Here is a 72,089-nt window from a genome sequence, read left to right on the forward strand (position 1 = left end):
AGAGAAATAATTGAGAGGAAGTAAGCTAAGTACGGAGTTAACAAGAGTAATCCTCTCCCCAAAGGACAAGTACTTCCTTCGCCACAAAGCTAAACTTCTCTTGAAGTTATTGATTACCAGCTCCCATGTGCTAGCAAGTCTAGGATTTGCGCCTAGTGCGATGTCAAGCTAAGAAACATTTTCAGAGTTTAAAGTTTTTAAGAGTTTATGTTATTATTTTCTTTGATTTTTTTTCTTCTTTTCACTATCAATTACAAATTGACTAAAGCTATAACTCTTTTATATTTTTTTCAATATAGATGTAAAAAACATTTTTCAAATATTTCAATTACATGATAAAGGTAATAGGATTATAGTTACTTGTAGTTAAGGGCTAATTAATTATAAGAAGATTTTTTTTAAAATTTTGATTAATTAAATATAATAAAACCTTTATTTCTTAATTGCAAACTTTCTTTGGACACTAAATTAATAATAAAGTCTAAACTACAATAATTTAAACAAAGACTCAGTTAGTCGAGCACTTAGGTGGTTGTCAATTCGGTTCCCAGGGAGTTCACTTTTTCATTGGTCACTTATAAATTGGTTAATTCTATTAATTGAAAAAAAATTCAAAAGGGAAACCAATTAAGTTACTCAAATTAATCGACCTCATTAATTGAATTAACCAAACCAATTTAATGGAAACTTGCCCTCTCTCTCTATCTCTCTTTATATATATACTCATTAATTGAATTAACCAAACTGATTTAATGGAAACTTGCCCTCTCTCTCTTTCTCTTTATATATATATATATATATATATGTATATATATATGTATATATATATATGTATATAGAATCCTAAAATATCATAAAAATATATTATCCAAATAGTTTGACTAAGATACAACTTTTTTATATGTAAAATTTATATTATTTACACACTATCATCATTTGTGTCTCTTCTTTTGAAATTTCAAACTACTATAATACAACTCTACTCAAAAATAAAAGCATAGGACTTGAAAATTAAAAGCATAATACTTGAAATTAAAAACATAACACTTGAAAATTAAAAGCATAACTCTTGAATGTTAAGAGAAATAACACTTGAAAATTAAAAGCATAATGAATGTGAACAACAATAACACTTGAAAATTAAAAGCATAACACTTCAAAATTAAAAGGCCTAAAGTTAAACTTATTAATTGAAGCAGATGGAGACACAGTGCTAAGATCAACTAAGTACAGGATCTTTTCTTGGAATTTTTGTTGACTGCATTGCTGTCCGGAATGTTCTCTTTCTTGGTTCCCTTTAAGTCTTCTCGTGCTTCAACTGGAGTTTTCATCTTTTCAGCAAGAATCAAATATTCCACCTCATTAGTAAAAGAGTCGGGAGGTGATACAAGGAACACCAGTGCTATTTCCTCTTCCTTCATATTGACAACCAATTCCTTCAATGTATTATTAAGATAATTATACAAATAATTTAGTTAGAGTTATTAGATAATACTATTGCCTAGTTAGATTAGGTAATTAGTTAAGAGTACTTAGACTATGAAAAAGATTAAGATTAGATTTTCTTTTTTTTTTTTTTTTGCTCAGCATTAGAATTAGACTTATATATATATATATATATATATATATATATATATATATATATATATATATATATATATATATATATATATATATATATATATATATATATATATATATACTTTATCCAGCCAGGTAAGATTTGTTAATACATAATTTACAGTTTTATATTATATAAGAATTTCTCTTCTTTTAAATAGTATTAGAGCTTTGTGTTTAATAAGATGGTGGCACTGGCAAAAATGGTGGCTGAGAACAATCATCAGCCATTTGATGAAGACGATATCGCGTTATTGAAAACCTATGGTTTAGGTCCATATTCTAATAGCATCAAGAAAGTGGAAAAAGAAATTGTTTCATCGTTTGCTAATGTTGGTATTTGGACTCTTGAACTAAAACGTTAATAAGCAATTAATTTTATTATTTTAGTTTTTGGATTAAATAATAAAAGGTTATTTATGAATAGTGCTTATTCATAAAACATCATGATTGAAGAGTTAGGAAAAAGTTACCTTATTACATAGAACTTTTGAGCAGTTAGAGATTATGAAAGGAAACTACTATTTAAGAGTTATATTATGAAAGGAAACAAGTCTTTTATTGAAAGACGAATACGTTGGCTTATTATATAAATAGCGTTCTTACACTGCCATTTTCACTATTTTGATAAGTGTGTTAAGGATTTTATTGTATTCTAGAGGTTGAGAAAATAACTTAAGGAAAGTGTTAATTCACACCCTCAAAGTCGTACTTTTCTTTCTTCTCAAAATTTCTCCTTATTCTCAAATTTTGTAACAATCTTAAGGTATTCTCTGTAAAAAATTTTTGCAATTATTTCATAATGGAGACTGGGTTAGATTCAAGTGCGAAGGTTCACTTCCAAAATTAAGCAGTGAACAAACTTGATCAGTTCAATGGAACGAATTTCACTAGATAGAGGGACAAGATGGTATTCCTATTAACCACATTGAAAATTTATTATGTTTTTTGAAACGGACCAACCATCAAATCCAAAAGAGATCATGCCAATAGAAGCAACATCTTTTGAAAACATCATTGCTATAACAACTGCTGCCATAACCACTACTGACGTTAACATGGAGAAACGAAAACATGACGAGTTTATATGTTGTGGATACGTTCTCAATTCTCTCATTGATCGATTGTATGATCTCTGCAGACATAAGACTTCAACAAAGAAAATGTGGACTGCACATGAGGAAACGTACAAAAAGGTACAGATAAATTTCTTGTATTGAGATACTTCGAGTTTACCGTGACAGATACCAAACTTATTATGGTTCAAGTACATGAGTTATGAATTATAGCCTTTAAATTAAACAAATTGTAAATCAAAATTCCTGACTCACTTCAAGTAAAAGCATTTTTGTCCAAGCTTCCACCTTCTTTGAATGGATATAGGAAGAAAATTTTGCATTCTCTTGAAACTTTTACTATTGAAGAGTTTCAAACTTGTTTGCATGTTGAGGTAGAAAATCGTGTTAGAGATGCACTCATTCTTGGGTCAAATGTAAACCTCGTCAATGAAAAAAAAAAGGGTTCTAGAAAATTAAAAAGAAATAGAGTTCAAAAAATTGACTTTAAGAAATATAAGAGTGATAAAATATTTTATCATTGTAGAAAGAACGGACTTTTATCAAGGAGTGCAAGTTTAGAAATTTTGAAAATCTTGAAAACAAGATTGCTGCTTCTGGTTTTGGAAACAAAGTAAACCTCATTGAACATGATGTTAAAGAGCTTGTTGCAATGGTGATTGAAATGCATATTAGAATGGTTATCGAAGTAAACATAGCTACTGTAACGAAACATTCAGAACGGTGGTTAGATTTTGATGCTACTATTCATGTTTGTAATGACAAAATGCAGTTCAAGAGTTATGAAGAACTCAAGAGACCAGAAGAAATTCTAATGGGGAACCATAATCCTGCTAAAGTGCTTGGCAAAGGAATGGTCAAGTTAAAATTTATGTCAAGGTAGAAATTAACTTTACTTTAACGTATTCCATGTTCCTGAAATGAGAAAAAATCTTGTGTTTGCACATTTCTTATGTAAGAATGGTTTTAAGATTGTACTAGAATTTGATAAGGTTGTAGTATCAAAAAATATTGTATTTGTTGGAAAAGGATATTCTTGTGACCGAATAGTCAAACTCAATATCAATGAAATGAATAATTCTTTGTCGTATACTGTTGAGCTTTATTCTGATTTATGGCATGCTGGATTAGGTAATTTAAATTTTCAATCTTTAAAATTTTTGTCAAGACATGGTTATATTTCATGTCAAAAAGTTAGTTTTGAAAATTGTGAAATTTGTGTTAAGGCAAAAATGACTAAGAAACCTTTTCTAAAAGTTGAAAGAAAATCAAAATTATGAAAACTTATAAATTTTGATCTTTGTAAACTAAATGGTTTACTGACAAAGGGAGGGAAAAGGTATTTTATAATGTTCATTAATGATTATTCTTGCTTCACTCATGTTTATTTAATGAAAACAAAAGATGAAGCATTTGTCAAATTCAAGGAATTTAAAAATATTGTAGAATATTAAAAAAAAAAGAAAATTAAAATTTTTCAAAGTGATAGAGGAAAAGAATATTTTCTAGACTCGTTTTCTCTATTTTGTAAAGAGAATGAAATAATTTATCAAAAAACAGCTCTTTATGCACCCCCAACATAATGGATTAGCCGAAAGAAAAAACAGAACGCTAGTAGATATAGTAAATAATACATTTTTAAATGTAAAGACCCTTTTAATCTTTGGGGAAAAGCACTTTTGACAGGATGTCATATGAGCAATAGAATTCCTTAAAAGAAATTACTTATGACACTATATGAATTATGAAATAATGGCAAAAAACCAAAATTTGAATTATTTTAAAGTGTGGGGGTGTCTAGTTTATCATAAAATCACATATTCTAATGAGACAAAATTAGGACCTAAAGGCATCAAAAGTATTTTTTGTGGTTATGCACAAAATTCAAAAGTGTATAGATTACTTAATCTAAATTTTAATGTTATAGTTGAATCTGTACATGTTGATTTCTTTGAAAACAAATTTGTTTACAATTTTGCTAATTTGGAAAAAGAAAAGCAAGTTGAAATGGCTCCAATAGTTGGTGAAAAAGAAAAGAAATTAATGAATCTGTTGAGCCAAAAAGGAGTTAAAGATTAAGAAAAGAGAAACATTTATATTCTAATTATATTTCTCTAGATTCAATTGTTTTTCTAATTGAAGGAGATAGAACCAAAATACTAAATAAAACATCAATTCTACTAAGTGTAGATGAAGACCCCAAAACTTTCAGTGAAGCAATGTCTTCAAGATATGCGGCTTCTTCAAAAGAAGTTGCAAATGATGAAATGGACTCAATAGTGTCTAATAATACATGGGTTTTAGTTGATTTACCTTTAGATTCTGAATCAATTGGATGTAAATGAGTGTTTAGAAGGAAATATAGTACCGATGGTTTCATACAAACCTTTAAATTAATAGTAGTTTCTAAAGGTTTCAAACAAACAAAAGTCATAGACTATTTTGATACATATGCTCTAATAGCTAAAATGACATCCATTAGAACACTTATAGCACTAGCTTCGATCTATAAGTTGCATATAAATCAAATGGATATTAAAACGACTTTTTTAAATAGTGATTTAAAGGAAGAAGTATATATGGAACAACCAGAAGGTTTTATACTTCCTAGAAATGAGAGAAAAGTTTGTAAATTGGTTAAATCACTGTATGGGCAAAAGCAAGGTCCTAATCAATGGCAAGAGAAATTTGACTCATCCATATTTCTTTATGGTTTTAAACATAATGGGGTTGACAAGTGCGTTTACTCAAAATTTACCAAAAATTATGAAGTAATAATATATGTCTTTATGTTGATGATATGCTAATATTTAGCAATAACATGATCAGCATAAATGAAACAAAGAAATATTTAACCTTTGCATTTAAAATGAAAGATTTGAATGAGGTTGATACTATTTTGGGTATTAATATTAAGAAACATAATAGTGGTTATGTTTTTAATCAAAGTCACTATATTGATAAATTGATCAATAAATTTAAACATCTCAACATAAAAGAATTTAGTACTCCATATGACTCAAGTATAAAAATCATGAGAATGGTGACCAAGTAATTACACAACTTGAATAAGCTAGGGCTATTGGAAGCATTATGTACGCTATGCATTATGTCACGGTCCACACCAACCCTTGTGACATATCGTTCGCTTTGGCCTGCTGGCCTCACGATTTTGTCCCACAAAAGGCACCTCACAGGTTAAAGGTGGTGTGAATCCTTATATTCCTAATATCACTCTAGTACATAGCCAATGTGGGATTCATGACTCCCTTCTTTAGGACCTTGACATCTACCTTACTCCCCGCTTGGAGTTTCTCTACGATGTGGGACTTTGTGGCTTACTCGTTAAGAGCATTATCTCGACGATGTGGGATTCATGTTTACACGAGGAGCATGACATCCTCCCCCACTTCAACAAGGGTCCATTATCCTTAGTGGCACATTGCTAGTACTCAGAGTCTGCTCTAATACCAATTGTCATGATCCACACCAACCTTGTGAGGTATTGTCCCCTTTAGCCCACTGGTCTCATGGTTTTGTCCCATAAAAGGTGCCTCACAGGTTAAAGGTAGTGTGAACCCTTATATTCTCAGTATCACTCTAGTACATAGTCAATGTGAGATTCATGGCTCCCATGACATCCACCCTTACTCTCCTTTGAGAACTTTTCTTTGATGTGGGACTTTGTGGCTCACTCATTGAGAGTATTATCTCGATGATGTGGGATTCACGTCTACAAAAGGACCATGACACATTAAACTAGGCCAAATATTGCATTTGCAGTCGACAAATTATCAAGATATGCAAGTAGGCCTCATAAAATTCATTAGAAAGCCATTAGGAGAGTTCTTCGATATATTTAAAGAGCTAAAAATTTTGGCTTACATTATTCAAACTATCCAAGGGTATTAATAGGATATTTTGATGCAAGTTGGATTACTAGTGTAAATGATAATAAGTCCATTTCAAGTTGGATTTTTACAATAGGAGGTGGTGCCATTAGTTGGACATCTAAGAAACAAACTTGCATCTCACATTCAATAATGGAGTTTGAGTTTATAGCTTTAGCTATAGCAGGAAAGGAATCGAAATGGTTAAGAAATTTGTTATTAGATATAGAGTTGTGGCCATAATCGATGCTAGCTATTTCCTTATATTATGATAGCACTGCTACAATGTCTAAAGCATATAGTGATGTCTATAATAGAAAATCTAGACATATTAGTTTAAGACATGATTATATTATAGAATTAATTTCTAGTGGGGTAATTATCATAACATATGTTAAATCTGCAAGTAATTTGGCAAATCTTCTAACAAAAGGTTTACTAAGGGATTTGGTAAGTATTACTACAAAAGGAATAGGTTTAAGATCCTTATTAGACACCAATAGTGGGAACCCAACTTTTAACTAGTAACCTCTAATTACAAAGTTCAATGGGTAAAAACAAGTTATTGTTATGTGTTTGTGATGCACTATTAGAATCCATTCCTTAAAATCTTGTTTGAAAATAGTGCAATCCATTGCATATAAAGGTTGAGCTTATACTCTTAATGGAGTTTGAATATTGTATTATGGGAAGAAAAATGTCTAGAGTAATAGGGATATTAATGAAAACTCCACCTAAATAAACATAAGGAGTGATGCCGCTTCAATAAGAAGAATTTGGAGATTCTCTTGTAAATGTTTATTATGAACAAGATAAGCACATGACTATTATGGTGCTAAAAGTGAATGACCACTTACAAAAATATAAATGAATATTATGAGTGATGTATCTTTAATTTTAACACTAAGAGTCGAGATTCAATCTTTGGGCACCATTTACTTCGTTAGGGTTTTGAGATGCATTCACTAATTGATGGTTTAAAGTGAGAGATATCTTCTTGTATGCATAAAATTTATTTGCGTGAAAGGTAGAAACATATATATATATATATATATATATATATATATATTATAAGAAAAGCCAACATTTCAAACTAGCAGGGAATTATTAGATAGTTTTCTAATGTTGTTATTTGGACTCTTGAATTAAAACGTTAATAAGCAATTAATTTTATTATTTTAATTTTTGGATTAAATAATAAAAGGTTATTTGTGAATAGTGCTTATTGATGAAAAGTCATGATTGAAGAGTTAGGAAAATGGTATCTTATTACATATAACTTTTGAGTAGTTAGATTATGAAAGGAAATTACTGTTTGAAGAGTTATATTATGAAAGAAAACTAGTCTTTTCATTGAAAGATATATACGTTGGCTTATTATATAAACAATGTTCTTACACTACCATTTTCACTATTCTAATAACTGTGTTAAGAATTTTATTGTATCCTGGAAATTGAGAAAATACTTTAAAGAAAGTGTTACTTCACGCCCTTAAAGTCAGACTTTTCTTTCTTCTCAAAATTTCTTCTTCTTCTCAAATTTTCTGACAGAAATCAAAGAGATGGCCAAAAAGGTGAATGACCTTTGTGGTATCAAAGAATCAGACACTGGGCTAGCTGCACCAAGTCAATGGGATCTTGTATCAGTTAAGCAAATGATGCAGAAGAAGCAACCTCTCCAAATTGCAAGATGCACAAAAATAATCAATCCCAACACAAAGGATGCTAAATATGTTATTAACGTAAAGCAAATTGTTAAGTTTGTTGTGGGGCTAGGTGACAAAGTTTCCCCCACTGACATAGAGGAAGGCATGTGTGACCATGATGACTGTGGAGGAGAAGCCTGATGTCATGTCACCTATAATGATGATGGTGGATGCAAGGATCAGATTGAAAAGATACGAGAAGTTGTTGAGCTGCGCATGCTACATCCTGAGAAATTTGTTAAGCTTGGGATTGATCTGCCTAAAGGTGTTCTCTGTTATGGTCCTTCTGGAATTAGTAAGACCCTTCTTGCGAGGGCTGTGGCAAATAGAATAGATGATTGCTTCATCCGTGTTATTGGAAGTGAGCTTGTTTAGAAGCATGTTGGTGAGGGGATAGGTTGGTGCAAGAAGTTTTCCAGATGGCACGTTCCAAAAAAGCATGCATCGTGTTCTTTGATGAAGTTGATGCTGTTGGGGTGCACGTTTTGATGATGGTGTTGGTGGAGATAATGACGTGTAGAGAACAATGTTTGAGATTGTCAATCAGCTTGACGGGTTTGATGCCCGTGGAAACATCAAAGTTCTGATGGCAACTAACAGGCCCGACACCTTGGATCCTGCAAATTTCTGAACAAATATTTCATCCAGTTCTATGATTAGAACTAAGAAGAGCACATATGGGGTTGCACACTTACATTATTTTAAAGGTATTCAATTGTTCAATTTGAAAATGACAAAATAGAAATGAGAAGAGCACACATGGGGTTGCACAGTTGCATTATCTTAAAGGTATTCAATTGTAGAATTCGAAAATGACGAATTACAACTGAGAAGAGCACACATGGGGTTGCACACTTGCATCATCTTAAAGATATTCAATTGTCCATTTCGAAAATGATGAACTAGAACTGAGAAGAGCACACATGGGGTTGCACACTTGCATCATCTTAAAGGTATTCAATTGACTAATTCAAAAGTAATGAATTAGAATTGAGAAGAGCACACGTGGGGTTGCACACTTGCATTATCTTAAAATATTCCGTAAATCTGGCTTTAAAATAATCACCCTATACAATAGTTGTCCAATTCGGAAATGACATAAGAATTTTGGTAAGAGACTTGAAAATTAAAATTATCACACTATATAATATTTGTCAAATTCAAAAATTAAAAGCATAACACTTGAAAATTAAAAACATAACACTTCAAAATTGAAAGCATAACAATTGAAATTAAAAGGCCTCAGGTTAAACTTATGAATTGAGACAGCCAGAGACACGGGGCTTTCAGATCAACTAGGTACCGGAGTCTTGATCCCTAGGATCGTTTCTTGGAATTTTCGCTGACTGTATTGCTGTCCGGTATATTCTCTTTCTTGGTTCCTTTCAACTCTTCTCGTGCTTCAACTAGAGTTTTCATCTTTTCAGCACGAATCAGATATTCCACCTCATTAATAAAAGAGTCGGGAAGTGATGCAAGGAACACCAGTGCTATTTCTTCTTCATTTGTATTCGCACCCAACTTCTTCAATTTTTTTATTATTAAGATAATTATACTAATAATTTAGTTAGAGTTATTATACAGTAATATTATGTAGTTAGACTAAAATTATTTAGTTGAATAAGAATAGGATTAACCTTTTATATATATACACAATAAGGTAGACAATTAAGATATATCAATACATAATTAACTTGTAGTTTCATCAGAGTTTTGTGTTTGATAAGATGGTGGCTGATTAAGATAGATATACACACTAAGGTAGACAATTAAAATATATCAATACATAATTAACTACACAGAGGATGCTAAATAGGTTATTAACGTAAAACCAATTGCTAAGTTTGTTATGGGGCTGGGGGACAAAGTTTCCCCACTGACATAGAAGAAGGCATGCGTTTTTGGTTGGATCGCAATAAAAATCAGATACAGATTCCCTTACCTCCAAAAATTGATCCAAGTGTGACCATGATATCTGTGGAGAAGAAGCCTGATGTCATCTATAATGATGTTAGTGGATGCAAGTAGCAGACTGAAAAGATGCGAGAAGTTGTTGAGCTGCCCATGTTATATCCTGAGAAATTTGTTAAAGTTGGGATTGATCCGCCTAAAGGTGTTCTCTTTTGTGGTCCTCCTGGAACTGATAAGACCCTTCTTGCAAGGGCTGTGGCAAATAGAACAGATGCTTGCTTCATCCGTGTTATTGGAAGTGAGCTTGTTCAAAAATATGTTGGTGAGGGAGCTAGGACGGTGCGAGAAGTTTTCCAGATGGCAGTGTACACACAAATTTCTCGTCGAAATTTCTTGACTTGAAAATTATGAGACAAATACAAAAATTTGATGAAGTAAGTGATGATCTCTGAAAATTTCTCTGATTAATTTCTTCAATTTATCTTCAAGAGTCGCAAACTTGGACTTAGTCTTGATCACGAACGTACTTGATCTTCGCGTCAAGGGTCTTCACGACTTAGTCTTGATCACGAACACTTGATCTTCGCTTCAAGGGTCTTCACGACTTAATATTGATCACGAACACTTGATCTTCGCTTCAAGGGTCTTCACGACTTAATGTTGATCACGAACACAATATCTTGATCACGAACTTCGCTTGATATCTTGATCACGAACTTCGTTGCCGCTTGATCTTCACTTCAAAAATCTTCTATTCTTCTAGATCTCTGAAATGCTCTCAATCTTCAAATGCTCCCAATCTTTGAATGCCTCTGAATCTTCGAATGCTTCTCAATCAATCCAAATGGCTTGGGGGAGCCCCCTATTTATAATGTTTGGTGGGAGACTTTGATGAGAATGTAATGTCTTTGAATTATCTCAAAATTATTTTAATTTATTTAGAGATAAATTATAATGACTCATTAAAAGTCTTTTGATTGGCCGGACCTTGAGTCCTTGAATTTTGATTGGCCAAAGTTAGATATTATCTCTAAATTATCTCAATTTATTTAGAGATAAATTAAATAATCCAATTTGACTTTTATCTCTAAATTAATATAATTATTAGAGATAAATTAAATGACCAATAATTAAATTTTGATTGGTCAAAAATATGAATATTATCTCTAAATTATCTTGATTTATTTAGAGATAAATTGGATGACCAATAACTAATTTTTGATTGGTCAAAAATATAAATATTATCTGTAAATTAAATTGATTTATTTAGAGATAAATTGAATGACCAATAACTAATTTTTGATTGGTCCAATCTAAATATTATCTCAAGGGATAAATATATACCAATAGGAGATTTGGTTCAACTATATGTCTTTAAAATAATCCAATCAATAAATTAATTATTTTATAATTAATTACATGGTTATGACATCATTAAATCCACATGGCGGCACGTAATTGGCTGATAATTTTTTTCTCCTTCTACAAATGCCCCCTCAAGACTTGTTCACACATGATTTTGAATGTGACAAGTGGACAAGTCTTGAAATTTTAAAATTTTTAGGATTTCTTAAAATCCTAATGTGTCTTGGTATACTTGCAATCCAAATTAAATTTGAATTATGCTGACTCATTAGTAAGAGAATCATAATCTTGGAAGATGTATATTGCAATAAAACTATTTGAAGAAGTATATTGCAATAAGACTATAATTTTGAAAGAGGTATATTGTAATAAAACTATTTAAAGAAGTATATTGCAATTAGGATTACATTCCTTAATCAACAAGGACTTTGTCTTCTTACTCTAGAAAAAGGGAATTCCCTTGTTAATTTTCTGCACATCAAAATATTGGAATCCACAATATTTTGGTTGCGATTGCTTCAGTTCGTGCTCCAATTCATGGTTGAAGACCGGCAGATTTGAGATTTCCCCAACGTTAAGCAAAAGCCGCCTAGTTCTTGTTGGTAAAAATATCTTTACTTTCTCAATTCTTATTTTGTTTACATGGTAAACCGATGCAAAATTTCCTTGCCACGTTTCAAGCTATGCAAATATTATTTTGCCACACTTTTGATCCATGCAAATTGCCAAGCAATTGCAAATTATTATGCTAAAAAAAACCATTGCCAAGCCACGTTTCAATTGTCATGCAAGATACTTGAATTGAAGTGGGAGAAATTGGCAACAATTTAAAGTAGTGCTCTTTACAATAGCACGCAACTTATTATCCTTGGAGGGTGCTCTTTACAATAGCACTTGTTGATCCTTGGGGGGTGCTCTTTAAAATAGCACACAATTTATTATCCTTGGAGGGTACTCTTTATCATAGCACTTGTTGATCCTTGGACGGTGCTCTTTATACTAGCACACAATTTATTATCCTCGGAGGGTGCTCTTTATAATAGCACTTGTTGATCCTTGGGAGGTGCTCTTTATACTAGCACACAATTTATCATGGCATACTTCAAGGACTTCAAAAATCAACTTGTCATTCTTTCGAACAAGGATGAAGATATGAAGAAGGGGTTGTTTCTTCCCATGGCGAGACCTATAGTTGGTCGTTTTTTAGCATCTCAACCACTTAATGCTCCTACAACTTTAGAGGAATGGACTTCTAAGCCAATCAAGATCTCACAATCTTCTTCAACAGCTCGATGTCTCCGATCTTATCTTCATGACAAAACTTTCAGTCAAGAGGAATTTATCACATTGGCAAGCCGTATAATTTCTGGTGAGGCTTATTAGGGTCGTTCTTTCATGATCAATGGAGAATTTAAGTATATTCCCAAATATTGGGAGTGGACTGAAGATGTGTTATTTTGATATGAGAAGCTTTTACGTGACATGAAGATGGCAGATGCTATTTTCGCATCTTTTGATCGTATCAAAGATGTCATTCGAGCATTTTGTGAGAGTTGGTGTCCAACCACGAACACCCTTCATATCGCCTTTGGGGAGGCTTCCTTATCATTATGGGACTTGCACAAATTGGGTGGTCTTCCTATTCATGGTTGGTTTTATGATGAAGTCATTCCTTCCACTAAAGAATTGATTGGCATTGGTGCTAATGGGAAAAGATTTCTTCCGAAAAGTTGTGAATACTTATTTGCTGCCTTTCATTATTTACACAAAAGAAGCGATGGTCAAGGCAAAGTCTCTATTGACAATTGGATCAACTTTTGGTTTTAAGGTAAATTACACTATCAAAAACCTCTAGCTCGTAAAGCTAAGAAGTCAACTCTCCCTAAAGCCACGCACAACCCTACTGGAGTTATCAAAAAACATGAAGCTTGGGCCTCGACTGGAGCTAAGGCATGCAGCGCACTTGGTGTTAAAGAAAATCATGAGGCTGATACGTATTTGGCTGCTTTCTTTTCTTGTTGGCTATGTGTATTTGTTTTCCCCAATGTAGAATCTATCATTTGACCTGAGACATTTAAGATTGCTAGCCTTATAGCTACCGGTTCTAAAGGCGTTAATCTTGCCATTCCAGTGCTTGTCCAAATCTATCGAGGGCTTGATCAGATTGCCCTTTCTACTCAAGCTAGTTCTTCGGATGCATGTTTTCCTATCCATTATGTTTATGGGTGGTTGGGTCATTATTTTGAAACTCATTTTTCGACTCCACAAGTAGTAGTTGGACCCATGATGGTGAAATTCTCTGGAGAAGGTGGGGCTAAATATTTTAGTGAACAAGAAGCTCGTAACTTGATTCATACAAAATTAGTATGGGATGCAAATTTATATTCTAAAAATTGAGGTGAGGTTATCCTTGACACTAGACCACTAGATCCTTCGCGACATGATTATTTAGTAAGTGTTCGTTCGAGCTACTTGCCTGTTCGATGCCATAACACTATTATTATAGAGCCATATAGTCCTCATCGATTTGGAAAACAATTTGGCTTTTGTCAAGATATTCCTGGAAATCTTAAGACTGATATTCGCTCTGGCTCAGTGGATGACTTATTGAAATTTTGGCAAACTTGCACACTTTCTAATACTCAGTCTAGATTAATTTCTCCAGCTCGTCCCTTGGATATTAATGATCATGTCACCACGAGTTATATGGAATGGTGGTCCCAAGTTCATAATCCCTTCCTTGAACATAATGTTGAAGCTTTGATCTCTAGTACCCATCAAACTCCATCCAAACGCTCAAGACTACAAAAGGAAAAGCTTTCCAAAATAGAACAAGGCGAGAATCAAATGCTTGTTACAACCAATTTCTCTAGTAAAGACGAACACCATGAACCTTCAAAAGCACAAAGCCTTCAATTGCTTCCACTTACAAATGCTGAACAAGGAATTCTTGAGAAAATTTCTGGGCACCAAGGTGCAATAGCTATTGAAGATTCTGATAGTGAAACTGATCGTGAGAAACATTAGAAGCGAGTCACACCAAAGAAACAAAAGGTATCATACCCTTATGGCTTTTCATTTCTTGAAGACATTCCGAGTTTTTTTTTTACTTCCAGAAAACTTCAATGGCTTGGTCATTTCATCATGAATTTGTGATCTTTTTTTTTTTTTTTACTATTTTGTGGAACTAACTTTTATTCATTTTTTTTTTAAGCTTCAAAGCCAGGTTCCAACCAAAGAGGTTATCGATGAAGTAGTTCCTACTATTAGTGTAGCTTTAGTTTCTAATCCTCATGGATTTAACAAGCTTGCAACAGAGATAGGAAACTACTTTGCTCAAGAGACTTCAAATGCATCTTCAAGTCAAGAAAATATTTCTCCTCATGAAATCACTAAGGAAATTGTTGATGCTTCTAAGAGTATGCCCGAGTTGTGTGCCGAGGCTAGTCATCTTGCACTTCCAGAAGCTTCTAAATTTAGTGCTAATAAGGTAATCCATGATTGTCATTCAAAGCTTATCATGACCTTATGGGAGAGCATTCAACAAAAAATTGTCAAAACTCCCTTCGATCAAGTTTCTTCTCTTACCATTAAGGTTCAAAAGGTTCTTGATGTAATAGAAGGGGTTGAGACTGTAGATTCATCCTCATTAAGGAACATGGTCCAAGAATACTTTGGACAAGTTCACAAATTTGTTGACCTCGAATCATCCTTTAGTAGTGCATCTTCAAAAGATCAAAACGAGAAGCTTCAAAGATTTGTTATTCGTCTCACAAATGAGGAGTCTTTTAAGAGTAAATTTGTTGAGGAGGCTGATGGTTTGCAAGCTGAATTAACAAAACTTGAAGAGGAAATAGATGCTTTGTATCACAAGAAGGATCAAATTAAATCTTCTCTCAAAGTAAATAAAGAAAAAGTGCAAATGAAGAAAGCTAATATTTCCAAAATTAATGAAGAGATAGCTTTTATCAAGTCTTCTCCTATTTTGAGTGAAAGCGAAGTCAATTCCTTAGCATTGTTACGAAATATGTTGGAATCTTCTCGAGAAGAACTAAAGAATTTCAAGTGGAAGCCTTGATTTGATTACTTCCTTATTCATATAGCTCTTTTTTTTTTCTAGGATTTAAACCTTTAAAATTTTCTTTCACATTGTAATGCATTTCGAATTAGCAATAAAGATCAATTTGTTTGTCTTATTGCTTTTCTTTGCTTGTGAAGAAATTTAAAAGATAATCCTATGAAATCTTCAACATACTTTATGCTTCACAAAATTTTTTGGACACTAATTGAACTTCAAAACAATTCAACTTGCACTTGCAATTTAATTGATTGAATCGTGTAACTTGATAAAGAAGTACAAACTTGATTCATTCTTCGATCTTCCATCTTGGTAGCTTCATCATCGTAAAGAATTGAGCCATGCTTGATGCAAGAGATTTTTTTTTTTTTGATGTGATTGAACTTGGCAATGGGACCAAGCTGCCTACGTACCTCCTAATACAAAGAAGGATAAAGTCATAACGTAGTTCATATATATATATATATATATATATATATATATTTGCCTTAACTTTTGCCTAAGTAGTCCTATTAAGGATTTTCAACTTAGCAAGCTTTTTTTTTTTATGTAGTTTAAGCTCTTACTGAGAAGCATTTGACCTTCAAGCATAATAACGTTTCAAGAATCTGCCATTGATTGGGCCAACTCTTACTCCATCTTGATCAACAATTTTGTATGCGCCATTAGTGTAGACTTCTTGAACAACATATGGCCCATCCCACTTTGAAAGGAATTTATTACCCATATGATGTGTAGTGTTTATGGGTCTTCGCACTGCAAGAACTAAGTCTCCCACTTGGAATGATCGTGGTTTAACCTTCTTGTTGAAAGCTTTAGACAATCGAGCTTGATAACATTCTAAGCGTTGTTGTGCTTCTAACCTTTTCTCATCCAATGCTTCAAGTTCTTCAAGGCGTAGGTGAACATTATCTTCATTTGAAAAACCTTCTTGAATGGCAATTCTCAATGATGGAATTTGATGCTCTAATGGGAGGACAGCTTCCACACCATAAACAAGCGAATATGGAGTTGCTTGAGTAGGTGTACGAAATGTCGTACGATAAGCCCATAAAGCTTCCCCTATTTTCTCTAGCCAATCTTTCTTTGCGCGATTAGCAACTTTCTTGAGAAGATTGCACAAAGTCTTATTAAAAGCTTCTACTGATCCATTTGCTGGTGCATGGTACATAGAGGAATTACATTGCTTGAAGTTAAATTGTGCACATAACTTCTCCATTGCGAATTGTTTTCCATTATCTGTTATGATGCATCGTGGCACGCCATAATGATAAATGATATTTGTTCTAATGAAGGTAGCAATAGTTTCTTTCTTTACTTCTCGATAAGAGGCTGCTTCTGCCCACTTTGAAGAGTAGTCTGTGGCTACGAGTATGTAGAGATGCCTTGTAGAACTCTTAGGTAATGGTCCAACCAAGTCGAGTCCCCAAGCATCAAATGGCCATGATGTAACTGTTGGGTGGAGTGGCTCAGGGGGCTGATGAATGAAATTGGCATGAAATTGACATGCTTGACATCTTTTAGCATAGTCCATGCTATCCTTCACCATTGTTGGCCAATAGTACCCCATTCTTTTGATTTGGAAGTGCAACTTGGCTCCAGATTGATACGCCCCACAAATTCCTGAGTGGGCTTCTTGTAAAGCCTTGTTGCTTCTTTATCTCCTAAACAGCGAAGAAAAACTCTGTCAAAGGAACGACGATAGAGTGTACCTTTGAAATAAATAAATCGAGAAGCTCGACGTTTTATCTCTGTTTTATGTCTTGGATCATTAGGAAGCTTGCCATGCTCTAGATAGTCAATCAACGGTTGTCGCCAATCTTCTTTTCCCACTTCAAAGACTGAGACGACATTAGACTCTACGTCGACTTCTTCACTTAGAGTGATTGGTGGTATGATCCATTGCTTGCAAAGATGCACTTTTAATTCTGTATTTGGTGAGGCAATTGCTGACGCTAAATTAGCCAAAGAATCTGCTTGCCTATTTTCTTTTCTAGGAACATGTTCTATGCTAGTTTTGTCAAACCACTTCAAAAGTTTGTTAACATAGTTGACAAATGACAAGAGCTTAGGCTTTTTAACTTCATAAAGTGTAAGGACTTGGTTTATAACCAACTTAGAATCTCTAAACACCTTAAGTTGAGTGATTTGCATATCCACTGCCATTTCCAAACCTATGATCAAGGCTTGGTATTCTGCCACATTATTGGAACAATTTTTGATGAGAGTAAATGCGTAAGGCAATACTTCTCCTTCTGGGGTGATAAAAATGACTCCTGCACTTGCCCCATCTTGTTGAGCTACTCCATCAAAGTATAACTTCCATGGCCTAGGGATTTCAATGCAAAGAACATCTTCATTTGGGAGATCTTCAAAAAATTTCCAATCATCTGGAATTGGATGGTCTGCAAGAAAATCTGCAAGTGCTTGTCCCTTGACAGCTTTTTAAGGGATTTATGTGATATCGAACTCTTGTAACAAAAGAGCCCATTTTGCCAATCTCCCACTTAGCACTGATTTTGACATAAGATACTTGAGGGGATCTGCTCGTGAAATTAAGTGCACAGAATGAGCTTGCAAATAGTGCCTTAATTTCTTAATGGTAAACATTAATGCCAAGCATGTCTTCTCAATGGGAGAATAATTTAATTCTGCCCCATTAAGAGTTCTACTAAGCTAGTAAAGTGCATTTTCCTTTCCTTCATCGTTTTTTTGTGCCAAAAGTGCTCCTAAAGAGCATTCTTGTGCTGCAACATAGAGGATTAATGGACGTCCTGGTGTAGGAGCCCTTAAAACTGGAGGCCTTAGTAAATAAGATTTTATGCTTTTAAAAGCATTACTACATGACTCATCCTAAACAAAAGGCGTATCCTTCTTCATCAATCGACTGAATGGTTGACATCTACCAGCCAAGTTCGATATGAAGCGTTGAATATAAGCCAATCTTCCTTGCAAACTTTTAAGTTCGTGGAGATTGCTTGGCTCAAGCATTTTCATGATTGCATCTATTTTTGATTGATCAATTTCAATCCCACGATGGCACACTATGAATCCTAAAGATTTTCTCGAAGATACTCCAAAAGCACACTTTAAGGGATTCATCCTCAATTGATATCGACACAATCTCTCGAATACTTGGCAAAGATCTTCAAGATAATCAACCCTATTTTTGGACTTAACCACCAAATCATCCACATAGCATTCAACATTCCTATGTAGCATATCATCGAAAATCTTTTGCATTGCCCTTTGATAAGTGGCGTTTGCATTCTTTAACCCAAAAGGAATAACTTTGTAACAGTATATTCCTTTAGGAGTTCGAAATGCAATAAGCTCTTCGTCCTTTGGATCCATACGAATTTGATTATAACTAGAGGAGCCATCCATAAAAGATAAAGCCTCATGGCTAGTTGTTGCATCCACCATTATTTCTGTCAAAGGGAGAGGAAAATCATCCTTTGGGCAAGCATAGTTCAAGTCTCGAAAATCCACACAAACTCGAATTTGGCCATTCTTTTTTCTAACTGGAACAATATTTGAGATCCAAGTAAGGTACTTGACTTCTCGAATAAAGCTAGCCTCAATGAGTTTATTGACCTCAACCTTTATTTGGGGAATCAAGTTAGGGTGAAGACGTTGTTGAGCTTGTTTAATGGGTCAAACGCCTTTCTTTACTGCTAGGTGATGTACAGCGACTTTAGGGTCCAACCTTGGCATTTCTTTGTAAGTCCATGCAAAGATGTCTCGATACCTTGTTAAAAGGTCAATATAAGATTTTTCTTCTTCAAAAGTTAAACTAGCACTTATGAAGATTGGACGAGGATCTTCTGTAGTGCCTATGTTAACTTCTTTTAATTCATCAATTGTAGGTCGATTTCCTTCCTCTAATGACGGAGGAGCCTCTTGGATATCTTCTTCTTCAGATTTTTCATCACTTTCTACTATAGACATGTGATTACATGTGAAGATCTCCATTTCTTCTTGTTCTTCCTCTTCTAAAGATGAGGCTTGTTTAGTCACAATCACAGTGCACCTTCTAGCCTTTAATGTTTCATCATTTGTTACAATCCATTCACTTTTTCTTTTCATTTGTGAAGGGATGATGCTATGAAAATCTTTTAATTCATATGTCACGAGGCTCTTTTTATTCCTCTTTTGTGAAGGTTTTCTTTTTACCCTCGAACTGATAGGATCTCTTGAAGTCCCTTTTGTATAATCTTTGTTGATACGATTAAATACTGAACCTCGATTTGAAGGCATGCTTAATTGATCAAAAACTAAAGTTCGAGTTGTGACTGTGCCCAAGCGATCGAAAACTGAAAGTTTAGATGACTCCATCGGGGTTTCTTCCTCATCGTCAACTTTAGTCGTTATATATCTTGAAGCTTCTTTATGAATCTTCAACTTTAAAGGTGTAAATCCCAACCCTGATTTTGTAGCTTTGACAACATTTACCTTTTTTTGCCAAACTTTACAATTCTTGGAAGGATCTTGTGAAGTTTCTTTGGTTGGTTCAGTAGGCTCATGTACTAACTTATAAACTTCTTCTTGTTTGTATCCAGCCCTTATTAGAAGCTTATAAGCATTAGAGTCGAAACCATTAGCTCTTTGAGAGGGAAGATCATCGTGTTCAACTGATGGCCCATTTGTTGGCCTTACGAATCCCTTCAATGGAGACTTAGTGAATTTTGACCCTTCTAAACTAGTAAGTGGGAAAGTCAAATTTTTTAAGCCTTCAATAAGGTCATTATTGTCCTTTGTACATGAAGACGGTTTCTTTCCCTTTCCCTTTGATGATTGTCCTTCATCATTTCCTTGATCGCCTTGGGATTGTACTTCTTCTACAAAAGTACTTTCCAAGTAGAACTTAGCATCAGCCAAATGTGCCTCTACTGTAGTAAATGGCTTAGCATCTGCTATGACTGTCTTCACTTGACCATTTCTACAATATTTAAAGCATTGATGAAGCGTCGATGATACTATACCATTTTGATGTATCCAAGGTCGCCCTAACAACATGTTATATGTTGTGTTAGCACCAATCACATGAAATAATGGATTAGATTCCATATCATCAATGAAAAGTTGAAGTCTAACTTTTCCTATAGCTGTTTGCCCTTCAAGATTAAAACCTTGGATCATCAAGTGACTCTTCGATAATTCATCAAGAGGAATCCCAAGCTCTTTCATTGTTTTTAGTGGGAGTAAGTTGATAGTAGATCCATCATCTATTTGGATTCGATTGATCTTTTGTTCACGACTATATCCATGAACAAAAAGAGGCCGATTATGAGTGGTAGACCCCAACAATAAGTCTTCATCAGAAAATGTAATTTCTGCACCATATAAGGCATTAGAATTGAATTTAATTTTTTCTTCATTCCCAACGTCTTCATCGATTTGGAAACATGATGTGGGAATTGGATTTTGATTTTTGAATTGCATTGGCATGAAATCATTCAAAGTGATTGGTCGTCTAGGCCTTTGCACCATCAAATTTTCACACTTGCCCATACTTATTTTTCTTGGCATTGCTTTAATCATCATCTTCCTAGATGGTTGTTTCACCATTTTGGATCTTTTTGGCACTTGCATGTCCTTGGGAAGACTTTTCTTTCCTTTTCTCCGATGAGTAGCTAGGATCGATCCTTCATTGTCTGGATCCTCACTTGTAAAGCCACAAACTTTGACAACATTGTCTTTAGGATTGGACGTTTCTTTTACGTTGAGAGCCAACATTATATAGTTGAAGGATCCGAACTTTATCTTGCTCCACACATTAAGTGGAGAAAGCATGCTTGTTGTTGATGCTACATTTGCTGTAGCCATTTCTTCTTCAAACTCAATTTTCTCATCCTGGTATAAACCCATGATTTTGTCTTTTAAGACAAAACATTTTTCAATGGGGTGACCAATTAAACAATGGTACTTGTAGTAGTTGGAGTCATTTACTTGATCAGCTTCTTCCGGTCGCTTCATCTCTGGCAATTGGATGAGCTTAGATTTCAGAAGTTCTTCCAACATTCCTGCGATATCTGAGTTAGGGAAAGGATACTTTTTCTCTTGTCTTTCTTTCAAAGATACTTTCTTTTTATCCTGTAAGGGACTAGGCTTTGTTTCTTGGGTTTTCTTTGAATTGGCATTCACTTTGATAGGCTTGGTATTTACAGTCATAGACTATTTTCCTTCACTCTTATCTGTCAAAGCTTTGCCCCCTTTGTGGAGATCTTGCTTACCTTTCCTTGGCTCTTGCACTGAAAGTCCTTGATTTCCAGCGGCTGACATGCTTAATTCCATGTCATGAGCGCGAGTAGCTAATTCCTCAAAAGTTTTAGGCTTAATGCCTTAAAGAATATAGTGTAACCCCCAATTCATCCCTTGGATGCACATATCAAAGAGCTGAAGACTCAGACAATCGCTCTTTGCAATTAAGATTGAGATTTCTCCACCTATGGATATAATCAATCACAGGCTCATCTTTCCATTGGTGCGAACTTGTAAGTTCAATCATACTCACCACACATCAAGTGCTATAGAAGCGATTAAGGAACTCACGTTCTAATTGCTCCCAATTATCAATCATCTCAAGCTCTAAGTCTTTGTACCAATCAAAAGCATTGCCCTTTAAAGAGCGAACAAACTGCTTCACCATAAAATCACCATAAGTGCCAGCATTGTTACAAGTTTCTATGAAGTGTGCAACATGTTGACGAGGATTTCCTTTACCATCAAACTGTTGGAACTTTGGTGGCTGATAGTTTGGTGGCATCCTCATGCGATCAATCCTTTGAGAATATGGCTTGGCATATGTGTATGAAGGTTGAGTGACACTTTCCACCTGTTCCTTGATAACTTCTTTGATGAGTTCCTTCAATTGATTGGTGACTGCTTTATTAGATTTTTGTTGGAGATTATTTTCCACTTCCGTAGTGGAATTCTCCTCATTATCTTGGTGTTGATTTTGACCAAGATCCATTGGTGCCTTTCCAGTAAGGCTACTAATTTTTGCCATCATTAAGGCAATTTGTTCATCCTTTTCTCTGATGCTTGTTATCAGAGATTCCACAGTCTTCGCAAGAAGCGCTACTTGTTCTTCTAGAGATGTTGTTCCAGTGGTCATGACAACCATCATTCCAGAATCAACTTTTGACGAAGAGCTTTGGTCAGGGGATGATGAAACAAAGCTACTGCTTGAGTAGCCATCATATTCCTTGAGTTGATTGGTACTTGATCCTTTAGAGGAAGCAAGTTGCATGGTAGGGACCTCTTCGGAACTTGGGGAAGAAGCATCATACAAAGGATTTTGGTTAAGGACTGGGAGAGTTTGCTCATACAATTTAGTAAAAGCTTTTGTCTTTCTTCAAGTACCATATGGATGTGTTGGAACATCTGTACTTGATGATGAGGTTGGAAAGACTGCAGGATTTGCTCTAGCAGGCTTGACAGTAGGTTTGTTGGCGAGATTCTTCTTAGGAGCCATTGCAACTTGGAGATATTTGGAGATTTGCTTGAAGAAAGAAGATGAGAGGCAGAGATAGTCCCACTAGGTGTGCCAGAAATTTGTACACACAAATTTCTCATCGAAATTTCTTGACTTGAAAATTATGAGACAAATACAAAAATTTGATGAAGTGAGTGATGATCTCTGGAAATTCCTCTGATTAATTTCTTCAATTTATCTTCAAGAGTCGTAAACTTGGACTTAGTCTTGATCAAGAACGTACTTGATCTTCGTGTCAAGGGTCTTCACGACTTAATCTTGATCACGGACACTTGATCTTCACTTCAAGGGTCTTCACGAATTAGTCTTGATCACGAACACTTGATCTGCGTGTCAAGGGTCTTCACGACTTAGCCTTGATCACGAACACTTGATCTTTGCTTCAAGGGTCTTCACGACTTAATCTTGATCACGAACACTTGATCTTCGCTTCAAGGGTCTTCACGACTTAATGTTGATCACGAACACTTGATCTTCGCTTCAAGGGTCTTCACGACTTAATGTTGATCACGAACACAATATCTTGATCACGAACTTCGCTTGATATCTTGATCACGAACTTCGTTGCCGCTTGATCACGAACTTCGTTGCCGCTTGATCTCGAACTTCGTTGTTACTTGATCTTCACTTCAAAAATCTTCTATTTTTCTTGATCTCTAAAATGCTCTCAATCTTCAAATGCTCCCAATCTTCGAATGGCTCTGAATCTTCGAATGCCTCTCAATCAATCCAAATGGCTTGGGGGAGCCCCCTATTTATAATGTTTGGTGGGAGACTTTGATGAGAATGTAATGTCTTTGAATTATCTCTAAATTATTTTAATTTATTTAAAGATAAATTATAATGACTTGTTAAAAGTCTTTTGATTGGCCAGACCTTGAGTCCTTGAATTTTGATTGGCCGAAGTTAGGTATTATCTCTAAATTATCTCAATTTATTTAGAGATAAATTAAATAATCCAATTTGACTTTTATCTCTAAATTAATATAATTATTAGAGATAAATTAAATGACCAATAATTAAATTTTGATTGGTCAAAAATATGAATATTATCTCTAAATTATCTTGATTTATTTAGAGATAAATTGGATGACCAATAACTAATTTTTGATTGGTCAAAAATATAAATATTATCTCTAAATTAAATTGATTTATTTAGAGATAAATTGAATGACCAATAACTAATTTTTGATTGGTCCAATTTAAACATTATCTCAAGGGATAAATATATACCAATAGGAGATTTGGTTCAACTATATGTCTTTAAAATAATCCAACCAATAAATTAATTATTTTATAATTAATTACATGGTTATGACATCATTAAATCCACGTGGCGGCACATAATTGGCTGATAATTTTTTTCTCCTTCTACAGGCAGGTTCCAAAAAAGCATGTATCGTGTTGTTTGATGAAGTAGATGCTATTATGGGTGCACGTTTTGATGATGGTGTTGGTGGAGATGACGAGGTACAGTGAACAATGCTTGAGATTGTCAATCAGCTTGACGGGTTTGATGCCCGTGAAAACATCAAAGTTTTGATGGCAATTAACAGGCCCGACACCTTGGATCCTGCAAATTTCTAAACAAGTATTTCATCCAGTTCTATGATTAGAACTGAGAAGAGCACATATGGGGTTGCATACTTGCATTATTTTAAAGGTATTTAATTGTCCAATTTGAAAATAACGAAATAGAACTGAGAAGAGCACACATGGGGTTGCACACTTGCATTATTTTGAAGGTATTCTATTGTCCAATTTCAAAATTATCACACTATACAATAGTTGTCTAATTCAAAAATGATCAATTAAAACTGAGAAGAGTGCACATGGGGTTGCAAACTTGCATTATCTTAAAATATTCAATTGTCCGATTCGAAAATGATGAATTAGAACTAAGAGGTCTTCGAAAATGACGAATTAGAACTGAGAGGAACACACGTGGGGTTGCACACTTGCATTATCTTAAAGATATTCAATTGTCTAATTTGAAAATAACGAATTAGAACTGAGATGAGCACATGTGAGGTTGCACACTTGCATTATCTTAAAGATATTCAATAAATCTAGCTTTGAAATTATCACACTATACAATAGTAGATTTTTTATGAATAAATATATGAAGCATTATATTTTGACTATTAACTACACGTTAATTTGTACTTCAAAAAAAAACTACATGTTAATTTGGGTAACATGTCGTGGCATTAGTCAAATTGATTTCATATATTAGTATTTTTTTTGGCTATAATATATGTCGATACTTATCTATGTTTGTCAGAGTTTAACTGTTAGATGAATTTGTAATTTATTTAATTTTTCATTTCACAAAAGTGAATCTTTCAAATATCTCAATTCCAAAAGAAAAAATAAGAAATCCATCAAATACGAGAAATTCAAATGCAAATTATATTAGCCTAGTTTGGCTCCATTTTGATCGTTGAGAGCACAAGTTCGTAAATCTTTATTATATTATTGATATAAATGATTTATAATAAAAGAGAATTACTTGTTATCGTGTAACTTAATATTATATGTATCCAAAATATTTTTTCAATTGAAATTTTATGCCCACAATTTTGTTAAAGCGAATAATTATAGTGACTTAACTATTGGTGAGATCCAAAGGCACTTGTCGTTTTAATTTCGAGCAAGTCAACTGAAGTTAATGATCCTGTCCGCAAGAGATTCCAAGTGATTTCAGCCATACTGTTGTTTTTAATTGTAACCATCCATGGCTAATAAGAGTAAAAGAAGATTATCGCCTCTATAATATAGTAGAATTGCGGACTTTGACTTGCTACAAGATGAAATTTAGGATAATCTATTCTAATTCTGAAATATATATATATATATATGTAACTAATAAACACAAGCATATGAAGATACTGCCAAAACTCTCAGATCAACGTAGAATTACTATATTGGTTCTAATTATATGTCTTTCAGATCCAATAATTTAAGGTACCACACAATAATAAAAGTTGTCTCATGTATGAATTCACACTTTTGATTAATTTGAAATAATGTTTTTTACATATTAAATTATCAATACATAATATCACAAGACAATTTCTAATTACATTTAATATTTTAATTTGTCTTGGCTGTCGAAATGAGAAGGAAGTACATAACATAGTGTTCATGAGATTGTCATTTTTCATGAGATATCTTACATCAACTTGTAATTACTTTTATGTTTGATAAATGCAAATTTATTTTAGTCTAAGCTAATACTAACTATAGGTAATGTAGAGTATAATTTTTTTTTTTAAAAAAAAAAAAGCAAATTTGTTGACTTCCATAATCAATTGGCCATTATAAGTCTCTTACAATTTTGGTAAGAGACTTTTCATGACATAAGAATTTGGCTTAGATGAAAAGCCTGAACAATTACATAAAACTATTGGTGGCATTACATGTTAGGATATTTGATTAGATTAATTAACCACTTATAGTTAGCTTTACTATAGTTAGTTGACTTTTGTTTAGTTAATTAATCCTGTGTATGTGAACTCTTTTTTTTGCTAATTTCGCAGTGTGAAGAACATGATACAAAATCTGTTTTGTCACGATGCTTCCTTTCTTATACTCATAATGCTCTTGCCTTCTTCACGTTCTTGATACTTAGTAAACTAAGATGGTATCGGAGCAAGTTAGCTTCGTTTTTGGTTGAATCTTGAGTTTTCTTATTTTTTTTTCTTGTTTCAATCTTATAAATCAAAAATTATTTCTTTGTTGAAATCCCTCTTGATTGTCAGAAAATCCTTTTGTAATTTTAGTTCTTCAATTGAAACCCTAAGTGACGAATTCTTCTTCAAAAGCTTCAAATTCCTCTATCACCGACTCTTAATCACCATATTATGTCCATCATCCAGACAACCATGCATCAATTATGGCAAGCCCTAAGTTGACCTCACCCAATTACTTGGCATGGAGTCATTCGTTTCTACTTGCACTAGCCATTCACAACAAGTCTGGCTTCGTAGATGGTAATATCAAAAAACTTAAGTCGACTATTGACTTATTTCGTCCATGGAATAGATGTAATAAATTGGTAGTTGCTTGGTTGCTTGATTCCTTTTCTTCAGAAATTGCTTTCATGGTCTTTTACATGGACTCTGCATAGCAAATTTGGAGACTTTGAAGGAGCAATTTTCACAGGATGATGAGTCTCGAATTTGTACCTTGCAGTTTACATTAAGTAATGTCACACAGGGTACCAGGTCAGTGGTTACATATTTTACCGAGTTGAAATCTATATGGAGAGGAATTAAAAAATTATAGATCACTACCTTATTGTGAGTGTGGTAGTTGTAATAACAACTGTTTTAAGAGATTTCTGGATCAGTATAATGAGGACACAGTCTTTCATTTCCTGAATAGGCTAAATGAGTCTTATTCTGCTTTGAGATCACACATAGTGATGATCAAGCCCTTTCAATCTCTTAACGAAGTCTATAATATGGTTTTGCGAGAGGAATCACAGAGGTCATTATTCATTCAATCACAACCTAATTGAGGCTTCTGCTATGGCCTCGATTTCTGATAGTAAGAAGAAAAGGAATATGTATTTGGTATGTAATCACTGTGGTAAAAGAGGGCATTTGAAAGATAAATGTTTTTGACTTATAGATTTCCCAGAAGATTTCAAGTTCACAAAATCTAAGGGGAATTTTAAGAAAGGAGGAAATGTTTCTGTTCATAGTGCTACTGTTGACAAAGAGAATGAGCATTTTGATGATGTAGATGTCAGTTCAGCTGTGCAGCTTTCTCACATTGAGGACCAGATTCAGAAACTAATGGTTATAGTCACTGAGCGTGGTGGTATAGAAAATGAATCAGGATTCCCCTTTGTCAACAAATTAACAAAACAAACCTTCTCTTGTCAACTCAGCTCTAGCAGGTATCATCTCTAAACACAGTTGTTTTTCCATTACAAATGTCTTTCCTACATTGAAGTATGACACTTGGATAAAGGACACAGGAGCTACTGATCATATTACATATACTTTGCATCAGTTTAGGTCATATAGACAATTACAAAATCTATTTGTGCAAATGCCCAATGAAACGAGAGCCTTAGTTCCTCATGTAGGTACTATTCATTTGTCTAAAGGGTTGATTCCTGAAAATGTTTTGTTTGTTCCATCCTTTAAGTTCAACTTGGTGTCTTTTAGTAAACTCACTGCAAATAAAAGAAACTTCTTGGCTTTCTCTGACAAATACTGTCTGATTCAGGACCTTCATACCTGGACAATGATTGGTCATGCTACCAATGGGCTGTACATCATGCAGAGATACTTGAGTGCACAAATACCAGCAGATTTCAAGAATGCTTTTACTAGACAGTTTAATAATTCTACAAATTTTAGTTGTGTTTTTCCCTCTGCAAATTTGAGTTCTGATTTGTCATTGTACTCTAAAACAGTTTGTTCAAATGCTTGTCGTTCTTTGAAATCAAATTTTGATATTTGGCACTATAGGTTTGGTCATGTTTCTTTACCTAGAATAAAGCAACTTCACAAGTCTTGTTCTGATGTGAAATTTTAAGATGATTTTCAGTGGGATGCGTGACCTTTGGCTAAACAAAACAAGTTGTCATTTCCAATACATATGAATTCTTCTACAAATTCTTTTGATTTGATACATGTTGATATACGGGGTCCTTATACTACTCTTACATAATGTATGAGCTTTCGTTTTTCTGATAAGCTGGTTGTTTTTTGGTGATACGGTGATTATGTCTTTTTGAAAGACTGGATGACACATAAGTTCTGCTGATTATTGCTGACTTTTTTACGTTATTTAGCTGTTGGAATTTCTTACAGGGTTTGCTGTGAGAGTGGGCTGATTTTTTATACATCAGCTTTTACTTAGTTTGGTTATTTGTTTTAATTTTCTGGGTTGATTTTCATCAGGGAGTTTGTAAAGTTTTTTTTCTGTATTGTCCCTGGGCTTATGTGGATGATGTCTTTTTAGTTTGGTGGGATATACCTGGACATTGTGGGTATATTGTCTAGTTTTGTGTTTTTCCATCGATTTGATTGTGGAATTTCTCTCAGCTTAATAAAAGTATATTATCAATTTTCAAAAAAAAAAATGGTAGTGTTGAACAATATAAAGCAAGGTTGCTAGGAAAAAGTTATAATTAAAGAGTTGGTTTTAATTATCAAGAAAGCTTTAGTCCGGTGGCAAAACACACAACTGTAAGACTTTTCTTGACATTAGCTGCTGTTAAAGGTTGGTTTCTCACTCAACTTGATATAAATAATGCTTTCTTGAGCGATAATTTGGATGAAACTATTTTTATGGAGCTGCCAGAAGGAAATCAAGTTAAGGGTGTCCTAATAATGTTCAAATGGAGTGCAAATTACACAGGTCTTTGTATGGCTTTAAGCAAGTGTCAAGGTAATGGAATTTGAAGTTTACCTGCTATTTGTTAACCTATGGTTTTCAGCAATCTAAAGCTAATTATTCTTTGTTCACCAAAAGCACAGACAGTGGGGGATATACTGCTTTGTCAGTCTATGTTGATGATATTGTGATTGGTAGTACTTCCATAGAGCTTAGTAATGAAGTTAAAGACTAACCTAAATTCTAATTTTAAACTCAAGGACTTAGGAAAACTTAAATATTTTATCGGGTTTGAGGTAGCAAGATCGAATAAAACATGGTGAGAATACATCTCGACTCTTGTTTTATTTATTTATTTTTGTGAACAAATCAAATGAATGTGTTTGGTGGTTTTATTAACCATAATTTAATATTAAAGAGAATATTTATGACTCATATGGTTATCTAATAATTTATATTATGATATGTTATCTTCTCTAATTAGTACATAACTTACTGGTGAATTCATTATACGGTTCTTTACATTTCTGCTTTGCAACCAACAAAATCTTGCCTTAGTGCTCTAAAACTTTTAACTCTTAAGTTGAAATATCATTATTGTGTAGGGTTGATTTGATCCAATTTTATGTTTGATTTTGATCAATAATATATACTAGTTTATTAATTATTTGTTTGTTCGGTTTATTTCCTTAAGTTTTTAGCTAAATGGATAGATCGATTTTGTTAAATAATTAAGTGTACAAAATTTTAAATAATTTGAGCAAGTTTTGTGCTTTCTTCCTATTCCCCCTGCTCGCCTTCTTTGAACCTCCTTTCACTATTTGTATTCCTTCTTTGAACCTCCTTTCACTACTTGTATTCTTTCTTTTTTTCTTTCTCTCTTCTCCTCTACCTTCCTCCTTTTTATTTTTCACTATGAAATCAACCTCTCTCTAAGTTTTAAAAAGACAGCAGATTCGCCTCACTCTTCTCTCTTGTTTCTCTCTCATTCTTTTCCTTCTAGTAAACAAAAAGCCTAAAGCACCCGCAGTAAAATGAAAATGTTAGTCCTGTTGCACCACCATCCATTCAATCTACCGTCATCAAAACCTGCCAGCTAACAAGAGGTTAGAATACTCACAAGAATAAAGAAAAGAGGAGTATAAATTCTACTATCCGATCACGTCTAAGAAATTACAGAAAGCTAAAGTTTATAAAGGAATTGATGATAAAGCTACTCCCTCCTAACACTTCTAAACAAAAAGCTTCATCCCCATTCCTTCTCTCAACAATCCAACTCCGTACACTAGTCTAATACCAGCAATAAATCTTCCCCCCTCTCAACCCTGGTCGTAGCTAGATCATCCACCATCACATTCAACTCCCTCAATAGTCCACTTCCTCATAACTCTATTTCATAAAGTTATTTCGTCACATTTTGAGTATTAAATTAGCTAAGTTCTTGAGATTTAGGTTCAAAATTAGGTGTTTTTAGTTGTTTTACTTAGTTTAGTTTAAATCATGTTGAGTTGTTTTATGTTGAATTGTTTTATTTTAGTTTTATGTCAAATTGCTTTTAGTTTAGTTTCATATTGATTTAGTTTTATGCTTTTGCAGGTATACGAATAAAAAGGCTTCAATTGTTGAAGAAGAGTGCATAAATGGCAAGTGCTTCTTCTATACATGTTTCAGTATTTTGACCATAATTCTCATTCTAGATGTTCAATTGATGTGATTCTTGAGTTAATAGAAAGCTAAGAGACAGAGTCACAACTTCCATGTTTACTGCTTTTCCCAATTCAGCTTTGATCAAGGAAAAAATCACATCACAAGTTGATTGATTGCAGCAGAATACATGGTGGAAACAGCAAGTGTGGCGCTGCGGTGCCAAAAGGATGAAATGCAATATATATATATATATAGCAGAGCTGGTGCCATAGTGCCTGGAAAGTGAGGTTGCAGCATCGCACCAACATCTCAGGAAAAGGCTCTTCCGAACTTTATAAAAATTCATTTTTTTTGGGAGGCTATAAAAAGGCACTTTTGAGGCAATTGAAAGACACAATTAAGCTAGGATTTCTCTGAAGAAAAAGAGCCATCAAGTACTCAAGAATGAGAAGAAAAACTTGGAAGATTGAAGATCGAAGACCTGACAATCTTTAGTTTTCTTTTCCTTTTTGTTTCTTCTTTGATTTTATTGAATTGTTATTGATGGTTAAACTTCTTTGAATTGTGTTTTTATTATTCACCATGAACTAATTGTTTTTATCTAGGATTGCAATTGAACTCAACATGTAGTTTGGATTTTTAATTTCTCTTTTGCTTATGATCAATGGAATATGAGTTGTTTATCACAATCTTGTGTTTAATGCTTTTGATTGTCTGATCACCAATTAGATTGATCTAGAAACTTAAATGCTACTTGGAAAAGAGAGTTTAGTGTGGGCCATGGATGGAATAGCATAAGTTCAAATTCACTTAGTTGATTGGGTAATTTGATTTTGTATAGGATAGAAATATACCTATATGTCTTATGTAGCCAAGATTAGAGTTTGAGTTTAATGAGTTTGTCTTTAATTAAATTTTGATAGGAATATACTAAATTGGTTAAGATAAATATTTTTATAAGAACATCAGAAGAGACTTATAAATAATTTAGAAACTCTAAGTTAGCAACTTAATCCATTTAACAAGTTAAGAGAGAGAGAGAGAGAAAATTCAAAGGAAGTGTTGAGGGATATTGTAATCCTAGACTTGTTTATTGATTAATTTTTCTAATTAAGATTTGCCATCAACTTTTAATTCAGTGTATCTATTGTCAGCTTCTAGATTTAGTTTTTAGTTATTGTTTAGTTTTGGTTTTGCTTCCAATTAATCACTTTATTTCGGTTGTTTGAATAAGAGTAGGTTATAATTTTAGTACTTAACAAAAGTTGATACAATTTTCTATGAGATTCAACACTCTATTTACCATTGTATTATTTGTTAACGATACGTGCACTTGCGTAGTAAATCCAACATCACTCTCCCACTCTCTTTTTCATTTTCTTTAATCCCAAACTAATATAATTTATGAACAGTTACCTTTCAAAAAAAAATATTAATAGTTTCTACATAATTTTCTCTAAAATTAATACAGAAAATATAAATGGTAATAATTGAATTTTTAAAACTTCATTCATAATTTTCATCAACACTTATCTACTAGATCATCTATTTTATGTGTACAAATTAATTAAGAAATTTCTTCTTCTTTTCATTATTACTCATTCTAATTTGTTATTTAAGATATTAGTGTTTAATTTGGTATCATGCTCAATAACATACTTTAGATTTTCAAATGATTTAGTTTTTTATTTAATTTAATTTAAAGTTTTCAAGAGTTTTTGTTCTTATTATTTTCTTGACTTTAGACAATCATTAGTTATAAGGGATTATTTGATCTAAAACAAAATTACAGTGACTTGATTGAATGCAACAAAAAGAATAAAGGCTTATTTGAATTTTCTTCAATAATTTAGAGGCTTATTTGAGCATTATGCCAAGTAAAAAACGTCATTTATCAAATATTTCAATTACATAATGAAGGTAATAGGGTTATAGTTATTTGTAGTTAAGGGTTAATTAATTATAAAAAGATTTGTTTTTAAATTTTGACTATTTCTTAATTGCAAACGTTATTTGGATGCTAAATTAATTATAAAGTCTAAACTACAATAATTTAGACAGAGAATCAATTGGTAGAGCGCTTGGCTTTTATCAATTCAGTTCTTACATTTTTCATTGATCATTTATAAATTACTCAAATTAATCGACCTCATTAATTGAATTAACCAAACTGATTTAATCGAAACTTGCTCACTCTCTCTCTATATATATACACACTGAATCCTAAAATATCATAAAAATAAATGAGTTTGATAATAAAACCATCCAAATAGTTTGACTAAGTTTGACTAAGATACAACTTTATATCTAAAATTTATATTTTTTATACACTATCATCATTTACGTCTCTTCCTTTGAGATTTCCAACTATAATACTACAACCCTACTCAAAAATAAAAGCATAGTACTTGAAAATTAAAAGCATAATACTTGAGATTAAAATCAGAACACTCAAAAAATTAAAAGCATAACACTTGAAAATTAAAAACATAACACTTCAATCAAACCAATCATTAGCACTTATTTATAATAATTTAGGCTTCATTTAATTGTTACTTTTATCACTTTAAAAAACAAAATAGTGAGAAAGCACGTTAAGACAAAAGCAAACAACATATTAGAAGTATTATAGGAAAATTTTAATTTTTTAAGATAACGAAACATATAATTCTCCTTATATATAGATTAATTATGTTATAATTGATGTTACACTTCAATTATTTTTTCATTTATAATAAATCATGATTTTGCTTTTTAGCTTTAGTTTAAGAGTACTTCAAAACATGAAAAGAAATCCCCCCTACATGATTTTAGAAATAGATCATTAGGAATTCCCTCAAACGTATAAAAGAAATTGATAGTTACGAAGAAGACACCTTAATGAAATTGGATGTGACGGTTTAACATATTTAATTGTTGTAGACTATAGTAGCTGAGGTACCTAGCTGTTGCTTCAACCAAGAAATTACCAACGAGTTGGTTTCAAATATCTTTTGTTTGAATGCATTAAGTCATGACTTAAAGATATTCAATTGTCCAATTCGAAAATGACGAATTAAAACTGAGACGACCACACATGGGGCTGCACACTTGCATTATTTTAAAGGTATTCAATTGTCCAATTCAAAAATGACGAATTAGAACTGAGAAAAGCACATATGGGGTTGCACACTTACATCATCTTAAAGATATTCAATTTTCCAATTTGAAATTAGAACTAAGAAGAGCACACATGGAGTTGCACACTTGCATCATCTTAAAGATATTCAATTATCCAATTCGAAAATGATGAATTAGAACATGGAGTTGCACACATGGAGTTGCACAGTTGCATTATGTTAAAGGTGTAACACCCCGTACTCTCGTTTAACCATCAATAAGACCCTATCGATAAAACGAAGAGTCACTTGATGTAAATTAAGAGTCGAAAAGCGGTTACGAGTGAAAAGAATATTTTGAAATAAAATATTATTTTATAAATAAAATAATATTAAAATATTAATATTTTATTTGTTATTGGAATTAGTCATGAAAAAGGATTATATGATTGATCTAAGTGGGGGAGAAGAAATAAGAAAGAATTTCGCAGAAAAACGATGATAATTGTGCCTGGGTGATTTTATTAAATCGAGTTAGCGTGGGTAAGTAAATATTTAAAATATTATGGTGACACCGCGTTGAAGCGTAATTTCGATATTCTAGTTGTACGCGTGTAGAGGAAGAGAGATAGATGGAAATTAGAATTTTTAAATGCATTGAAAAGATCAAATTTTAAAATACGAAAATTGAAGGGTTGTGTAGTAAATAAAATAAAATTGAGGACTTACATGTAAATTTTTATAATTAAAGGGGATAAAATAAATACTAACAACAATAATAAAAAAATTTATTATAAAAGATCACATGGGCAGCCGCCCATGTGTGGGATAAGGAGGCCAAAATGTAATATTTTTTTTAAGTTAAATGATGGTAGGGGCCGACTTAAGGACACAAGGGAGAGAGAACAAAAAAAAAAAGAGGGGCCGGTCAAGTGACATAGAAGAGATGAAAGAGAGAAAGGCAAAGAAAAGTCAAAGCCATTTAAAGGAGTAGTAGCCGGATTTTAAAGAGAAAGAAAGAAGAAGAAAGGAAAAAGGAGTGGGGGAACATTGACAAGAAACTTGTCATTGGCGGCCCCACCATGAAGCCATATCAAATACAACCTTTCTTTGTCTTTTTCATTTTTTCCTTAGCCATTTAGGGAGAAAAAGAGAAAGGGAGAAAGAGCCGAAATGTGAGAGAGAAAGGAGGAAGTGTCACGGGTTGAAGGGAGAATTTCTTGGGTGGTTGCAACCGGTCTTGAGGGGAGAAATAGAGCAGAGAGGAAGCCATTTATGGAGCTAAATAAAAAAAGGAAAGGAGCTGATTTTTGAGAGGAAAGAGAAACCTTGTGCTGCTGGATTTTTGGGAAGGAAAAGAGAGGAAGCTGGGCTGTTATGGTGACCGGCGGTGAGAGTGAAAGTAGAGAGCTTGCTGCCGGCGTTGGAAGTGAAGGAGGAAGGAGGAAAGATGAAGGCTGTAGCAAAAAAGGTGAGAAAGAGATCGGGTGAAGGAAAGGTAATGGGGGCATAAAAGGAAAAATATATATATAATAAAAAAATAAAATAAAATAATATATATATAGTGGGTTTCAATATTTAAGAGAAATGAGTAAAGGTGGTACATTGTGGTGGCAGGTCGGAGGAAATAACAAACGACCGGTAAGAAGGAATAAGTAGATATATTTTTAAATTAATAGCGACGTAACATCTCGTTATTGTGAGGTAAGTAGAGGGTGTCAATTTTAAAATTCTCATAGTAGTATAAAAGTATGTATATTTTATTTTAGATGCAAAATTGTGGATAGCATGTGCTGGTAGAAATTTTAGGGAATTGTGAATGCAAATTATTTTCAAAAATTATTTTGAATATATATATGTATAAATTATATGTAAAGTGTTTTCAAAATGGGGAAACAAGCCCTTCGAACTGTTTTACCTCAAAATCTGTGCCTTATATTTATGCAATGTGCATCCATGGTTATATTCCTTATCCACCGTGCAAATTATTGTTTTGAAATTCATGCATAAATTCATTTTGAGAAAATGATAGATTTTATCATACCCTATGTTTAATGCTTTGGAAATAATTTTGAGACGAGTTTTTAAGGACATAAAACGATTTCAAAAAATGGTTTTACAAACAGAGGGCGTCGAGAGTAGGTCGAATGTCACATCGGTTAAGTGTGACCCTCACGCACGAGTGAGCTCTAGCTAGAGAACCTTTGGGTTGCCAACAGGATGTTAGGCGTGGTGGGGACCACGGCCTGTGATGTATGTATGCTTGGCTAGGCCACCAATGATTTACACGGTTGCGACCGTCGGATATCTCTTATGTCGGCCAACATCGTGAGACTGCCATGGCATGTAGGATCTGGTGGAGCGAGGCTCCCGAATGTTATTACGTGGTAGCAGGACCACGGGTTTATTTTCATTCCCTACTCGAGAGTGGCATCTCTAGGTTTTCAAACTTATATTTCTTTGCATGGTGAAAGTGGAATTTAATGGTTTTTCTGCAGCTCCCTTATTTTTATGGTGAAATGAATTTTAACTCCTTGAGTGTAAGGCGATTTGTGATTTACGTATGAGTTTGATTAACATTTGATTTCATAGGAGCTTGCTGAATATATTGGTTTGATTTGAGAAAAATGTCAATTGATCTTGACGGCGGAATTTTCTTTATGTAAAAATTGTTTTATTTCAATATTTCAAATGATTGACTTGAATAAGGTTATTGATCTGTTTTGTAGCGAAAATTTATCTACCTTGGTTAATTTACCAATTGAAGTGTTTATAATGCGTAAGAAATTCTCAGTATTTCATATAAGGCACAAACGCCTGATTGAAATAAATTGTTGTTATAATCTTGCATTTTTAATGTCAACTGATCTGTTGTTTGCTTGTTTCCCATCTACGCCCTACTCACGGAGCCGATGATCACTGAGTCTGTGAGACTCACACCCCTTTTTACTTCCCTTTTTGTAGACAGTGATCAGCCTAGTGCGTAATCATCGGCGCATACGGTCCACCGCAAATAGGTAAAGACATCTCATAGCATTTTATCCCGAGTCGCTCCGCTGTTAGAGGTTGAGTTGCAGTACTCTAGTTTTACTATGTAAACAAATATTAGTTTTGATATAAACGATGATTTGGGATTTTTGAACTCAATGTATTTAATTGTGATGTCATGACTTAAAGTCAAAATTTAATGGCTATGCTTATTATTGAATTCATGTTATAAATATATATGGATCAAACATTAATACGGTTTAGTATAAGTGCACAATGAGTTATTGAGAAATTTCTTTCAGGCTTGTTCGGGACTTGACGGAATCTCCCAGAGGTCTCGGACGCCGGTAGCGACCGAGGAGGGGTCGTTACAAAAGGTATTCAATTGTCCAATTCGAAAATGACGAATTAGAACTGAGAAGCGCACACGTGGGGTTGCACACTTGCATTATCTTAAAATATTCAATAAATCTGGTTTTAAAATTATCACCCTATACAATAGTTGTCCAATTAGAAAATGATGAATTACATAAGAATTTTGGTAAGAGACTTGAAATTAAAATTGTCACACTATACAATAGTTGTCCAATTCAAAAATTAAAAGCATAACACTTGAAAATTAAAAACATAACACTTCAAAATTGAAAGCATAACAATTGAAATTAAAAGGCCTAAGGTTAAACTTACTAATTGAGCCAGCCAAAGACACGGTGCTTTCAGATCAACCAGGTACCGGAGTCTTGATCCCTAGGATCGTTTCTTGGAATTTTTGCTGACTCCATTGCTGTCCGGAATATTCTCTCTCTCGGTTCCCTTAATTCTTCTCGTGCTTCAACTAGAGTTTCATTTTTTCAGCACGAATCAGATATTCCACCTCATTAGTAAAAGAGTCGGGAAGTGACGCAAGGAACACCAGTGCTATTTCTTCTTCATTTGTATTGACACCCAACTTCTTCAATTTTTTTATTATTAAGATAATTATACTAACAATTTAGTTAGAGTTATTATACAATACTATTATCTAGTTAGACAAAAATTATTTAGTTGAATAAGATTAGGATTAACCTTATAGATATGCACACTAAGGTAGACAATTAAGATATATCAATCATAAGCAATTTACAGTTTCATCAAAGCTTTGTGTTTGATAAGATGGTGGCTTGGGTCAAGATATTGGCGGCTGAACCAGAGGATGATCCGATGGCTGAGAAGAATCATCAGCCCTTGGATGAAGATGATATCGCGTTATTGAAAACTTATGGTTTAGGTCCATATTCTTATAGCAGCACTAAAGTGGAAAAGATATCAAAGAGATGGCCGAAAAGATCAATGACCTTTGTGGTATCAAAGAATCAGACACTGGATTAGCTGCACCCAGTCAATGGGATGTTGTTTGATGAAGTAGATGCTATTGGGGGTGCACGTTTTGATGATGGTGTTGGTGGAGATAACGAGGTCCAGCGAACAATAAATGAGATTGTCAATCAGCTTGACGGGTTTGATGCCCATGGAAACATCAAAGTTCTGATGGCAACTAACAGGCCAGACACCTTGGATCCTGCACTTTTACGTCCCTGACGATTGGACCGTAAGGTTGAGTTTGGTCTTCCTGATGTGGAGAGTCGGACTCAAATCTCCAAAATCCGTACAAGAAATATGAATTGTGAAATGTTCATTAGATTTGAACTTCTTGCTCGACTTTGTCCTAATTCTACAGGTGCTAATATAAGGAGTGTATGCAGAGGCTGGCCTGTTTGCAATACCAGCACCAAGGAAGATGAAAACTGGAAAAGATTTTCTCAATGTCGTAAACAAAGTCATTAAGGTTACGAGAAGTTTAGTGCAACTTCAAAATATATGGTAGACAATTAGGTCTGAAGGCATTGTTAAATATATAACATTTATCAATATTCAATTTACAGTTTTATATTACACAAGATTCTACCTTCTTCTAATATGGTAATAGAGCTTCATCTTTGATAAATTATGATTCTCTTCTTCGTCTTTGAACTATTATAATATAACCTATAAGTACATTCCTTATGTCTTTTAAGGAAAAAATAAACATTTTTATTGTCTTAACTTGTATGCAAGTCTCTTGCCGGTTATGTAGATTGGTAAAGCCATTCAAAGGAAATATAACATTTTATTGCATTTTAATCAAACCAGTTGCACATGCATCCATGCGCAGATACATTCTAGAGGAAAATTAAAAGCTTAACATAACACTTGAAAGCAAAAACCCTGAGGTTAAACTTATTAATTCAGCCAGCTGGAGAAAAAAGGTTTATTTCTTTGCACCATCTTTCTTATTCTTTTTCTTTTCTGCATTAGTTTTTCCCTTATCATTTCTTTCATTGGACGGAGCTTTGTTTTCTGCTGGTTCTTCAACTGAAGTTATTATCTCTACAGCAAGAATCAGAAATTCCACCATTTGATTAAAGAGCTTCAAAGTCTTTTCTGGTTGCTTTATAGTTTCTTTTCGTTGCTCTATATTGTCAGCCAACTTTCGTAACTGTTCTATGATTTGGATGCCCATTTCTTTACCCTCCAGCTCCAACGTCTGAACAAATATTTCATCCATCTTAGAAAATCATTCGAAAAAAAGAAAAAATAATTAAGCAAACTCAAAATGTAAAGCAATTTAAAATAATTGATTAATTTTCACCATACGCTATTTGAAACATTTGTTGTATTGTTGAAAAATTAAAGTAAAATAAAATCTTTTTTTTATGTGCCAAGCCAATTCAGATTGATTGGACACTCTCTCTCAATAGCCTCTTAAAAATATTTACTCACACCCACAAATTCTAGCAAATCTGGAGAAAAAACCCAGTTACAAGGTGTTTAACTCTGTAGAGATTCCAAATGTACCATAGTTTTGTATTTTGGGGGGATTGTTCTCTTCATCTGTCGCTTGCAGTTGCTGTAATTTCTTTTGATTTTAATGAAAATACTTGATTGGTTGAGTGAAATAAAAAAAAAATCTCCAAACGTTTATAGAGGGGGATGAGTTTGAGCTCCTTCAGTTCGAAATACAAAGCAAAAAATATGAGCACCTGCTTAAATCTTAGAAAACATAACTTTGAAGTTTGCTTGTTGTTTTCTTTCATGTCTTTTATGTTAAAGCATTGCAAAAGTTTTATATATATAGAAACAATAGAATAGAGGTGGATACCTTTCTGGGTTCTGAAGGCCCTGGTTTCGGATCCAAAAGCACTACCATCTTGTGCTGCCCACCTAGCCTGAGCGTATTCGTCTTATCGTGCGCCATAGCATACACCGTAGCTAGGCTTTCGTCTCTTTTGATATCAAGTGAGGATACCTAAATTTACCTTAATAACTTGGCAATTTATAGGGAAAGTTGGAAATTCTCTTCACTTATGTGTGCATATAAAATATGCAAAGACATTTTAACTTCGAATAACTCATTTATTTTTAAATAATAATCAAATATAGTAAAGAAAAACATGATACATGTGTAGAACATAACAAATAAATTAAATCCATTTTCGTCTCTTCGGTGAATTTCATTATAATGTTTTCTTATACATGTGATAGCTTATCGGATTCAAGCTACATTCTCAAATGTCATAAATTTTCACTAAAACCAATCATTAGCACTTATTTATAATAATTTAGGCTTCGTTTAATTGTTAATTTTATGACTTTAAGAAACAAAATAGTGAGAAAGTACGTTAAGACAACAGCAAACAACTTATATGAAGTATTATAGGAAAAATTTAATTTTTTAAGATAGTGAAACACATAATTCTACTTATATATAGATTAATTATGTCATAATTGATGTTATACTTCAATTAGTTTTTCATTTATAATCAATCATGATTTTGCTTTCTAGCTTTAGTTTAAGAATTCTTCAAAACATGAAACTCCTACATGATTTTAGAAATAGATCATTAGGAATTCCTTCCAAAAATATAAAAGAAATTGATAGTTATGAGGAAGACACCTTAATGAAATTGGATGTGGGGGCTTGACATATTTAATTGTTGTAGACTGTAGTCGCTTAGGTACCTAGCAATCGGTTCAACCAACAAATTTCCAACAAGTTGGTTTCAAATATCTTTTGTTTTAATGCATTAATTCGAAAATGATGAATTAGAACTGAGAAGAGCACTCATGGGGTTGCACACTTCCATTATTTTAGAGGTATTCAATTGTAATTACTTTTATGTTTGATAAATGGAAATTTATTTTAGTCTAAGTTAATACTAACTAGAGGTAATCTAGAGTATAATTTTTTTTTTGTGACAAGCAAATTTGTTGATTTAAAGATATTCAATTGTCCAATTTGAAAATGACAAATTAGAATTGAGAGGAGTAAACGTGGGGTTGCAGACTTGCATTATCTTCAATATATTCAATTGTCCAATTCGAAAATGACGAATTAGAATTGAGAGGAGCACATGTGAGGTTGCACACTTGCATTATCTTAAAGATATTCAATAAATCTAGCTTTAAATTTAGCACACTATACAATAGTAGATTTTTTATGAATAAATATATGAAGTATAATATTTTGACTATTAACTACACGTTAATTTGTACTTAAAAAAAACTACATGTTAATTTGGGTAACATGTCATGGCATTAGTCAAATTGATTCCATATATTAGTTTCTTTTTTCCTATAATATATGTCGATACTTATCTATGTTTGTGAGAGTTGAACTGTTAGATGAATTTGTAAGTTATTTAATTTCTGATTTCGCAAAAGTGAATCTTTCAAGTATCTCAATTGAAAAAAAAAAGGAAATCCCTCAAATACAAGAAATTCAAATGCAAATTATATTAGCCTAGTTTGGCTCCATTTTGATCCTTGAGAGCACAAGTTCTTAAATTTTTATTATATTATTGATATAAATGATTTATAATAAAAAGAGAATTACTTCTTATCGTGTAACTTAATTTATACGTATCTAAAATATTTTTTCAATAGAAATTTTATGCCTACAATTTTGTTAAAGCCAACAATTATAGTGACTTAATTATTGGTGAGATCCAAAGGCACTTGTCATTTTAATTTCGAGCAAGTCAACTGAAGTTAATGATCCTGTACGCAAGAGATTCCAAGTGATTTCAGCCCTACTGTTGTTTTCAATTGTAACCAACCATGGCTAATAAGAGTAAAAGAATATTATCGCCTCTATATTATAGTAGAATTGCGGACTTTGACTTGCTACAAGATGAAATTTAGGATAATCGATTCTAATTCTAAAATATATATATATATATATATATATATATATATATATGTAACTAACAAACACAAGCATATGAAGATACTGCCAAAACTCTCATATCAACGTAGAATTACTATATCGGTTCTAGTTATATGTCTTTTAGATCCAATAATTTAAGGTACCACACAGTAATAAAAGTTGTCACATGTATGAATTCACACTTTGGATTAATGTGGAATAATGTTTTTTACATATTAAATTATCAATTCAAAATATGACAAGACAATTTCTAGTTACATTTAATATTTTAATTTGTCTTGACTGTTGAAATAAGAAGGAAGTACATAACACAGTGTTCAGTGACTAGATTGTCATTTTTCATGAGATATCTTACATCAACTTGTAATTACTTTTATGCTTGATAAATGCAAATTTATTTTAGTCTAAGTTAATACTAACTATAGGTAATGTAGAGTATAATTTTTTTTCTTTTGAAAAGCAAATTTGTTCACTTCCATAATCAATTGGCCATTATAAGTCTCTCACGATTTTGGTAAGAGACTTTTCATGACAAAAGAATTTTTGTTTAGACGAAAAGCCCAAACAATTACATAAAACTATTATTGCAAAAAATAGTATTGGTGGCATTGCATGTTAGAATATGTGATTAAATTAATTAACCACCTATAGCTAGCTTTATCGTAGTTAGTTGACTTTTGTTTAGTTAATTAACCCTGTGTATATGAACTCTTTTTTTGCTAATGCTGCAGTATGAAGAACATAATACAAAATCTGTTTTGTCACGATGCTTCCTTTCTTATTCTCATAATGCTCTTGTCTTCTTCACGTTCTTGATACTTAGTAAACTAATATGGTATCAGAGCAAATCAAAGAGTTATTTCTTTGTTGAAATCCCTCTTGATTATTAGAAAATCCTTTTGTAATTTTAGTTCTTCAATTGAAACCCTAAATGACGAATTCTTCTTCAAAAGCCTCAAATTCCTCTATTACCGACTATTAATCACCATATTATGCCCATTATCTGGACAACCATGCATCAATTATGGCAAGCCCTAAGTTGACCTCACCCAATTACTTGGCATGGAGTCGCTCGTTTCTACTTGCACTAGCCATTCACAAGTTTAGCTTCATATATGGTATCATCAAAAAACCTAAGTCGACTGATTACTTATTTTGAAATACCCCATACTTTGATATAGTGATAAATAAAGTTGATTGAATGCAAATTGAGGTCAATTAAAATGTTTAAAAGTGATAAAAGACGAAAGGAGTAGTTTAGGATAAAATATTTCACAAGTGAGAAAATAATAATAAAATAATAATAATTTTATCAGAGGAGAATTTGTGAGATAAAAGGCGATTCAGAAGTCAAGTGAGGCATAATAAGGTATTTCAGGTAACAAGGAGACAAGATAAAATTTTTAAAATATTAATATTTAGCCGAATGTCGAAATCAGTCAAGAAGAAAGATCATATGGTTGATTCAAGTTGGGGAGAAGATGACAAGCCCGACTCTATAAAAATATTTATCATGACATACACGTGATGGATAGCATGTTTGCATGCTAAGAGAGTCCCGAAAAAAATTTACAAAAGTCGATATTATACCTAGACGTACAACAAAGTTGATTTAAGCCTCGAACTAGATCAAATAGAGAATTCACGATGAAATTAAGAATTTTAAAGCCCCATAATGGTTTAATATGGTAATTCAGAGTTTGAGGTCTGATTTGGAGTCAATCCGAAAAATTGACCGGTTAGGGGCAAAATGGTCATTTGCCACCTGGGGACAAAATGGAAATTTTTAGAAAAGATTTTTGGCCCCATTTGACTTATTGGAGTAAGATTTGAGGTTTAGAAGTGAAAAATTTTAATTTCGGTATAATTTGGAGTAAAAGGGTAAAATGGTAATTTTGCCACCCATAATCGAAAATTTAATTTTTGAAAGGATTTTGATCAAATTTAATTATTTGGAGTGTGAAATGAGTATGAGGAGTGCAAATCATGCATTATGGCAAATATTCAATTTTTGGGGTAAAAATGTAATTTTTGAAAAGTTCAGGGGCAAAAGTGTAATTTTGAAAAATTTACTCCACCAAAACTTTGGAAAAATCTGAAAATTTCACTTAAGACTTGGATAAGTCAAAGGGAATGCATGGTGGAAAAATTAGGACAAGTGGATGGCTAGAAAAAAAATGAATTAATAAAATATTTAAAATATGAATAAAATAATAATATTTCATTAAACAATAAAAAGGCATAAAAAAAAATCAGCCCACCCATTCTTCTTCTTCAACATTCAGCCAAGCAAGAAACAAGAGAGAGAAAGGAGAAAATAAAAACCTAGCCAAGAAATTTAAAGGGAAAATAAGTCGAAATTCAAAAATCAAGTGAAAAAAGGTAACATTTCTTAAATTTGTCTTGTGCTTTACCTTTCCCATGCATTTCCCATCATTTTTCATGGTTGAATCATGTGATTTGAGGATGATTTCAATTCTGGTCATATGGGTTTAGAGAGAGAAAGTTGTTAGATAAATTTGATTTTGAGCTATGTTAGTGTTTAGTGTTAGTTTAGCATGTTTATGAGTAAAACAACAAGAAAAATATTTATCTTCTCTATGAATTTCTCTAGGCCGAATCTAGCCAATGGTATGTGAGGATGAGGTTGACTTTATTTTAAGAGAATTGGGTGGAAAAATGATGAATTATGAGGTTGGAAATTAAATGGGAATTTTCGGTGCAATAAATTGAAATTTTTACCCACTAGGGGTAAAAGCGTAATTTATAGTCCGGACTGATAAATTGGACCAAATTCACAGTCATTGAGGTATTGTGGATATAATTGGATAATTGAAATTGAAATGGATGGAATTGGAGTCGAATTGGGGATTTTAAGATTTTACACCGTGTATAGGCGAGTTAGGTCGGACACCGCAACTAAGCGATTGTCTAGACATTTCAAATCCTATCTAGTGCATACGCATGGATAAGAGCCTGAAATAATTTATGATAAATTGACACAATTTACTGAATTTTGTGTCATGGATTATGGATAGGTGGTGAGTCAATTGTTTCAGGTAAGAGACTGCACCCGAGGGCGAAAGATAGGAGTATTTCTACTCCTAATACTGTGAGTAAACTTATTATCGTCTTAATTATCTAGAGTAGTTTTATACAATTGTGTGATTTTATAAAAAATGAGTTTAAATGGTAAATTGCTATGTTTTAAGAGAAATTGTAATTTTATAAAATGATTTTATAAATTTTCTGGAAAATCGAATATTGGTTTTGAAAATAGAGTAATTGGAGACTGCTAGTTTGTGTTGCAAATTTATGGTTTTGAATTGAATGGCTTATGACAATAAATGAGCATGAATGGCTAAACTGATTTTGGTGTTATAATTATTTATACTATGTATTTAGCCTTGAGAGGCTAGGTTGCGATAAATTGCCATGTTATGCTAGAATGAATTTTATTGATTGGTGGATTATATATTAATTATTTACTGCAGAGGGGGTTCCGTGGACCAGCCTATTAGAGGGGCACGGTAAACTCCATTATATTATTACCTCGAACGGAGAGGCGCGTAGGGTATCTCCTGGGGTAAAGCTTAGGGTTCACTTCACGCCAAACCACCACGTGAAGGGAAACTTAGCCAACGCCAAGGAACGGCTATATTTTTCTCAAACTAAAAATATATTTTAAGTGTATACAAAATTTTAACAGCCTTGGCGGACTCGGTTGGATGCCCTGCGCAAGGTATCACCGAGTATGAGTTTTGGCACGAGCCAAAGTTTTAAGAAATTCATAAGCCAAGTTGATTATTCGATTTATATGGATTGATTTTATTTGGTTGAAATGAACTGAAAGGTAATGAAATTACAGTATGATGACTTATTTTAATTGTCTCCATTTACTCAGCTTTATATACTTTAGATGGTATCTGTTTACTCACTAGGATTATAAAATCTCACCCCTTCTTCCTATATATTTTTCAGGCTCAGGACAGTTTGTAGATAGTCGAGTAGGACGAGAACTAAGCTCGAAACTGCATTATAGAAAGTAAGAGTTCACAGTCTTACATCCTCTTGGTCAATTGGAGCCCACGTGTCATTGCAGATCAAAACTTATATTTTGGTTATCTGTATTTCTATTCATACAATTTTTACTTTACTTTCATGTGCGAAAAATTATTTACGAATATTTCTATAAAAATTTATTTTATGAAAAAATAGAATATTTTATTTATTATTTTTGAATAGTACTAGTTGTCAACAATTTGCTTTCAAATGAACGTTTTAGATACTTAATTTTTTTTAAATCATTAAATATATATTTTCGGCTTACCTACTACATTTTTAGCAAGTTTCGAGGTTTTTGACAAAAATGACGAAAATGCCCCTGTGAGCAAAAAAAAAATGTTATGTTATGATTTGGAAATAATTTGTAATCCTTCGTATTTTGATTATTTGATAACTATTGCTCACCGGGGAAGTGCGAAAGCTGATACGAGAGCCTTGTGAGGTTTCGATCGACATTCGGGGTGAAGAATGTTTGTCGAGGCTTCGCGGCGGTTGTCACGGGCTCGATGGGGAGTTCCGGGTCGTGACATATTTCGTCCATGGAATAGATGTAATAAATTGGTAGTTGCTTGATTGCTTGATTCCTTTTCTCCATAAATTGCTTCCATGGTCTTTTACATGGATTTTGCATAGTAAATTTGGAGAGTTTGAAGGAGCAATTTTCATAGGATGATGAGTCTCAGATTTGCAACTTGCAGTTTACATTAAGTAATGTCACATAGGGTACCAGGTCGGTGGTTACATATTTTACCAAGTTGAAATCTATACGGGGAGAGATTGAAAAATTATAGACCACTACCTTTTTGTGAGTGTCGTAGTTGCAATAACAACTGTTTTAAGAGATTTGTGGATCAGTATAATAAGGACATAGTCTTTCGTTTCCTGAATGGGGTAAACAAGTCTTATTCTGCTTTCAAATCACACATAGTGATGATCAAGCCCTTTCCATCTCTTAATGAAGTCTATAATATGGTTTTATGAGAGGAATCATAGAGAACATTATTCATTCAATCACAACCTCTAATTGAGGCTTCTGCTATGGCCTCAATTTCTGATAGTAAGAAGAAAAGGAATATGAATTTGGTATGTAATCACTGTGGTAAAACAGGACATTCAAAAGATATATGTTTTTGAAAATGAGCACATATGGGGTTGCACACTTGCATTATTTTAAATGTATTCAATTGTCCAATTCAAAAATGACGAAATAGAATTGAGAAGAGCACACATATGGTCACACACTTGCATTATTTTAAAGGTACTCTATTGTCCAATTCGAAAATTATCACACTATACAATAGTTGTCTAATTCAAAACTGATGAATTAAAATTGAGAAGAGTGCACATGGGGTTGCACACTTGCATTATCTTAAAGATACTCAATTATTGGTGAGATCCGAAGGCACTTGTCATTTTAATTTCGAGCAAGTCAACTGAAGTTAATGATCCTGTACGCAAGAGATTCCAAGTGATTTCAGCCCTACCGTTGTTTTTAATTGTAACCAACCATGGCTAATAAGAGTAAAAGAAGATTATCACCTCTATAATATAGTAGAATTCCGGACTTTGGCTTGCTACAAGATGAAATTTAGGATAATCTATTCTAATTCTGAAATATATATATATATATATATATATATATGTAACTAATAAGCACAAGCATATGAAGATACTGCCAAAACTCTCATACCAACTTAGAATTACTATATTGGTTCTAATTATATGTCTTTTAGATCCAATAATTTAAGGTACCACACAATAATAAAAGTTGTCTCATGTATGAATTCACACTTTGGATTAATGTGAAATAATGTTTTATACATATTGAATTATCAATTCATGATATGACAAGACAATTTCTACTTACATTTAATATTTTAATTTGTCTTGACTGTTGAAATAAGAAGGAAGTACATAACACAGTGTTCAGTGACTAGATTGCCATTTTTCATGAGATACTTTACATCAACTTGTAATTACTTTTATGCCTGATAAATGCAAATTTATTTTACTCTAAGTTAATACTAACTATAGGTAATGTAGAGTATAATTTTTTGTTTTTGGAAAGCAAATTTGTTGACTTCCATAATCAATTGGCCATTATAAGTCTCTCACAATTTTGGTAAGAGACTTTTCATGACATAAGAATTTGGTTTAGATGAAAAGCCTGAACAATTACATAAAACTATTATTGCAAAAAAAAGTATTGGTGGCATTGCATGTTAGAATATGTGATTAGATTAATTAACCACCTATAGTTAGCTTTAGTGTAGTTTGTTGACTTTTGTTTAGTTAATTAACCCTGTGTATATGAACTCTTTTTTTTTGCTAATGCCGCAGTATGAAGAACATGATACAAAATCTGTTTTGTCACGATGCTTCCTTTCTTATTCTCATAATCCTCTTGTCTTCTTCACGTTCTTGATACTTGGAAAACTAATATGGTATCGGAGCAAGTTGGTGATAATGAGGTGAGGAGCAAGTTCTTCATCAAATTCTTCACGTTCTAATAAAATTAAAAACATAACACTTCAATCAAACCAATCATTAGCACTTATTTATAATAATTTAGGCTTCGTTTAATTCTTAGTTTTATAACTTTAAAAAACAAAATAGTGAGAAAGTATGTTAAGACAAAAGCAAACAACTTATTTGAAGAATTATAGGAAAAATTTAATTTTTTAAGATAACGAAACACGTAATTCTCCTTATGTATAGATTAATTATGTCATAATTGATGTTATACTTCAATTATTTTTTCATTTATAATCAATCATGATTTTTCTTTTTAGTTTTAGTTTAAGAGTACTTCAAAACATGAAAAGAAATCCCTCCCACATGATTTTAGAAATACATCATTAGGAATTCCTTCGAAATGAATAAAAGAAATTGATAGTTACGGAGAAGACACCTTAATGAAATTGGATGTGAGGGTTTGACATATTTAATTGTTGTAGACTGTAGTAGCTTAGGTACCTGGCAATCGCTTCAACCAAGAAATTTCCAACGAGTTGGTTTCAAATATCTTTTGTTTTAATGCATTAAGTCATGACTTAAAGATATTCAATTGTCCAATTGAAAAATAATGAATTAGAATTAAGAAGAGCACACATGGAGTTGCACACTTGCATTATTTTAAAGGTATTCAATTGTCCAATTCAAAAATGATGAATTAGAACTCAGAAGAGCACACATGGGGTTGCACACTTGTATCATCTTAAAGATATTCAATTGTCCAATTCAAAAATGACAAATTAGAACTGAGAAGAGCACACATGGGGTTGCACACTGGCATTATGTTAAAGGTATTCAATTGTCCAATTCGAAAATGACGAATTAGAACTGAGAAGAGCGCACATGTGGTTGCACACTTGCATTATCTTAAAATATTCAATAAAACTGGGTCTAAAATTATCACCCTATACAATAGTTGTCCAAATCGAAAATGATGAATTACATAAGAATTTTGGTAAGAGACTTGAAAACTAAAATTATTACACTATACAATAGTTGTCCAATTCAAAAATTAAAAGCATAACACTTCAAAATTGAAACCATAACAATTGAAATTAAAAGGCCTAAGGTTAAACTTATTAATTGAGCCAGCCAGAGACACGGTGTTTTCAGACCAACTAGGTACCGGAGTCTTGATCCCTAGGATCGTTTCTTGGAATTTTTGTTTACTGCATTGCTGTCTGGAATATTCTCTTTCTTGGTTCCCTTCAACTCTTCTCCTGCTTCAACTAGAGTTTTCATCTTTTCAGCACGAATCAGATGTTCCACCTCATTAGTAAAAGATCGGGAAGTGATGCAAGGAACGCCAGTGCTATTTCTTCTTCATTTGTATTGACAACAAACTTCTTCAATTTTTTCATTATTAAGTTAATTATAAAAATAATTTAGTTAGAGTTATTATAATACCATTATCTACAGGGGCGGAGAGTCCCTTTGTAATGAAGAGGCCCTGGCCCCCCTAAAATTGTTGAAATTTTTTATATATTATATATTTTTTAATGATTCTTCAAAATAATTTTTTATTGAATAATCAATATAATTAAAAAATAATAAAATGACCTTACAAGCCTCATTTAATTTTACTCAAATACTTAATTTTTTTTAATTTTTTAAGTTTCTCTATCCATCTTTCCCTCTCTTCTTTTCTGTCCTTATATTGTGAAATTATAAAGAAATAAAGTTTTTATTTAATTTTTTCTATTTATATTATTATTATTATTATTATTATTATTTATTTTTTCAATTCTATTCTATTTGCTCATATGTTTAAAGTTTCTATAGATTTTTTTTAAAATTTCTATGAATCATTAACCATATTCTTTTTTTTTTGTTATATAGATTATATCTTCTACTTGTCATGGTTTTTTTTTCTATTATGTGGATTTTATTTTTAATGATTTTACTTTTTAAAAATTAAAAAATTATTGTATATGTAATTCTCAAATATAAGTTCTAGCGTTGCATTATTGATTATTGTTTGAAATTTCACCGATATATTATTTTTTATTAATCCTAATTATATAAGAAAAAATTATCTTGAGAATATGCTTTTAATGTTATGACCCGGAACTCCCATCGGGCCCTTGACAACCGTCGCGACGTCTCGATAAGCACTCATTACCCCGAATGCCGATCGAAATCTCGTAAGGTTTAGCATCAGCTTTCGCATCTCCCCGGTAAGCAACAGTTATTAAATCTCGCATTTCAAGAAATCATAAGTCATTTCCAAATCAAAATAATAAAATATTATTTTCTGGCTCACAGGGGCATTTTCGTCATTTTTCGTCGAAAATCTCAAAACTTGCTAAAAATGTAGTAGGTAAGTAGAAAATATATATTTAGTAATTTAAAAACAAATTAAGTATCTAAAACATTCATTTGAAGTGAAAATTTGATCATTTGAATATAATAAAAATATTCAATAAAATAAACTATTTTCTTGTAAAATAATTTTTGTAAAGCTATCGGTAAATAATTCTTATAGCGTAAAAGTTAATTATATTCATATATACTATAAAGCAAATAACCAAAGCATAAAATTACTTTTACAGCGACACGTGGGCCCACATCTAACCAAAATGCATCGGAAGCTAAAAACCTACAACTTTTACCGATTCAAGTCCAAATGAAGGTCCTTGTCAAAGTCAGCTAACTATGAAATTCCTCGAGCCTGAAATGTGAGGAAAGGAGGGTGGTGAGATTATAAAATCTCAGTGAGTAAACAATTACCATCAAAAGCATCTAAACCGAGTAGATGGAGGCAATATAAAAACGTTATATCTCAATAATGTTCATAACGCAAAATTCGTTTCAATCTATACCACACAATTTCTTTTCATCAAAATTTCCCTAGCTTATGAGTTTCTTAAACTTGGGCCCTACCAGAATCATTCTCGCGGGTACCCTTATCAAGGTATCCCACTAAGACCGCCAAGGCTGTTAAATGTCTCATACCCATAAACATGTTTTCACATCTGACACACAGCCGTTCCTTGGCGTTGGTTGAGTTTCACTCTCACGTGGTGGCCTGAACGTGAGGTGCACTCAAATCTTACTTCAGGAGATACTTCATCCAACATCTCTCATTGGAGGTAAATATATAATTGGGTTACCGTGCCCCTATCATAGGCAGTCCACGAAAACCCCCACCACTGCAGTGACCGTTTAATATACCACCAGACCCATAAAATTTTCAGTAGCATAATATGGCAAATAAATCCAGTCTACCGAGACCAATCCAAAACTATTCATATATTTCATGCCAACCCCAAAAATTTAGCCATCATGCTACCATAGTGTCATAAGCCACAATTTCAAGAATATATAAAATCATAAATTTAACACAGTCTCCATATACTCAATTTTCCCAAAATAATATTTGATTTCAAAACCAGTATAAATCTCATTTTTATTAAAAAAATATTTTAATTGGAAAACATAATATTTTATAATTTAAACTCACCATTCAATAAAAACATCAAATAAATATAATTACTCTAGATATTTAACACAATAAATTGTCTACTCACAGTTCTAGGAGTCGATATAATCCTAACCCTAGTCTTCAAGTACAATCTCTGTACTTTTATCAGTGTAATTTGCTCACCACCTATCCACAATGTACAATATATAATTCACCACATTAATGCTTGACCATTATAAAATCAATTCAGGCTCGGTGTATATACATGATATGAAATGAAAAATGCACGGGTAGCCATCTAGACCCGATATTGGCCTAAATCGATTTTTTATCCGATAAATTGGCCAATGCGTCCAATTTCACTCCAAATTACTCTATTTCTTTTCTAATACTTCAATTCACCAAACATTATTCAAATACAACCAATTTCAGCCTCAAAACCTTCCCACTTCTTTATGGAAAAATTTGGCCATTATAGTGCACTAACACCATGATTTTTTCTACTTAATTTTCTCACTATTATTCATCATTTTCTAAGCCATTTCTCTTGAAATAATAACAATCCATCACCCACACACATCAAGGAAGATTCGGCCAATGATGATTCATGGGATAAATGGATTCCTTTCTTGTTGTTTTGCTTCTAAATATGCTAAACTAACTAAAAACACTGACATATCTTAAAATCAATTCAATCCAACATCTTTCTCTGTCTTTACCCATTTTGACCAGCCATGAATTCATCATGAAAACATGTAATTTAAGCATGGAAAATAAGGAGAAATGCTTAAGGAAAATAGATTTCAAGCTTAAGTTGAACAATCTAACCTTTTTCACTTGTTTTTCCTTAATTTTTCACACTTTTTCTCTTGAAATTCTTCACCTAGGGTTTGTTCTTCCTTTCTTTCCCTCTCTTCCTTGCTTGGCCGAATATTTGGAGAGATAATGGGCTGATTTATGCTGATTTTTAAGTTAAATAATAAAATATCCTAAGCTTGACACATGGAATGTTTCCATTGGTCCATTTTTAAAACTTTAAAAATTTTAAACCTTTTATCTCCACCACATGATTAGTCGAAGGTCAAAATGAGGATAAGGGAAGATCATGTGCTGGGCAAATGTCCTGGTGGTGGAAAATTACAATTTTACCCTTGGGGTGACAAAATTACCATTTTATCCTTATACTTCAAATTGTACCGAAAATTAAAATTTTTCACTTCTAAATCTCAAATCATACTCCAATAAGTCAAATGGGCCAAAAATCTTTTCTAAAATTTTCATTTTGTCCTCAGGTGGCAAATGACCATTTTGCCCCTAGATAATGAAATTTTCGGTTTGACTCCAAATTGATCCTCGAACTTCGAATTACCATTTTGAGTTATCCCTGGACTGTGAAACTCTTAATTTCACCTTTAAATTCCTATTTGCATTAGTTTGAGACTTAATCAACTTAATGGTACCATTAGGGGTAATATCGTCTTTTAACGATTTTTCAAACTTCCTAAATATGCAAACATTCTATTGAGCATGTAAATGACGTCGCAATTATTTTATAGAACAGGGTTTGACATTTAATGTGCTTTACATTTTATATTTAGTTGAAAGAAAATTATCTTGAGTATAAGAAGAAATTATTAATTCTTTATATCGTATTTAACTATTTATATTTTATGCATTATACTTTAATATTTAGTATTATAAACTTAAATATAATAAAATAAGAATATTGGATGTTGACTACATTAATATTTTAGTCGTTTATATTGAGAAAGCAAAACTCTGAAACAAAATGGATGATAAGTTTCTTAAAAATAATTTAATCGTTTATATTAAGAAAGATATTGCTATCATCGAACAAAGCTTTCCTAGAGCACTATTATAAGTTTTTTTCTTTTTGTTTCTTTTGATTTACATGTTATATAAAATTATTGTCTATTATAAATCTTTTGATTATTAATGGTTAAGTTTAATATATTAGTTTTAAAAATTTTTAACTTTTATTCTTTCTAACTTTTGGCCCCCACGATAAAAATTGACTAGTTCCGCCCCTGATTGTCTAGTTCGCACGTTCCAAAAATGCATGTATCGTTGTTTGATGAAGTAGATGCTATTGGGGGTGCACGTTTTGATGATGGTGTTGGTGGAGATAACGAGGTGCAGCCAACAATGCTTGGGATTGTCAGTCAGCTTGACGGGTTTGATGCCCGTGGAGACATCAAAGTTCTGATGGCAACTAACAGGCCAGACACCTTGGATCCTGCACTTTTACGTCCCGGACGATTGGACCGTAAGGTTGAGTATGGTCTTCCTGATATGGAGAGTCGGACTCAAATCTTCAAAATCCGTACAAGAATTATGAATTGTGAACGGTACATTAGATTTGAACTTCTTGCTCTACTTGGTCCTAATTCTACAGGTGCTAATATAAGGACTGTATGCAAAGGCTGGACTGTTTGCAATACGAGCAACAAGGAAGATGAAAACTGAAAAAGATTTTCTCAACGTCGTAAACAAAGTCATTAAGGTTACGAGAAGTTTAGTGCAACTCCAAAATATATGGTAGACAATTAGGTCTGAAGGCATTGTTAAACAATATATATATAACATTTATCAATGTTCAATTTACAGTTTTATATTATACAAGATTTTACCTTCTTCTAATATGGCATTAGAACTTCATCTTTGATAAATTAAGATTCTCTTCTTCATCTTTGAACTGTTATAATATAACCTATATGTACATTCCTTGTGTCTTTTAAGCAAAAAATAAACATTTTTAATGCCTTTTATGCAAGACTCTTTCCGGTTATGTAGATTGGTAAAGGCGTTCAAAGGAAATATAACATTTTATTGCATTTCAGTCAAACCAGATGCACATGCATCCATGCGCAGATACATTCTACAGGAAAATTAAAAGCTTAACAGAACACTTCAAAGTACAAACCCCAAGGTTAAACTTATTAATTCAGCCAGCTGGAGAAAGAGGGTTCATTTCTAATTTTCACCAGCTTTCTTTTTCTATTTCTTTTCTACATTAGGTTTTCCCTTATCATTGGCCCGAGCTTTGTTTGCTGTTGGTTCTTCAACTGAAGTTATTGTCTCTACAGCAAGAAGCAGAAATTCCTTCATTTGATTAAGGAGCTTCAGTGCCTTTTCTTGTTGCTTTATGGTTTCTTTTCGTTGCCCTATTTTCTCAGCCATCTTTCGTAACCCATCTATGATTTGCTTGACCATTTCTTCACCCGTCAGCTCTGATTTCTGAACAAATATTTCATCCATCTTAGAAAATCATTCGAAAAAAAGAAAAATAATTAAGCAAACAGAAAATATAAAGCAATTGAAATTAATTGATTAATTTTCACCATACGCTAAGTGAAACATTTATAGTATTATTGAAAAATTAAAGTAAAATAAACTTTTTTTTATGTGCTAAGCCAATTCAGATTGATTGGACACTCTCTCTCAATAGCCTCCTAAAAATATTTACTCACGCCCACAATTTCTAGCAAATATAGAGAAAAAAACCCAGTTGCGAGGTGTTTAACTCTGTAGAGATTCCAGAAGTACCGTAGTCTTCCAAAACTTAAAGAATCATTTTTGTAATGAGAAGCCTAAGTAGAATAGGAATCCACATGTGACAAGAAGTTCTAAACAACTAAAAATGTTAAAAAGAATTTGAAGCAAGCGAACATGACCTAAGTCTCTTAATTAATTAAAAGGATTCCACTAATTTTACGATTTTCAGAAAAAAAAAAACAATTTAGCTGTCCCCATACTCTAAATCTGTCCGTAATTAAACTCCATCAATCACACCCTATCATCTATTTGTAAAAGAAAAAAAAAAAAGACACATTTGAAGTTTTACATAACTAAAATTGATAAAAAATTTGAAGCAAGCAAACATGACCTAACAGCATGTTTGATTCACAGAATGAAATAGAATAATTATTCTGTAGGAATAGAATAAGAGAGAAATCGAATGGAATTATTATTATGTAGTTTAGTTCATGGAATACAATAGAGTAGGAACTTTTATTGTGACTTATTCTAATGTTTGGTTGGTGGGAATAATTTTGAAATAACTAAGGAATAAATGATAAAATGATAAAATTAACCTTTATTATAATAAAATTATATTTTCATTAAACATCAATAATTTATTATTAAATTATTAATATTTTTAATTTATTATTAAATTGTTAAATAATTTATCATTAAATTAGTTATAGGATTTTTAATTTTAATTATTTGAATCATTTTTCTCTATTTATGTTTTTCATATCTTAATCTTTTAATTTTTATTTTCATTAAATATCAATAATTCATTATTAAATTATTAAATAATTTATAGAAAATTAATTATACAATTTTCATTTTAAGTATTTAAATATTTTTCTCTATTTATATTTTTTATTTTTTAATCTTTTAATTTCTATTTTCATTAAATATCAATAATTTATTAATTAATATAATTTTTTATTTTTGCTTTTTTCTTCCTTTTTCTTTTATTCTTTCATTTTTCTCATCTGTCGCCGCTTATAGGAGCAACCACCGGCGACATCGGAGCACCAATTTGGCATTGGCCACAACCAGATCTATCCGTTAAAGCGCTGATCTAGCCAATGGCATTGCCAGATATGGAGCTCCAACGGCCAAATCTGGCCGCAACATCACCGGATTGGCACTCCACCATTTTTGCCGTTTATGGCCGACGACGGAGAACTTGGTGATGACGACAGCAAAGGACAACAGAGGACGACGGTGGAGGAGGGTAGTAGCAAACTTGCTTAGAAAGAGAAGGGTGGGAGGCAGATCAAAAAGAGAGAGCCCTAATTAACATGACTTGGATACATTTCATCCACCAGGAACTAAGTCACCACAAAAGCCTGCATCATTCAACTCAAAGATCACTCCACGTGACAAACATCATAGCAAAACATGTCCCAACCCACCTTACTCAGAAACGAATCCACCAACAATTGTAACCATGGTCATGAGAACAGAAAACAGACCCTTAGAACAAATTTATATTTATTGCACCAGTGGAGAAAAGATAGCGAATCAAAAAAGAAAATTTCAAAAATAAGGTAAGATCAATCTCAGGATCAAGAAATTTCCAGACATCACCAAAATTAATTAATCATTAGCATATCAGTTTCTCTCCCCACCACAACCTTAGCAAATAAATCCACAACACTAGAGTGAGCAAATGGGTGAATTGGGTGGTTTGGTCCATCATACCTAAGGACTAAATGGACCAAACATTTTTAGAGAACTAACCAAATATAAAGAAGTCCAAACCTACCAAACATAGAATTGGTTCGGTTTTGGACCAATAGACTAAAATTTTGTCACTTTTTTTTGCAAATTACAATGTTAAAACTTATAAACTTCATCCATAATTATAAAATATACAAATAATCTAAACATAAAAAAACATAGATTTGTTCCTTTACTCAAATAATTATGTCTTTTTACATAAACCATCAAATTAACATCAAAGATTCAACATAACAAAAAAGTCCAAGATAATAAAATTAACATCCACAAAATAAACTATAATATTTTAATATTTTATATCAAAGTTTGTATTAGTAATAACTAATTATAAACAATATGTTGTAAAAACTAATGTGATAACTGATAAAGTTATTAAGTGTAATCATATAAATAAAGTTTATTATAAGTTATAGTAATTCTTATATATAAATTAAATATATGTATATGTATAATATATTTATACAAGTATATATATATATATATATTTGTAACATTTTATATTACGAAATATTATTAATGTGTAATAATTATAACATATTAATATGTAGGATATTTACTATCATATATTATAATGTTAATATATAAGTTATATAATTTAAAATATAAAACTTGTAATTTCGTGTTAATATATCACATTTGATTTAGGTGAGTAATTAGTCTAGTTTGATTTTACTCACCCCTACGCAACACTATTAGCAGACCTAGGAATATGAAAGATAAGCCATTCCTTCAGTTTACCTGTCAGATTGGGAATATGAAATATTTTAGCAAACCTAGAGAAAAAAACAAAAACAAAAGTACCTATGACAAGAAGTGAATGAGTCTTTGTTGTGTTCACGTTTATAGAGGTGGATGTGTTCACTTCACGCTCAGTTTTGCAATGCTACTATTTTGTCGATGCTGCAATGATATGCTGTGATATGGTGTTGCTTAATACTGTGTCATATATTTAAGTCATTACTACAGCTCTTGGTTCTCTTTCCTGCAGTTGCCTTATTAAGTTCTTGCTAGCAAGTGCTGTCCCATGCCTTCATTTTGTGTTTTCTTCTTTTTGCAACAGATTGTTCTCTTCATCTGTCGCTTGCAGTTGCTGTAATTTCTTTTGATTTTAATGAAAATACTTGATTGGTTGAGTGAAATAAAAAAAAAAAAAAAACTCCAAACGTTTGTAGAGGGGGATGGGTTTGAGCTCCTTCAGTTCGAAATACAAAGCAAAAAATATGAGCACCTGCTTAAATCTTAGAAAACATAACTTTGAAGTTTGCTTGTTGTTTTCTTTCATGTCTTTTATGTTAAAGCATTGCAAAAGTTTTATATATATAGAAACAACAGAATAGAGGTGGATACCTTTCTGGGTTCTGAAGGCCCTGGTTTCGGATCCAAAAGCACTACCATCTTGTGCTGCTCATCTGGCCTGAGCTTATTCGTCTTATCGTGCGCCATAGCATACACTGTAGCTAGGCTTTCGTCTCTTTTGATATCAAGTGAGGATACCTAAATTTGCCTTAATACCTTGGCAATTTATAGGGAAAGTTGGAAATTCTCTTCTGTGCATATAAAATATGCAAAGACGTTTTAACTTCGAATAACTCATTTATTTTTAAATAATAATCAAATATAGTAAAGAAAAACACGATACATGTGTAAAACATAACAAATAAATTAAATCCATTTTCGTCTTTTCGGCGAATTTCATTATAATGTTTTCTTATACATGTGATAGCTTATCGGATTCAAGCTACATTCTCACATATCATAAATTTTCACTAAAACCAATCATTAGCACTTATTTATAATAATTTAGGCTTCGTTTGATTGTTAATTTTATGACTTTAAGAAACAAAATAGTGAGAAAGTACGTTAAGACAAAAGCAAACAACTTATATGAAGTATTATAGGAAAATTTTAATTTTTTAAGATAGTGAAACACATAATTCTATTTATATATAGATTAATTATGTCATAATTGATGTTATACTTCAATTAGTTTTTCATTTATAATCAATCATGATTTTGCTTTCTAGCTTTAGTTTAAGAATTCTTCAAAACATGAAACTCCTACATGATTTTAGAAATAGATCATTAGGAATTCCTTCCAAAAATATAAAAGAAATTGATAGTTATGAAGAAGACACCTTAATGAAATTGGATGTGGGGGTTTGACATATTTAATTGTTGTAGACTGTAGTAGCTTAGGTACCTAGCAATCGGTTCAACCAAGAAATTTCCAACAAGTTGGTTTCAAATATCTTTTGTTTTAATGCATTAATTCGAAAATGATGAATTAGAACTGAGAAGAGCACACATGGGGTTGCACACTTCCATTATTTTAGAGGTATTCAATTGTAATTACTTTTATGTTTGATAAATGGAAATTTATTTTAGTCTAAGTTAATACTAACTAGAGGTAATATAGAGTATAATTTTTTTTTTGTGACAAGCAAATTTGTTGATTTAACGATATTCAATTGTCCAATTAGAAAATGACAAATTAGAATTGAGAGGAGTAAATGTGGGGTTGCACACTTGCATTATCTTCAACATATTCAATTGTCCAATTCGAAAATGACGAATTAGAATTGAGAGGAGCACATGTGAGTGTGGCAGTTGCAATAGCAACTGCTTTAAGAGATTTGTTGATCAGTATAATAAGGGCAAAGTCTTTGGTTTCCTGAATGGGCTAAACGAGTCTTATTCCGCTTTGAGATCACACATAGTGATGATCAAGCCCTTTCCATCTCTTAATGAAGTCTATAATATGGTTTTACGAGAGGAATCACAGAGGTCATTATTCTTTCAATCACAACCTCTAATTGAGGCTTCCGCTATGGCCTCAATTTCTTATCGCAAGAAGAAAAGGAATATGAATTTGGTATGTAATCACTGTGGTAAAAGAGGACATTCGAAAGATAAATGTTTTCGATTTATAGATTTTCCAAAAGATTTCAAGTTCACAAAATCTAAGGGGAATTTTAAGAAAGGAGGAAATGTTTCTGTTAATGGTGCTACTGTTGACAAAGAGAATGAGCACTTTGATGATGTAGATGTCAGTTCAGCTACGCAGCTTTCTCACATTCAAGACCAGATTCAGAAACTAATGGCTCTAGTCACTGAGCGTGGTGGTATAGAAATGAATCAGGATTCCCCTTTGTCAACAAATCAACAAAATAAACCTTCTCTTGCCAACTCAGCTCTAGCAGGTATCATCTCTCTTTTTGTTTTTTTTGAAAGATAAGAAAATATTATTGAATAGAAAACATAAGCATGCAGGACCACTCTTCCAAAGATAAGAAGCCAAGGTCCCACATGAAGAGCACGTCCGAATTTCAAAGACACTCTGTAAAACTACCCAACCCCGAATGAGAACAAATGACCATGAACAGGACAACCTAAGTAAAAGCTGACAACAGAAGGCACAACATAACAAAAGAAACAGAAAAAATCAGACAGGAAAAAGAGACAAGAGCTCCAACACAAAAAGCAGCCCAAACGAGCAAGCAGCAGAAAATAAAACTCAAGGCAACAAAAATCAGCAATCATCTGCAGAAGTCCGAAGAAACGAAGCCAACAAGATAAAAAAGAAGACTACTCAAAATTATTTTCAACAAGATGAACAATCAGCAGATCTTCAACTCTTTCTCTTGATACCTACATTTCTTGAGGACATCCGGGTTCTTGCCCATTGTCACACACCGTAGCTAGGCTTTCGTCTCTCTTGATATCAAGTGAGGATACCTAAATTTACCTTAATACCTTGGCAATTTATCGGGAAAGTTGGAAATTCTCTCACTTATGTGTGTATATAAAATATGCAAAGACATTTTAACTTTGAATAACTCATTTATTTTTAAATAATAATCAACTACAGTATAGAAAAACAGGATACATATGCAGAACATAACAAATAAATTAAATCCATTTTCATCTCTTCATCGAATTTCATTATAATTTTTTCTTATACATGTGAAAGCTTATCAGATTCAAGCTACATTCTCACATGTCTTAAATTTTCACTAAAACCAATCATTAGCACTTATTTATAATAATTTAGGCTTCGTTTAATTGTTACTTTTATGAGTTTAAGAAACAAAATAATGAGAAAGTACGTTAGGACAAAAGCAAACAACTTATACGAAGAATTATAGGAAAAATTTAAGTTTTTAAGATAACAAAGCACATAATTCTACTTATATATAGATTAATTATGTCATAATTGATGTTGTACTTCATTTATTTTTTCATTTATAATCAATCATGATTTTGCTTTTTTGCTTTAGTTTAAGAATACTTCAAAACATGAACAGAAATCCCTCCTACATGATTTTAGAAACAGATCATTAGGAATTCCTTCCAATCGTATAAAAGAAACTGATAGTTACGAAGAAGACAGCTTAATGAAATTGGATGTGAAGGTTTGACATATTTAATTGTTGTGGAAAGTAGTAGCTTAGGTGCCTAGCAACCTCTTCAACCAAGAAATTTCCAGCAAGTTGGTTTCAAATATCTTTTGTTTTAATGCATTAAGTCATGACTTAAAGATCTTCAATTGTCCAATTCAAAAATGATGAATTCGAAATGAGAAGAGCACACATGGGGTTGCCCACTTGCATTATTTTAGAGGCATTCGATTGTCCAATTCGAAAATGACAAATTAGAATTGGGAAGAGCACACATGGTGTTGTATAGTTTCATTATTTTAACGGTATTCTATTGTCCAACAGGAAAATTATCACACTATACAATAGTTGTCCAATTCGAAAATGATGAATTAGAACCGAGAGGAGCAAATGTGGGGTTGCACACCTGCATTATCTTAAAGATATTCAATTGTCCAATTTGAAAATGACGAATTAGAATTGAGAGGAGCACATGTGAGGTTGCACACTTGCATTATCTTAAAGATATTCAATAAATCTAGCTTTAAATTTAGCACACTATACAATAGTAGATTTTTATGAATAAATATATGAAGTATTATATTTTGACTATTAACTGCACGTTAATTTGTACTTAAAGAAAACTACATGTTAATTTGGGTAACATGTCATGGCATTAGTCAAATTGATTCCATATATTAGTTTCTTTTTTCCTATAATATATGTCGATACTTATCTATGTTTGTGAGAGTTGAACTGTTAGATGAATTTGTAAGTTATTTAATTTTTCATTTCGCAAAAGTGAATCTTTCAACTATATCAATTAAAAAAAAAAAAAAGAAAATCCCTCAAATACAAGAAATTCAAATGCAAATTATATTAGCCTAGTTTGGCTCCATTTTCATCCTTGGGAGCACAAGTTCTTAAATCTTTAATATATTATTGATATAAATGATTTATAATAAAAAGAGAATTACTTCTTATCGTGTAACTTAATTTATACGTATCTAAAATATTTTTTCGATAGAAATTTCATGCCTACAATTTTGTTAAAGCCAACAATTATAGTGACTTAATTATTGGTGAGATCCAAAGGCACTTGTCATTTTAATTTCGAGCAAGTCAACTGAAGTTAATGATCCTGTCCGCAAGAGATTCCAAGTGATTTCAGCCCTACTGTTGTTTTCAATTGTACCCAACCATGGCTAATAAGAGTAAAAGAAGATTATCGCCTCTATATTATAGTAGAATTGCGGACTTTGACTTGCTACAAGATGAAATTTAGGATAATCGATTCTAATTCTGATATATATATATATATATATATATATATATATATATATATGTAACTAACAAACACAAGCATATGAAGATACTGCCAAAACTCTCATATCAACGTAGAATTACTATATCGGTTCTAGTTATATGTCTTTTAGATCCAATAATTTAAGGTACCACACAGTAATAAAAGTTGTCACATGTATGAATTCACACTTTGGATTAATGTGGAATAATGTTTTTTACATATTAAATTATCGATTCATAATATGACAAGACAATTTCTAGTTACATTTAATATTTTAATTTGTCTTGACTGTTGAAATAAGAAGGAAGTACATAACACAGTGTTCAGTGACTAGATTGTCATTTTTCATGAGATATCTTACATCAACTTGTAATTACTTTTATGCTTGATAAATGCAAATTTATTTGAGTCTAAGTTAATACTAACTATAGGTAATGTAGAGTATAATTTTTTTTCTTTTGAAAAGCAAATTTGTTCACTTCCATAATCAATTGGCCATTATAAGTCTCTCACGATTTTGGTAAGAGACTTTTCATGACATAAGAATTTTGGTTTAGACGAAAAGCCCAAACAATTACATAAAACTATTATTGCAAAAAAAAGTATTGGTGGCATTGCATGTTAGAATATGTGATTAAATTAATTAACCACCTATAGCTAGCTTTATCGTAGTTAGTTGACTTTTGTTTAGTTAATTAACCCTGTGTATATGAACTCTTTTTTTTGCTAATGCCGCAGTATGAAGAACATAATACAAAATCTGTTTTGTCACGATGCTTCCCTTCTTATTCTCATAATGCTCTTGTCTTCTTCACGTTCTTGATACTTAGTAAAGTAATATGGTATCAGAGCAAATCAAAGAGTTATTTCTATGTTGAAATCCCTCTTGATTATTAGAAAATCCTTTTGTAATTTTAGTTCTTCAATTGAAACCCTAAATGACGAATTCTTCTTCAAAAGCCTCAAATTCCTCTATTACCGACTATTAATCACCATATTATGCCCATTATCTGGACAACCATGCATCAATTATGGCAAGCCCTAAGTTGACCTCACCCAATTACTCTGCATGGAGTCGCTCGTTTCTACTTGCACTAGCCATTCACAACAGGTCTGGCTTTGTACGTAGATGGTAGCATCAAAAAACCTAAGTCGACTGATGACTTATTTCGTCCATGGAATAGATGTAATAAATTGGTAGTTGCTTGATTGCTTGATTCCTTTTCTCCATAAATTGCTTCCATGGTCTTTTACATGGATTTTGCATAGTAAATTTGGAGAGTTTGAAGGAGCAATTTTCATAGGATGATGAGTCTCAGATTTGCAACTTGCAGTTTACATATTTTACCAAGTTGAAATCTATACGGGGAGAGATTGAAAAATTATAGACCACTACCTTTTTGTGAGTGTCGTAGTTGCAATAACAACTGTTTTAAGAGATTTGTGGATCAGTATACTAAGGACATAGTCTTTCGTTTCCTGAATGGGGTAAACAAGTCTTATTCTGCTTTGAGATCACACATAGTGATGATCAAGCCCTTTCCATCTCTTAATGAAGTCTATAATATGGTTTTATGAGAGGAATCATAGAGGACATTATTCATTCAATCACAACCTCTAATTCAGGCTTCTGCTATGGCCTCAATTTCTGATAGTAAGAAGAAAAGGAATATGAATTTGGTATGTAATCACTGTGGTAAAACAGGACATTCAAAAGATATATGTTTTTGAAAATGAGCACATATGGGGTTGCACACTTGCATTATTTTAAATGTATTCAATTGTCCAATTCGAAAATGACGAAATAGAATTGAGAAGAGCACACATATGGTCCGACACTTGCGTTATTTTAAAGGTACTCTATTGTCCAATTCGAAAATTATCACACTATACAATAGTTGTCTAATTCGAAAATGATGAATTAAAATTGAGAAGAGTGCACATGGGGTTGCACATGGGCTTCATTTTCGGTTGAATCTTGAGTTTTCCTGATTTTTTTTTCTTGTTTCAATCTTATAAATCAAAGAGTTATTTCTTTGTTGAAATCCCTCTTGATTATCAGAAAATCTTTTTGTAATTTTAGTTCTTCAATTGAAACCCTAAGTGACGTATTCTTCTTCAAAAGCCTCAAATTCCTCTATCACCGACTCTTAATCACCATATTATGTACATCATCCGGACAACCATGCATCAATTATGGCAAGCCCTAAGTTGACCTCACCCAATTACTTGGCATGGAGTCCTTCGTTTCTACTTGCACTAGCCATTCACAACAGGTCTGGCTTTGTACGTAGATGGTAGCATCAAAAAACCTAAGTCGACTGATGACTTATTTCGTCCATGGAATAGATGTAATAAATTGGTAGTTGCTTGGTTGCTTGATTCCTTTTCTCCAGAAATTGCTTCAATGGTCTTTTACATGGATTCTGCATAGCAAATTTGGAGAGTTTGAAGGAGCAATTTTCACAGGATGATGAGTCTTGGATTTGTAACTTGCAGTTTACATTAAGTAATGTCACATAGGGTACCAAGTCAATGGTTACATATCTTACCGAGTTGAAATCTATATGGGGAGGAATTGAAAAATTATAGACCACTACCTCATTGTGAGTGTGGCAGTTGCAATAGCAACTGTTTTAAGAGATTTGTGGATCAGTATAATAAGGGCAAAGTCTTTGGTTTCCTGAATGGGCTAAACGAGTCTTATTCCGCTTTGAGATCACACATAGTGATGATCAAGCCCTTTCCATCTCTTAATGAAGTCTATAATATGGTTTTACGAGAGGAATCACAGAGGTCATTATTCTTTCAATCACAACCTCTAATTGAGGCTTCCGCTATGGCCTCAATTTCTTATAGCAAGAAGAAAAGGAATATGAATTTGGTATGTAATCACTGTGGTAAAAGAGGACATTCGAAAGATAAATGTTTTCGATTTATAGATTTTCCAAAAGATTTCAAGTTCACAAAATCTAAGGGGAATTTTAAGAAAGGAGGAAATGTTTCTGTTAATAGTGCTACTGTTGACAAAGAGAATGAGCACTTTGATGATGTAGATGTCAGTCCAGCTACGCAGCTTTCTCACATTCAAGACCAGATTCAGAAACTAATGGCTCTAGTCACTGAGCGTGGTGGTATAGAAATGAATCAGGATTCCCCTTTGTCAACAAATCAACAAAATAAACCTTCTCTTGCCAACTCAGCTCTAGCAGGTATCATCTCTCTTTTTGTTTTTTTTGAAAGATAAGAAAATATTATTGAATAGAAAACATAAGCATGCAGGACCACTCTTCCAAAGATAAGAAGCCAAGGTCCCACATGAAGAGCACGTCCGAATTTCAAAGACACTCTGTAAAACTACCCAACCCCGAATGAGAACAAATGACCATGAACAGGACAACCTAAGTAAAAGCTGACAACAGAAGGCACAACATAACAAAAGAAACAGAAAAAATCAGACAGGAAAAAGAGACAAGAGCTCCAACACAAAAAGCAGCCCAAACGAGCAAGCAGCAGAAAATAAAACTCAAGGCAACAAAAATCAGCAATCATCTGCAGAAGTCCGAAGAAACGAAGCCAACAAGATAAAAAAGAAGACTACTCAAAATTATTTTCAACAAGATGAACAATCAGCAGATCTTCAACTCTTTCTCTTGATACCTACATTTCTTGAGGACATCCGGGTTCTTGCCCATTGTCACACACCGTAGCTAGGCTTTCGTCTCTCTTGATATCAAGTGAGGATACCTAAATTTACCTTAATATCTTGGCAATTTATCGGGAAAGTTGGAAATTCTCTCACTTATGTGTGTATGTAAAATATGCAAAGACATTTTAACTTTGAATAACTCATTTATTTTTAAATAATAATCAACTACAGTATAGAAAAACAGGATACATATGCAGAACATAACAAATAAATTAAATCCATTTTCATCTCTTCATCGAATTTCATTATAATTTTTTCTTATACATGTGAAAGCTTATCAGATTCAAGCTACATTCTCACATGTCTTAAATTTTCACTAAAACCAATCATTAGCACTTATTTATAATAATTTAGGCTTCGTTTAATTGTTACTTTTATGAGTTTAAGAAACAAAATAATGAGAAAGTACGTTAGGACAAAAGCAAACAACTTATACGAAGAATTATAGGAAAAATTTAAGTTTTTAAGATAACAAAACACATAATTCTACTTATATATGGATTAATTATGTCATAATTGATGTTGTACTTCATTTATTTTTTCATTTATAATCAATCATGATTTTGCTTTTTGGCTTTAGTTTAAGAATACTTCAAAACATGAACAGAAATCCCTCCTACATGATTTTAGAAACAGATCATTAGGAATTCCTTCCAATCGTATAAAAGAAACTGATATTTACGAAGAAGACAGCTTAATGAAATTGGATGTGAGGGTTTGACATATTTAATTGTTGTGGAAAGTAGTAGCTTAGGTGCCTAGCAACCTCTTCAACCAAGAAATTTCCAGCAAGTTGGTTTCAAATATCTTTTGTTTTAATGCATTAAGTCATGACTTAAAGATCTTCAATTGTCCAATTCAAAAATGATGAATTCGAAATGAGAAGAGCACACATGGGGTTGCCCACTTGCATTATTTTAGAGGTATTCGATTGTCCAATTCGAAAATGACAAATTAGAATTGGGAAGAGCACACATGGTGTTGTATAGTTTCATTATTTTAACGGTATTCTATTGTCCAACAGGAAAATTATCACACTATACAATAGTTGTCCAATTCGAAAATGATGAATTAGAACCGAGAGGAGCAAATGTGGGGTTGCACACTTGCATTATCTAAAAGATATTCAATTGTCCAATTTGAAAATGACGAATTAGAATTGAGAGGAGCACATGTGAGGTTGCACACTTGCATTATCTTAAAGATATTCAATAAATCTAGCTTTAAACTTAGCACACTATACAATTGTAGATTTTTTATGAATAAATATATGAAGTATTATATTTTGACTATTAACTACACGTTAATTTGTACTTAAAAAAAAACTACATGTTAATTTGGGTAACATGTCATGGCATTAGTCAAATTGATTCCATATATTAGTTTCTTTTTTCTTATAATATATGTGGATACTTATCTATGTTTGTGAGAGTTGAACTGTTAGATGAATTTGTAAGTTATTTAATTTTTCATTTCACAGAAGTGAATCTTTCAAGTATCTCAATTAAAAAAAAAAAGGAAATCCCTCAAATACAAGAAATTCAAATGCAAATTGTATTGGCCTAGTTTGGCTCCATGTTGATCGTTGAGAGCACAAGTTCTTAAATCTTTATTATATTATTGACATAAATGATTTATAATAAAAAGAGAATTACTTCTTATCGTGTAGCTTAATTTATGCGTATCCAAAATATTTTTTCAATGGAAATTTTGTGCCCACAATTTTCTTAAAGCCAATAATTATAGTGGCTTAATTATTGGTGAGATCCGAAGGAACTTGTCGTTTTAATTTCGAGCAAGTCAACTGAAGTTAATGATGCTGTCCGCAAGAGATTCCAAGTGATTTCGGCCCTACTGTTGTTTTTAATTGTAACTATCCACAAATTTAGGATAATCGATTTTAATTCTGAAATATATATATATATATATATTTATATGTAACTAATAAGCACAAGCATATGAAGATACTGCCAAAACTCTCATATCAACGTAGAATTACTATATTGGTTCTAATCATATGTCTTTCGGATCCAATAATTTAAGGTACCACACAATAATAAAAGTTGTCACATGTATGAATTCACACTTTGGATTAATGTGAAATAATGTTTTTTACATATTAAATTATCAATTCATAATATGACAAGACAATTTCTAATTACATTTAATATTTTAATTCTTGTGACTGTCGAAATAAGAAGGAAGTACATAACACAGTGTTCAGCGACTAGATTGTCAATTTTTCATGAGATACTTTACATCAACTTGTAATTACTTTTATGCTTGATAAATGCAACTTTATTTTAGTAAAAGTTAATACTAACTATAGGTAATGTAGAGTGTAATCTTTTTGTTTAAAAGCAAATTTGTTGACTTCCATAATCAATTGGCCATTATAAGTCTCTTACGATTTTGGTAAGAGACTTTTCATGACATAAGAATTTGGTTTAGACGAAAAGCCTGAACAATTACATAAAACTATTGGTGGCATTGCATGTTAGAATATTTGATTAGATTAATTAACCGCCTATAGTTAGCTTTACTGTAATTAGTTGACTTTTGTTTAGTGAATTAACCCTGTGTATATGAACTCTTTTTTTTGCTAATGTCGCAGTATGAAGAACATAATACAAAATCTGTTTTGTCACGATGCTTCCTTTCTTATTCTCATAATCCTCTTGTCTTCTTCACGTTCTTGATACTTAGTAAACTAATATGGTATCGGAGCAAGTTGGTGATAATGAGGTGAGGAGCAAGTTGTCTTCTTCACCAAATTCTTCACGTTCTTCCTTGTTATTGGAAGTGAGCTTGTTTAGAAGCATGTTGGTGAGGGGCTAGGTTGGTGCGAGAAGTTTTCCAGATGGCACGTTCCAAAAAAGCATGCATCGTGTTCTTTGATGAAGTTGATGCTGTTGGGGTGCACGTTTTGATGATGGTGTTGGTGGAGATAATGAGGTGCAGAGAACAATGTTTGAGATTGTCAATCAGCTTGACGGGTTTGATGCCCGTGGAGCCATCAAAGTTCTGATGGCAACTAACAGGCCCGGCACCTTGGATCCTGCAAATTTCTGAACAAATATTTCATCCAGTTCTATGATTAGAACTGAGAAGAGCTCATATGGGGTTGCACACTTGCATTATTTTAAACATATTCAATTGTCCAATTCGAAAATGACGAAATAGAATTGACAAGAGCACACATGGGGTTGCACGCTTGCATTATTTTAAACGTATTCTATTGTCCAATTCGAAAATTATCACATTATACAATAGTTGTCTAATTCGAAAATGATGAATTAGAACTGAGAAGATTGCACATGGGGTTGCACACTTGCATTATCTTAAAAATATTCAATTGTCGAATTCGAAAATGAAGAATTAGAACCAAGAGGAGCACACATGGGGTTGCACACTGGCATTATCTTAAAGATATTCAATAAATCTAGCTTTAAAATTATCACACTATACAATAGTAGATTTTTTATGAATAAATATATGAAGTATTATATTTTGACTATTAACTACACGTTAATTTGTACTTAAAAAAAAAAACCACATGTTAATTTGGGAAACATGTCATGGCATTAGTCAAATTGATTCCATATATTAGTATTTTTCTTTTGTTATAATATGTCGATACTTATCTATGTTTGTGAGAGTTGAACTGTTATATGAATTTGTAATTTATTTAATTTTTCATTTCGCAAAAGTCAATCTTTCAAATATCTCAATTCAAAAAAAAAAAAAAAAGAATCCCTCAAATACAAGAAATTCAAATGCAATTATATTAGCCTAGTTTGGCTCCATTTTGATCCTTGAGAGCACAAGTTCTTAAATCTTTATAATATTATTCATCTAAATGATTTATAACAAAAAGAGAATTACTTCTTATCGTGTAACATAATTTATACGTATCTAAAATATTTTTTCAATGAAAATTTTAGCCCACAAGTTCTGAAATTTATACGTTCAGAAAAAGCATGCATCGTGTTCTTTGATGAAGTTGATGCTGTTGGGGTGCACGTTTTGATGATGGTGTTGGTGGAGATAACGAGGTGCAGAGAACAATGTTTGAGATTGTCAATCAGCTTGACGGGTTTGATGCCCGTGGAAACATCTAAGTTCTGATGGCAACTAATAGGCCCGACACCTTGGATCCTACAAATTTCTGAACAAATATTTCATCCAGTTCTATGATTAGAACTGAGAAGAGCACATATGTGGTTGCACATTTACATTATTTTAAACGTATTCAATTGTCCAATTCGAAAATGACGAAATAGAATTGACAAGAGCACACATGGGGTTGCACACTTGCATTACTTTAAAGGTATTTTATTGTCCAATTTGAAAATTATCACACTATACAATAGTTGTCTAATTCGAAAATGATGAATTAGAACTGAGAAGAGTGCACATGGCGTTACACACATGCATTATCTTAAAGGTATTCAATTGTCCAATTCGAAAATGAAGAATTAGAACCGAGAGGAGCACACGTGGGGTTGCACACTTGCATTATCTTAAAGATATTCAATCAATCTAGCTTTAAAATTATCATACTATACAATAGTAGATTTCTTATGAATAAATATATGAAGTATTATATTTTGACTATTAACTACACGTTAATTTGTACTTAAAAAAAAGCCACATGTTAATTTGGGAAACATGTCATGGCATTAGTCAAATTGATTCCATATATTAGTATTTTTCTTTTGTTATAATATATGTCGATACATATCTATGTTTGTGAGAGTTGAACTGTTAGATGAATTTGTAATTTATTTAATTTTGTTAAAGCCAATAATTATAGTGACTTAATTATTGGTGAGATCCGGAGGCACTTGTTTTACTTTCGAGCATGTCAACTGAAGTTAATGATCCTGTCCGCAAGAGATTCCAACTGATTTCAGCCCTACTGTTGTTT

The 72,089-nt window shown here is 32.5% G+C and overlaps 1 protein-coding gene and 3 pseudogenes across 2 annotated transcripts; 3 read left to right on the top strand and 1 right to left on the bottom strand.

Annotated features, from left to right (window-relative positions):
- Positions 1–1,805: 1,805 nt before the first annotated feature.
- LOC108663656 (26S proteasome regulatory subunit 7A-like) lies at positions 1,806–39,112 on the top strand (annotated as a pseudogene).
- Positions 8,450–8,923, top strand: LOC148760525 (26S proteasome regulatory subunit 7 pseudogene; annotated as a pseudogene).
- A 9,879-nt stretch (positions 39,113–48,991) lies between the features above and the next one.
- On the top strand, positions 48,992–55,059 carry LOC148760526 (26S proteasome regulatory subunit 7-like; annotated as a pseudogene).
- A 256-nt stretch (positions 55,060–55,315) lies between these two features.
- LOC148760527 (uncharacterized) lies at positions 55,316–59,258 on the bottom strand. 2 transcript variants are annotated; one of them, XR_016023108.1, is made up of 2 exons: positions 58,446–59,089; positions 55,316–55,746 (listed from the first exon to the last, which is right to left on the bottom strand). XR_016023108.1 is itself a non-coding variant. In XM_088802574.1 (2 exons), the coding sequence occupies exons 1-2, from the start codon at positions 59,209–59,211 to the stop codon at positions 55,507–55,509; spliced, it is 336 nt and encodes a 111-aa protein (XP_088658700.1). In that variant the 5' UTR covers positions 59,212–59,258; the 3' UTR covers positions 55,316–55,506. The 2 variants fall into 2 exon arrangements, 1 of the variants encoding a protein (XP_088658700.1); XM_088802574.1 differs by lacking the exon at positions 58,446–59,089 and adding an exon at positions 59,116–59,258.
- Between the last annotated feature and the right edge of the window lie 12,831 nt (positions 59,259–72,089).

This window comes from Theobroma cacao, chromosome 10, assembly GCF_053813885.1.
Source record: "Theobroma cacao isolate CCN51 chromosome 10, ASM5381388v1, whole genome shotgun sequence".
Lineage (NCBI taxonomy): Eukaryota > Viridiplantae > Streptophyta > Magnoliopsida > Malvales > Malvaceae > Theobroma > Theobroma cacao.

Bases quoted from the DNA above. Each gene is read 5' to 3' on its own strand.
- LOC148760527 (XM_088802574.1), bottom strand. From the start codon at position 59,211: ATGGCGCACGATAAGACGAATAAGCTCAGGCCAGATGAGCAGCACAAG. The intron at 55,747-59,115 runs GTATCCACCTCT...ATATTTGTTCAG, and splicing joins GGCCTTCAGAACCCAGAAAG to AAATCAGAGCTGACGGGTGA.